General features: G+C 42.2%; 1 protein-coding gene and 1 non-coding gene across 2 annotated transcripts; one reads left to right on the top strand and one right to left on the bottom strand.

The window, feature by feature from the left end:
* The first annotated feature begins 18,025 nt into the window (after window positions 1-18,025).
* Il12rb2 (interleukin 12 receptor subunit beta 2) lies at window positions 18,026-68,354 on the top strand. The gene is made up of 15 exons (XM_055613026.1): window positions 18,026-18,107; window positions 19,816-20,094; window positions 22,447-22,561; window positions 23,641-23,825; window positions 24,763-24,905; window positions 27,880-28,030; window positions 34,593-34,672; window positions 43,624-43,837; window positions 52,954-53,154; window positions 57,476-57,574; window positions 57,659-57,817; window positions 62,045-62,182; window positions 62,521-62,611; window positions 63,809-63,908; window positions 67,794-68,354. The coding sequence occupies exons 1-15, from the start codon at window positions 18,026-18,028 to the stop codon at window positions 68,322-68,324; spliced, it is 2,568 nt and encodes an 855-aa protein (XP_055469001.1). The 3' UTR covers window positions 68,325-68,354.
* LOC129681121 (U6 spliceosomal RNA) lies at window positions 40,827-40,929 on the bottom strand. The gene has a single exon (XR_008720779.1). It is a non-coding gene; the product is annotated as a U6 spliceosomal RNA (small nuclear RNA).
* Window positions 68,355-72,089: the final 3,735 nt, after the last annotated feature.

Here is a 72,089-nt window from a genome sequence, read left to right as displayed (position 1 = left end):
AAGAAGCCAAAACCATTCAATGGAAAAAAGGCAGCATCTTCAACAAATGGTGCTGGTCCAACTGGATGCCTACATGCAGAAAAAATGAAAATAGATCCATGTTAATCACCGTGCACAAAACTAAAGTCCAAGTGGATCAAAGACCTCAACATAAAACCAGACACACTAAATTGGTTAGAAGAAAAAGTGGGGAAGATCCTAGAACTCATTGGCCTAGGACACAACTTCCTGAACAGAAAACCAACAGCACAGGCTCTAAGATCAACAATCAATAAATAGGACCTCATGAAACTGAAAAGCTTCTGTAAAGCAAAGGACACTGTGGTCAGAACAAAATGAGAGCCTGCACACTGGAAAAGGATCTTCAGCAACCCTATATATGACAGAGGGCTGATATCCAGAATACATAAAGAACTAAAGAAATTAAAAAGCATTAAATCAAGCAATCCAATTAAAAAATGGGGTACAGAGCTAAACATAGAATTCTCAGTAGAGGAATACAGAATGGCAGAGAAACACTTAAAGAGATGCTCAACATCCTTAGCCATCAGGGAGATGCAAACCAAAACAACCCTGAGATTTCACTTTATACCCATCAGAATGACTAAGATCAAAAACTCAAGTGACAACACATGCTGGAGAAGTTGTGGAGAAAGGGGAACCCTCCTCCATTGCTGGTGGGAATGTAAACTTGAACAACCACTTTGGAAATCAATCTGGTGCTTTCTCAGACAATTAGGAATAGTGCTACCTCAAGATCTAGCTATACCACTCGTAGGCATATATCCAAAAGATGCTAAAGTACACAACAAGGACATTTGCTCAACCATGTTTGTAGAAGCTTTGTTTGTAATAGCCAGAACCTGGAAACAACCCAGATGTCCATCAATGGAGGAATGGATACAGAAATTGTGGTACTTTTACACAATGGAATACTACTCAGCAATTAAAAACAAGGAAATCATGAAATTTGCAGGCAGATGGTGGGATCTAGAAAATATCATCCTGAGTGAAGTATCCCAGAAGCAGAAAAACACACACGGTATATACTCACTTATAAGTGGGTACTAGACCTATAAGATAGGTACCTAAAGAAGATAAATAAGAAAGAGGACCCTGGGTAAGATGATCAACCGTCACTTAGAAAGACAAATGGGATGGACATTGGATGTAGGAGAAAACAAGTAACAGGACAGGAGCCTACCACAGAGGGCCTCTGCAAGTCTCTACCTAGCAGTGTATCAAAGCAGATACTGAGACTCATAACCAAACCTTCAGCAGAGTGCAGGGAATCATATGAAAGAAGGGGGAGTTAGTATGACCTGGAGAGGACAGGAGCTCCACAAGGACCAAATATATCAGGGCACAGGGGTCTTCTATGAGACTATCTCCAACCAAGGACCATGTATGGATATAACCTAGAAGCCCTGTTCAGATGTAGCCCATGGTAGCTCAGTATTTAAGTGGATTCCCTAGTAAGGGGAACAGGGGCTATTTCTGACATGAACTCAATGGCTGGCTCTTTGACTCCCCCACCCCCAAGGGAGGAGCAGCCCTGCTAGGCCACAGAGGAGGACTTTGCAGTCAGTCCTGAAGATACCTGATAAGCTAGGGTCAGATGAAAGGGGAGGAGGTCCTCCCCTATCAGTTGACTTGGAAAGCAGTCGAGGTACAGGTAGGGGGACTGGGAGGAGTGAAGGGAGAAAACTGTGGTTGAGATGTATTGAATGAGGAAAAATAAGTGAAAGATAGATGATATATAGATATATAGATGACACATAGATGATAGATAGATGATAGATGATGATAGATTTTTAAAATGGAGGGACTGAAGACATGGTTCAGTGGTTAAGAGCACTGACTGATTCTTCTTCTAGAGGACCCGGGTTCATTTCCCAGCACCCACATGGCAGCTCACAACTCTCTGTAACTCCAGTTCCAGGAGATCCGATAACTTCACCCAGATATACATGCAGGCAAAACAACAATAAAAATTAAAAATAAATAAACAAATAATTCATAAAAATAATCATAATGTGGCAGCACACACCTTTAATCCCAGCACTTGGGAGACAGAGACAGGAGGATCTCTGTGAGTTTGAGGCCAGCCTGATCTACAGAACTATTTCCAGGACAGCCAAGGCTGCACAAAGAAATTCTATCTTGAAAAAAAAATCAAAATAATAATAATAATAATAATAATAGATTTAAAAGAAGTTAGACTATATTTAAAGGCTGGGGTTCACTAGAACCTCAGATTCTTCATAAATGTATATGTAAGAATATATATATATATATATTGCCTTTTCAACGTTTGACACCACAAGCAGAGTGAGGAGTTACACTGATTCACTGATTGAACACATTGGAGTGGTAAGTGAAACCAATAATTCAGTGAGCACTGTTGTTGAAAGCAAGGCAACAAAGATGAGTGGTTAATTTTAGATCTGGGTTTTCTTGTGTGTAAAATGTTAAACTTGTGTTGACGCCTTCTACAGGGCTTTGAGTGAGAATGGTTCGCATAGGCTTCTGTATTTGAATGCGTGGTTCCCTACGGGGACATTCTTATTCAAGCCACGGCATCTTCTTACCATGCTTAATTAGGAGAAGCATGTCTAATATCTGTAATCTCCATGTTGACCACCACCTTTTAATATTTATCCTAGAGGCATTTTAAGCAGAGAACATCTCTTAGAATGGCCAAGTAAGAACATTCAAGATGCTGAGTGTCAACAGTGAACCAAAAAAGACATTTGAAGGAATCAAAGCTCCCCAGAAATGGAAACCGAGCTAGTGTTTCCTAGAAAAGCCTCTGTCAGTGTCGCTGTGGTTATGCACTTAGCTGAGTTTCTCATCTGCAAAAGGCCATATCACAAGCACAGCCTGACATTTGGGTTTACATGGCAGGCTCCTGCTGCCTTAAATGAACTGCCTCCACCGTCCTAGGCTTGCTCTTTAGAAAGCTCTCCAACAAGCCTCTAACTAGAGAACTGCCACCTTCAATGAGGAGGAAGAGAAGGAGGATGGAGGGAGGACAAGAAAAAGCTCTGCACTGATGAAAGGGTCACAGCCTTGCTAAGAAATTGTAATTGTCCAACAACTTTTAACGCTGCTCAAAGTTTTGAAAATTCAAAATACGTGTTATTTTGGTTGACCAAAGAGAGTGAGCTCTTTTGGAAAAAAACGAATTCAACTCAGTAAAACTTTATTGAGCTTTCCACCCTGTGCCTTTCATTATGCCAGGTGCTAGAGGTATGGGAACAGACATGGTACAAGAAACCCTGCGCTCTAGGAACTAAAACCTAGGGAGTGAGTAGGATGAAGAACTCTTCCCATTTATTTATTTATTTATTTATTTATTTATTTATTTATTTATTTATTTACTTTTCAGGTACATTGGTATGTGTGTATGTCTATGTGAGAGTGTCAAATCACCTAGAACTGTTAACAGTTGTGGCAGGATTTACTGTCATGTGGGTGCTAGGAATTGAACCCAGGTCCTCTGAAAGAGTAGCCAGTGCCCCTAACCCCTGAGCCATCTCTCCAGCCCCGAAGAACTACTCTTATGCACAAGTTCTTAGCTGACCTGTACCCTAAATTAATTGACATAGACTGAAAAAATTCTTTTGTGTTACGTTGAAAAAAGACTATCTCCATCTTGGAGCTGGAGTTATGGCTCAGCAGTTAAGAGCAATGGCTGCTCTTCCAGAGGATCTGGGTTCAATTCCCAGCACCCACATGGCAGTTCACAACTGTCTGTAACCTCAGTTTCAGAAGATCAGGGACCCTCAAACAGACATGCAGGCAGAACACCAATGCACATAAAAATAAATATTTTTTTAAAAGAAAGATGGGCTTTAGAGATGGCTCAGAGGTTAACAGTACTGGCTGTTCTTCCAAAGGTCCCGAGTTCAATTTCCAGCAACCACATGATAGCTCACAACCATCTGTCATAAGATCTTGTGCCCTTTTCTGGTGTACAGGCAGAATACTGTACACATAATAAATAAATAAATCTTAAAGAAAAAAGAAAGAAAGAAAAACCCTTCTTATCAAAAAAAGAAAGGAAAGAAGGAATGAAGATCACCTTATTTATTTGCCTCTGGAGAAAGCAAAAAACCAAAGAAGGCTATATTCTCACAATTTGATATATTTGCTTCGGAAGCTTGTTTAAACTGGCCTTTTAAACACCCATGTCTTACTCCGAGATACAAAAAAATGTTTCAGGAGCATTTAAAGCAATCTGACAGTAATGATGTGAGGTACTGCAGATGGATCTTAGTAACCAGTGATCTTTCTGCATTTCAGAAAAGAAAAGGGAATTTTAAGACCAAAGTTCTAATATACGTTCTGCTGTTTTTCATGATATATGCCTACGTGAATAGTGTGAATAATTAATAAGATAAATAAAATTATTGAAGAGTAAACTAACCCATAAAGCAGACAAGTTTATCATTGATATTTGGCCACTTTGGATTTTCTATCACATCTTCTGCGATATCACCAGCTGCCCTTTCAGCCAACCAGAGGCTACTGCGTTCTTGTTCACACTCACTTAGCTCATTCTCACTTGGTGTTAACATTGCTTAGATGGCACCACAAAACCTATACGTTTGGGGCTTTTAAAAATATTTTGCAGAAAAAAAATTAAGTAGCGTGTTATGGACAGTCTTATATTACAGAAAAAATCAACAAATTTGAAATGCTTGCTCCTGTAAGAACCATTAGTGACTTGATCCTAATTCAAAGGTTTAGGCGGGCTTGCAGTTTACCGAAGCCTTCCTGCCGCCTCGGGCGACTGCACGTGGGCTACACGACTTACTTTTCACTGAGGCAATTCCCTTAACTTTGTTACACAAAGAATTTCCACAACTCTGAGCTATTTTGTTACAAGGCGGTAGGTATTGACTCTGAAATTTAAAAGCTGTGTTTGTAGCCCTCACAAAATAACACGCTAGAGAGTGTAAAGTACAGGCTTGGGCCTATGGCCGGCAGGTTGCGGGGAGGGCGGGGTGGAAACCCTGGGACAGCAGCTTATGAAATTCTGCTTTGTTCACAGGCTGATAGTGAGGGAGAGAAAAGCTTTAGTTAGGCACGTTGGGTTCTCAGTGTGAACCCTAGTAAGAAATAGTTTACCCAGTGTGTTTTAAGTTCCCCTTCTTTTTTGTCTGTCCTTAAAGGGAAGTTTAAATCAATGAACAAATGAAATGTTAGTGAGTTGCTAAGTGGATCTGGGTCAGTTCGCCCGTCAGCCCTGTCATTTTCTCGCACTTGCCTCCCGCCCTGGGTGGTTTCCCTCTTTTCTCAGAACCGTACAGGGCACGCAGGGCACTAGCAACCGGGGTCACACGCGTAGGTTCCTTTCTCACTTAGTTTTAAACCCTCCCTCTGCGGCTCACAGAGGGCGTGGTGAGAGCGCAGAAGGGACTTCCCCGGGGGCGGGCACCCCAACGGAGACACTTGCCCGAGGCCACTGCACAGCGGGACCACGCCGTCGCGGACCCAGGCTAGCGGGCGCCGGGCTCGCTCTCCGCGTCCTGGCGCGGCCAGACCTCCGGTGGGTGGCCGCACCTGGCAAGCGCCCAGGAACCCGGTAAGGAGACCTCTCGACTCCTGGATACTGGACCCGACTTCCCTTCATCCTTGGACACTGACTGGTCCTCAGACCGCGCCCCGCAGGCTTCCCTGGGATTGGGGTAATGTTTGGAACCCTTGATAAAGGTCTAAACGGGAGGGGAGCCACACTGTGACCCATACCCACACTCGGTAGACTGACACAGGGGGCCACTTCTTCCTTACAGAGTGGGGTGCTGTCTTAAAAGTCGAGGTGAGGAGGCAGAGTGGGAAAGAGAAATTGGGTTCCCACCCTTCCTCAGTGAGGGATGGTTATGGTGCCCCTTTCCCTGCGCGCCCTCCACCCCCGATTCAGTGAGTCCTCAGCTACCCCTCTGTTAGGCACAGCAGTTTGCTCTGATTCATTCTGCATGACTCTTGAATGTCACGCGTGGTTAGATAGGATGGCAAACTCCGAGCCTTGATCTGACGTTAGGGGATAAGAATCCTCTTAAACAGTAATTGTTCCAAGTAACTTCTCAGCGCTGGGCTCACTTTCTTACGGCCTCACCTAGTTTGTTGTCTGGCAAATTTTTGCCGTCACTGCTTTCAGTTTGTAATCACCAAATCTCAGAGGAGATATGGAACAGCTTGCTCTGGGAAGTTTCTAGTACTCTTTTCACACTGCATCATTGTTTGTTGTTATTTTTAAGATAGAAATACAAATTGAACGTCCGTTTTTCTCACTACCTTTGGTGGGCACTGTAGAAGTTAAAATTAGAGAGTTACTTAAGAGTATAGCAAACAAAGAGAGGGCACCTTGTTTTAATCGAAGTAATCTTTCAGATGAGTGCTTAAAGAGAGAGATCAAAGGTTCAAGCTACCCACCTGAATTTTAACAATGACCTTGAAAAAAATGTAGTGGTGTTCTTTTTCTTTTCAGCATAAGAATGGGAGAATTATCTACTGAACACTTGCTATATGCTAGTACTGTGCCTAAGAGCATCTCATTTTAACCCCACAATAGTCTTGTAGAGCAGGGACTGTTTTATTTCTCATTCTGTAGATAGGCCACACAGCTAGAACTGTGAGCTGAGAGTGAAGCATCTTTTCTAAGTCTTCTTACCGAAGAAGTTCAGTTCTTGACTAGCCCAGTTGCTCAGCAGATGCTTTAGAAAGCTTGGATTTAAGTGATAAGAGCATCTACCAATTCAGCTGTGAGTTAGCTAGTTTGTGACACTGACCTGGGAAGGCTGAGGATCACTGAAAATAATGAACTGTATAGGCCAGTTCCCCCAGAATTCTGATAGGCAGCGTCATCAGACCTGCTGTTAGGTTAGCAAGCCGAAAGAGTGACGGAAGAGTGCGAGGAAAGCATGAAACATTACTCTGCCCTGACTCTGAGTCTGCTCCCAAGTGTCCTGTGTCACCGTGCTCATTGCAATTGTCACTACAGTGTAGAACTGCTGATAGTTCCTTTGTGGAGCAGAGCAAGATTAAGAACTAAGTTATATGCTCTGCATTATGAAAAATTGTTAACAAGGGCCGGGAAAGATGATCAGGTTTAGATTAATCACAATCTGTTGTGTCACTATGACATCAAGAAAAGGAATTCATTAAGTAAACATCAGGCAGAGATGTTGACATGTGCATTATTAGGAAGCACTTCTGCTGAATTCTCTATTCATATAAAAAGCCTTGTGGGAAGGCTATTAGTTCTAATTCCTTTCACTTTCCGAGAAGGCAGAGGGTGATGTCACATGAAGAAGGCTTATCAGAATTTCCCAGTGCACAAGAGGCAGAAATAACCCTCCTGCCTCCACATGTTGGCCATCCATAGAGATGTTAGTACTAAGGTATTAAAGAGAGGCCTCTGGAATAGAGAAAGGAAGAAACATCTTGCAGGAGATTTACTGTTGTCTAAAACAATATTTATTTGTATTGTTTTTAGTTGTGTGCCTGTGTGGTAGTGATGGGCAGGTATGTGCACATGAGTGCCGATGCCCACGGAGGCCAGAGGTGTCCAGCGCCCTGAAACTATAGACTTAGAGGTTGTTGGGACCTGCCTGACATGGGCACTGGAGACTACACTCAGGCTCTCTGCAAGAGCAGTGCCCACTCTTAACCACCGAGCCATTTCCCCAGCCTTGTGACTTAACTTCCTCAAGGAATGTTGGTTGCATTTAGTTTTATTTGGGCTCATTTTCCTTTGTTCTCTGTTTTGTATTCTTTGGGTTTGTTGTTGTTGTTTTCTTTTGTTTTGTTTGATTTGTTTCACTTTTTTTTTTTTTAACATGAGCTTCTTGCTGTGTTTCCCAAGCTGCCCTTGAACTCCTGGGCTATAGTGATCTGAAGTTTCAGCTTCCTGAGTGCTGAAGCTACAAGTCTGGTACCACTTTACCTGGTTTGGCCATTGAAAGTTTTTTAGTAGTAGTAGGGACAGCATGTGTTTCTGTGTGCCCAGGTGCACACCCGCCACAGTTAGCATGTGGAAGTCAGGGGAACATACAGGCTTTGGGTGCTTCCTTCCTCCCTGGGATCCAAGAATCAACCTCAGCTCACTAGGCTTGTACAGCAAGCACTCTTAAGCTTTGACCCTAGCTCTCTTTGTTGTTGTTGCTTGTTTGTGTTTTCCTTATCCCTTCCTGACTCAGTGGTGATGGAATCTCTATGTGATTTTTCTTTGCCTTTCAATGTTGGACAGTTGTATTTGCTTGTGAGCTATTTGCACTTCATCTTTTCAGAACCGTCTGTTCTTTTAATTAGCCCATTTATTGACTGGATTGTTTGATTTCTTGTTGCTTAGTTTTGTTTTGTTTTTTTTTTTTTTTAATTCTTGTATATTCTACATACAAATACTCTGCTTGGAGTATAATTGGCAAAAATTACTGTAGACTGTCACTTCACTATTTCTTTTTCTGTGCAGAAGCGTTTACATTTCATGTGTCAGTTGGGGTTATTTTTTGCATGACTGGAATTTAGTTGAGAAAATTCCTGTTTATGCCTATGTCTTAAAGTATGCGTCTTACTTTTTCCTCAAGAGTTTTAGGGGTTCTTGTCTTTCGTTCGGGCTTTGGGTCTGTTTGGAGGTGATTTTTGTACCAATTCTTGTTTCATTCTTTGGCATGTAGATATCCAGTTTTTACGGAATTGTTTGTTGAAGAGGCTGTCTTTTCCACATTATGTATTTTTCTTGTTTAAACAAAAATGTAGCTGTAGCTGTGTGAGTTAGAATCTGTGTCTTTAGTTCCATCGATCATGTCTGTTTTGTGTGAGTACAAAACATTGCATTACACCCAGCTAAATGCACATATGTATGGAAAGATGTCTTCTGCACACAAGTATGCCTTGACTCCTTCCTTTCATATTTGTTTCCCTGTTAGTTCCTTCTCACGTCTTATTGTCCCAGATAAGACTTTAAATACTATGTTGAGTAGGAGTAGAGAAAGCCCACACCTTTGTCTTCTTTCTGATCTTAGAGCAAAGCTTTGTGCTTTTTCCATGTAGCATAATGTTGGCAGTAGTTTATTATATATAGCCTTTATTGTGTTCAAATAGATTCCTTCCATTCCAAAGCAAGGCTTTTATCATGAAGGGATGTTGGACTTTGTCAGAAGCCTTTTCTAATTATTGACATAATCAAGTGATCTTTTTTTTTTTTTTTTGTCCTTCATTCCATTAATGTGCTGTGTTACATTTATTGGCTTATGTGTGGTAAGCATCTGTGTGTCTCAGGAATGAATCTGGCAAAACGTTGTTGTTGTTATGGATAAATGATAAAGAGATCCTAAAAAGGGTTGAAAATAAACAAGCAAACATAAACAAACATTAAGGAGTTTCCTAAACTCAAGCAATAAAGGAAAGCTTCTATCCTTGGGTAGGGAGCCACAGATCTACAGACACTAACAGTGAGGTGATCAAGCATCCAATGCTGCTTTAGCAGCTGCACACAGATGTGTGTGTGTGTGTGTGTGTGTGTGTGTGTGTGTGTGTGTCAAATTTGGTTCACATCAGTGGTGCTTCAGCTATTGAGTATTGAGTAGAAAGAGAAAATCATAAAGAAGGGTTGATAGCTACATGATGGCTTTAGAAACTACCTACTAGTTTCAAAAGAAGGTAGGAATGGCTAGCTCTCTCAATTGTACTTAGTTAAAAAGGCTGACTTACTAATTTATAAAGCCATATAAAAAATTCTCAAAGAACACACCAAAAGAATAGATGTTGAGGTGTCACAGCAGTTAACTACCACGTGATTGGAGCAGATCACCCTTCTCACACAGTGTAGGCCTACACACTATTCACAAAAGGCCCAAAGAGTGTGTCAGACAGGAGCTATTGCAGCAGAAAAGAGACCAGATCAGCTTTTCAAAGTGCCAGCCAAGAACACAACAAAGACGATTCCCCAGGTGTCCAGGTTTTGCCTGATAAGAGGCAGGAACCACATACAGGCCAGGGACCAGTTTCCACCAGGAAGTGTTCACTATCCTGTCGCTGTACAGTAGAGGTGAAACAAGATGCTAAAGCAACCCCCACTCAGGTAATGGTAATTTCCAGTACATGTACTAGGAAGACCCCTGCCACCGTCACTCTCTCCTATTAATATAAAAATGATCCCATCTCTATCTTCCACTCCAAGGAGAGGCAGATTTTTTTTTTCAGTAGAGAAAACTTTACACTATCAAGGTCTGACCCTTAGTATCTGCAAGTGTTAAAAGAGGAATACAGATAACTTTTGGATTGTATATTCAGGAGGAGGGAACTGAAAAGAAGGCAGCAGCTAGAAAAGAGCTGAAGGCAGGCTGCTTGCATCACGATGCACCTGAATGCGGTCATATCTATGATTTCTTTTTCAGTCCTGTGATTTAATCGTTTTTATTAGTTTATGTGTATGGATGTTTTGCTTCCATGTATGTCTGTGCCCCATATCCTTGCCTGGTGCCTGTGGAGGCCAGAAGAGTGTGTCAGATACCCTGGAACTGGAGTTATAGGTGATTGTGGGCCACCAAGTGGACGCTGGGAAACAGGCCCAAATCCTTTAGAAGAGCAGTCAGTGCACTTAACCGCTACATCATCTCTCCGGCCCCAATCTGATAAATTTAATTTTGGCAAAAAATTATTTTAATCTGGAAATATCTTGGAACTGAACGTGTGTTCTTTAAATTTTTTTATTAATTTTATTATGGGAAAACTCTTGACATGGCTTTTCTCTCCAACCCCTTCCTTTTTTAAGCACAATTTTCCAATTATTCAACTTTAATTTAGATCTTAAAATTTACTGACTAGTTAATGTGATAAGATATCTCATTGTCTTCCCTTCTTTTTTCCTAAGCTATTTAAATATTAGTCTTGTAAAATGTCTGTTATTTCGATTATTAAAAACTACACAAGTAGAGTATGATGTAATAGCTCAGGCCTATAATTCTTGCATGAGGGTGGCAGGGGGTAAGAGGATAAAGTTTCAAGATTGGGACTGATGTGATGGATGAGTGCATTAAGGAGCTTCCCAACAAGCCTGACAACCTAAGTTCAGTCCCTGAGACAAAAAACTGAAAGAAGAGAGCCGACTTCCACAAGCCATTCTCTGATCTCCATCCACTTACCATGGCAAAGGTGGACAAACAAATAAGTAGATGATGATGGTGATGGATGATAGACAGATATTTAAAGATTAAACAAAGAGTTCAAAGTCATCCTGAAAATATAGCAAGTATGAAGCTTGTATTACATAAGACCATGTCTCAAATTCTTTTAAACATATACAAAAATGTTTGTGTTCTTTTAAAGCTTGAGTCTTCAACATTTTGTATTAGAACCTTGAAAGTTATAGTAAAAGATTTGTTTTTGTTTTTGTTTTTTCATAACAGGTTTCCTTGATTCTACTGTTAATTTACAGCATGGCTTTGTCATACAAGCCCAGGGCACAATCAGAATCAACATTGGTAGATCTATGGTGAACAGAAATGTCACTTGTCAAGGAGGTGAAGGAGGGAGGGACAGACAACAGCCTATAACAGTTACTTGTCAGCCTCTAAAAGACCTCTTTCAATACCAAATAAAAATATTTTACCTTGTTCAGAAAAATGTACAATCCCATCTGAAAGCGATTCCAAAAGCAACACACCCCAGGACTCAAAATGAAATAGATTCCTCAGTGGACAGCTTATTTGGTCCTAGGAGTTGGTGTGGCCCTGAGACACTACCACGTTCTTCTTCATAACACTTTGTTATAAAGGTACACTACAGGGATGAGGAAGTGTGTGACTCTCACACACAGCCGAGCTGAATATGCTAGCCCTTTCTTCTCACAAAACCACAGTTTTCCTTCAGCTTCTCACAGTGCTACAGAGGAAAACAAATGTGGACACAAAAAATGTTCCTGTCTGGGTGAAATTAGCACCTCCGGAAGACCTAGGGTTTTGGTTTTGTTTGTTGTTGTTGTTTGTTTGTTTGTTTTCATATTCTGTTCAAGGACAACTTGAAAGAAGCTGCCTGTTTTGTGCTTGTCTCTAGGGTAACTGGGCATAGACTGGCAGCAGCAGCAGCTACTGTACCTTCCTGCCTCTGCTGGGTGGTGCTGCCTGGGCCCTGCACTGACCTCCCTCTGAGACATTTTTTCACTGTCTGGAAGCTGTAGGGTGATGAGTCAGGGACAGTCTTTCATTCTGTGATTCATGGTAGAATTGTAGTTTTGCTATTGGCCTTAGAGACTAGCAGTATGAAGGATGTTTACAGCCCATAGGAGGTTTCATTTTATTGGAAGATGGCTCATTTACTTGAAGGTTTTTGAGGGGTTTGAACTTCTCATAAATGAAGTTGCTTTCACCCAGCATTCAAGGAAAATCAATGTTTATGCGTACATCAGTGTGTTATATAAACCTGACGTTACCATTTATCTATATATCATATAGAATATCTTACATGTGACATGTCTTTATATTTGTACTCTACATTCCAACAATGCCTGCCAAGCATGCGCTGTTTCAATTTATCATGCTTTGTGTTATGACACTGCCTCTCCTGTCACAATAGTGAGCACAATAGTGAAAATCTCATCTGCTTGTAAAAAGCAGAACGAAGGCTGTCTCAGTCAGGGTTCCTATTGCTGAGATACAAAAGCAATCTGAAGAGGAAAGGGTTTATTTCGGCTTACACTTGTACATCATGGTCCATCACTAATGGAAGTTAGGGTGGGAACTCAAGGCAGGAATTGAAGCAAAAGCTGCAAAAGAATGCTGCTTCCTGGCTTGTTCCCCATGGCTTGCTCAGCCTGCTTTCTTATCCCATCCAGGACCATTTGCCCTGCAGTGACATTGTCCTCAATGACCTGGGACCACCTACATCAGTCATTAATCAAGAACATGCACCACAACTTGCCTACAAACAAATCTTTTTTTCCTTCATTTTTCTTTTTTAATTAAAAATTTATACAATATATTCTGATCACAATTTCCCTTCCTCATCTCCTCTCAGATCCCTCCAACCTTCCTATCCCTCTAGTTCAGCACCTTCTTTGTCCGTCTGTTCTAAAAACAAAAAGGCAAATTAAAATAAAAAAAAACAGAATTTTTTAAAAGGAAAAAAGTGAAAAAAGCACAAGAAACACACACGTACAAAAAAAAAAAAAGAAAAAAGAACAAAACATAAAACACAAAATCAGAAACCATAACATACAAGCAAAAGACCAGTAAGATTTTTTTAAATGCTCAAACAAACAAACAAAATTACACAAAAAAGACCCACAAACACATCATTGAGTTCATTTTGTGTTAACCATTCGCCTGGGCATGTAGCCTACCCTTACATACTCAGTGACATTCCACTGGAGAAAATAAATTTGTCCTTTGCAAAGGGGTGTCAATTGTGGATAGCTTCTTGGGTAGGGGTGGAAATGGTGTCTACTTCCCCCTACCGACACTTGAACCTGTGCAGGCCCTGTGCAAGCTGCCACAGTCTCTCTGAGTTCATAGGGCAGCAGCCCTGCTGTGTCTGGAAGACACTGTTTCCTTGCTGTCCTCCATCACCTCTGGCTCTTACAATCTCTTCACTTCCTCTTTCTCATATCTCCCTGAACACTGAGAAGATGGGGTCTTACAAAGGTCTCATTTAGGACTGAGTGTTCCTAAATCTCTCTGCTCTCTGCCCATTATCCAGTAGCAGGTCTCTGTATTAGTTTCTATTTACCGAAAGAGAAACCTTCCCTGGTGATGACTGTGCAAGATAGGGATAAATATAGCAACATATCATTAGGAGTCATTTTATTGTTGTGTGCCTTTAGCAGAACAATGGTATACTGTTTTCCCCTAGGCACGTGACCTATATAGTCTCAGGTCCTTGGTCACCCAATCAGCATGGGGCATGGTGCCATGGGCTTTACATCCAACCCGAGCGGTTGGTCGCTCTCATAGTGCTTTTGTCCTTATTGTATCAGAATAGCTCGCACTCACGTCGTCATTGTAGATCGCAGGGTTTGTAACTGGATTGCTTTTTGCCTCTTTCCTCTGACACCATGAAGAAAACCTTCTAGTACCCTGAACGCTAGTCAGTAGGGATAAAGTCTCTAGTTAGACACCATCTAAACTTCTCCATGTTCAATGAGATATGAAAGTGTTGTCTTCAGCAATAGAGCCATACCAATAGCCTTTGGTAAGATATTGGTAAGGCTATTGGTAGTTTGTGGAGAGCCACCAATGGCCTTGGCCTGAGTTGTTTAGGGGTATTTGTGGGGCCCCTTTGGCCAACAACTCAATTGCATCTAATTCATTCCTGTCACTTGAAGTTTCACTTGGTGGCAAAAGACTTCTAGTTGGGACATTGCCTTCTCTGTTACTTGGTGACCGCATTTAGATTTATTTTATCTATGTATATAGTTTAAGAAAGTTATATATTAATACGTTTCTGAATTACCCATCAAATGGATCTTAATGTTGTTGCTCTCCAAATTCCCTCCCTTATTTCTTCTTTTCTCCTCCTCCTTATTTCTCCTCCTGCTCCAGTCTCCACTGTCTCTCCATAACTATATATTCTATTTCCTCTTTCTTGGGAAATCCTCCCCTCCCCCCAAGTTTCCTACTAGTTACCTATCCTCTGTGATTACATGGATTGTGGGATGCCTACTGAAGGCTTAAAAGCCAGCATCCACTTATAAGAGAGTACATACCACATTTGTCTTTGGGGGTCTGGGTTTCCTCAGTCTGGTTGAACTTTTCTAACTTTATCCATTTACCTGTGAAATTTGTGGTTTTATTTTTTAAAAGCTGAGTAATAATTCCATTGCGTAAATGTACAACATTTTTTTATCCTCTCATCAGTTGGTGGACATCTAGGCCATTTCCAATTTCTGGATAAGCCAGTGTCTCTGTACTAGGATATAGGGTCCTTTTGGTATACGCCCAAGATTGGTATATATAGATCTCGAGCTGAATCTTTTCCTAGCTTTTGAGGAATTGCGGCTGTGCAACTTTGTGCTCCTATCCACATGCCCCCCTTTCCCTACACCCTCACCAACATGAGCTGTCTTATGGGGGCATTTTCTCAGCTGAGAGACTCTCTTTCCATATGACTCTACCCTGCAACAAGGTGACAGAAAACTAGCCAGGACAATTGATCCCAGCCAGTTTCATAAATAAACACTTCACTATTAAACCATAACTTGCCCTTACTTCATCATCCCTATTATCTCATTATTCATATTACAAAATAAAACTTGAAAAAACTCACAGTCTTTAAAACATTCAAACACTTAAATTTAGGTCTCTTCAAGATACCCAAAGTCTTTCTAAAATTCCGAAGTCTCTTAATTGTAAAGTCAAAAATAAGCTTAATACTTTCTTATTCCAAAAGGAATAAATCAGGACCCAGTCACAATCAGGTCAAAGCAAAACCAAAATCCAACCGTAAATCTCAATGTCAGACTTCCGAGACTCACACGTTTCTAAGCTCTAAAGGACTCTGAAGGATAGCTCTTGTTATCCATGGTCATCATCCTATGGTCTCATATCTCTAAAATGTTAGGGTCTCCACTTAAATTGGGCTGCATCTTCACCAATAGCCTCTTCTGGGCTCTTTTTTTTTTTTTTTTTTTTTTTTTCCAATTGAAACAGGATTTCTCTGTGTAACCTTGACTGTCCTGGACTCAATTTGTAGATCAGGTTGGCCTCATACTCACAGAGATCTGCCTGCTTCTACCTCCCGACGTGTTGGAATTATTCTGGGCTCTCCTTAAAGACTCTGGTCCTGCCGTATTGTACCAATTTCTCAATTTCTTTCCATGAACCCTTCAACCCTAGGGCTTCTATTGCAAGTGAGTCTGCACCCTTGCTAATGAATTCTCCTGTCTCTCCTCCAGGATTCCTGCCTGGCCACATAATGACAAGTCTCCACTGCTCACCAAGACACCCTCGTGCCTTCAAAACCAGTACCCCCTCGGTGACTCTTACATACTACCAAGTCTGGCCGCCAGCATGAAACGTAGCCTTTGCCCTCCCTGGACCACAGCTTCTGTGTACTGCCTCTGAGTAAGAACTCCTACCAGGTTTTACCTAAATGATGTTGGCCTCTTCTCAATCACAGCTGATTCTCCCTCCCTAGCTGACAAATACCGATTGTCCCAACAAAGCAAAGGTTTCACTTGAGTGGTTCTTAATTCAAAGTATCACTCAGGCAACGCTTATGGAGTCTTTGCTTCCTTCTGAAACTTCAGAAGCTACCTCCCCACCGTCTGCACTGTCCTCAGGTTTATCTCCTGAGGTCCCACACAGTTCACTAGGTTCTAGGCGCTCAATGGCTTTTCCAGCCCAACGTTCCAAAGTCCTGTCACAACCCTCCCCAAAACAACATGGTCAGGCCTGGCGGAGCAATGCCCAGTTCCATCACCAATTTTTTTTCCCCTTAGTTGGGATTTCTATTGCTTTGATAAGCACCATACCTAAAAGCAACTTAGGGAGGAAAGGGTTTATTTCACCTTAGACTTGCCCATCACCGTCCGTCATTGAAAGAAATTATGCCAGGAAGCAGGGGGCAGGAACAGAAGCAAAAGCCATGAAAGAATATTGTTTACCTGCTTGCTCTCCATGGCTTGCTTGGTTTGCTTCTTTTTTCCCCAAGACAGTGTTTTTCTGTGTAGCCTTGGCTGTCCTGGACTTGCTTTGTTGACAAGGCTGGCCTCAAACTCGCAGAGATCCACCTGCCTCTGCCTCCCTGAGTGTTGGGATCACAGGAGTGCCCCACCAACCCAGCTTCTTCTGCTTGCTTTCTTGTAGCACCCAGGACCACCTGCCCAGAGGTGGCCTTGCTCCCAGTAAGCAGGAAGCACCTACATTAAGTATTACAGAGTCTCCTACAAACAGATCTTATGGTGGCATTTTCTCTGTTGAGAACCCCTACTCTCAAATGACTCTAGCTTATGTCAAGTTGACATAAATCTAACCGAGACAAAAGTCAAAATGAAGTTCTATTGTTGCTGTTATTTTGAGACAGGAGTTTGCCCAGGCTGACTTCAAATCTGTGAGACTTCTGCCTCAGTCACCAGAGTGCTGGGGTTGGGTACCGTGCCACCATATTCAGTACAAAATGACCTTCTTTTGGCTGATGTCTTTCCAGTGTTTTTAACACCACTGGCTAATGTTCTATGATATTGTATTTTAACCTCTTCACTACAATAATTAAAACCCGTTAAAGATGCCAATCACAATGTGGCAAAAATAACCAGGATAAGATACAAGGCAGTATTCTTGCCATCACATCAGTGTGAGCCATTTTTTTTAATTTACCGTTTTCAGACCTACAATGAGATTAGAAGTTCTCCCCCAATCAAGAGCTCTATTTGATTGTCATGATGTATCCTTTATTAAGAAGAAAAACAAATTTTTTGTGGGGTAGAATATAGGCAGGATAAATATTTTCCATGCGGTCACAAAGTATCTGAAACCAATTTTAAATGACTTCAAAGTTCGGTCTGTTCATGTCCTCTCAAAATTCACATGTTGAAGCTTTAACCCCCAATAGTTTGGGGAGATGGAGCCTTTGGGAGGTGATCGTATCCTATTCATGTTCACCCTATTGTGAACATGGGTGGGGTTAGTGCCCCAGCTGCCTTGCTCCTCACACCACACGGAAGCCAGCTCAGAAGCACCATCTGTGAATGAGAAGTAGCTCCTCACCAGATAGTGACGCTCCTGTTGTCTTGATCTCAGGCTTTCCGTCGCTCCCCAGCACCACCCTGGAGCTGCTGCAGCAGCCTGACACAATGAGAGAACCAGCCCCTTCTCAGCCTCTGCTCACCCCAAAGCAGTTCCCTGAGATGGGAGGCAGAAAGGGACAGCTTCCAAGTTTTACACTCTGAAGATGAGGAAACAATAGTGCTTGTCTTGATTTGGAAGGTTGTGATTTTGCTATTTTCAGAATGTACTTAACATGAATGAATTTGTCTTCTTTTACAAGGAGAACTCGCGTTACCTTCTGGAGTTGACTACCCATGGCACACACTGACAGAGAATGCTTGTTAGCACTTATTTTTTTATTCATGTGGCTGTTGAGTAGAGAAACGGCTTTAATAGGTAAGATAGTTCTGTAAGCTAGTCTGTTGAAGAAACTGCAGTTTAAATTCTCAGGTACAAATGAATCAGACATTGTGGTAAGTGTTCTAAATGGATTTGGAGGTTAGTCTTTTACCATTTAATGGATAAGTCTGGCTCTGTAGTATTTACCTTATTTGTTTTAATAATTAATATAAGGATATAATCCTGCATCTACTCTTTAAAAAAACTTACTAAGAAACATGAAGCATAATGGATGCATATTTTATATTAAAGTGCATTTTAGGACCAGAAAGATTATTCAGCAGGTAAAGGCACTTGCTAGGCAAGCCTAACCACTTGAGTTTAATCCCGAGTTTAACCCACATGCCAACCTCCATATGTGTTCTGTAACACATGTGCACACACATAAATAATAAATAAAATAAAATAATTAAAAATTAAAATACTCCTGTTTTAGCAGGGGTATTCATGGGTGAATTCATATATTTAGGAAGAGGTTACATTTTTCTGACTTTGTGAATAAGAGTTTGATTTTGGCTTCCTGGCCCATTATAATGAAGATCAAAGAAACCAAGAATAATATGGAAGAAAAATAAGAGCAGGAGAGAGACTTCATTTTAGCTTTGAAAATAAAAATGAGTGTTTTATTTTAAAGGATTGTTTAGTATTTCTTTTACTTGAGGTAAGTAATGACTTCTTTACAATTTTCTTTTGATGCACATTGATCACATCGTAGAATTATCCCCAAAGAAGACTTCCAGTGGGGCCTTTACATCACATCTGAAATTGAGAATGAATCTGTACTTTGTAGATCTTTTTACTGAAGTGTGTCAGTGGAAGGCTTTTGGAATTGAGTCAAGTGGGAATTCAAGGCTGTATTGGCTATAGTAACTAATCCATAAGAGTCATCCGAAAAGAGGAGCGTATACATGTCCTTTACTTCAATAATACTGCCCAGGACCCTGCATCTTGAAGAAGAATCAATATATGGATTATTATATTAAGCCCACTTTCCTTTGCTTTGTTTTGTTTGTTTGGCACATACTCTGACTATGTGCCTAGTCTGGCCTTTAGCGCATGATGCCCCATCTCAGCTTCCCACGTGCTGGGATTATAGAACCACATCTGGCTTCTGATTTTCATCCGTGATGCCAATTCAAAGCACACCTGAACCTTTAAATGTTTTATCTTGTTATAAAATGATGTTATAAGTTATACACATTTAATACAACTGATACATTAAGAGAAGAAATTATTTCTAGAAGTGCCCCTAAAGTCTTTTTTTCTTAAAGTCTCTTTTTTTCTTAATGTAATTTCTAAAGTAAGCATTTTAAATCACAAGGGTGATGGTAAACATATTATTCATCCTGGGAAGCTCTTTTTAAGTAGTCTGGTGTGAAAACTGCATGTGGAAAAGTACCATAAACTATTTTGGAACGGCATTGCAGAATGTTCTTTCAATGCTACTTTTTCACTGCTTTCCTCTTGCAGTTATGATTATAGCATGGATGTTTTGAGAAGAAGATATATTTAATTCAGGTACACTTTAGTATGGTTGTTCTTCTATTTTCCAGTATTGGCAACACTGCCAGAGCAATGTGCATTATTAGTAGGTCTATAATCTGATGAGTTGTAATTTTACCCTGCTGTGGGGATCGAGTAAACTCTCCATCTCAAAATGGATGTCTTCCTTCCAACTGAGTTTTGCTTTTATTTCTTCCTCCAGATCCATGCAAGCGAGGCAGCGTAACTGTCCAGCCTTCCCCTACGATTCCACTTGGGGCAGCCGCCAATATTTCCTGCTCTTTGAATTCTAAATATGGCTGCTCTCATCATGAAGACCAGTTAACCCTCTTCAAGTCTGAGAAAATAATCCATGTCCACCAGGGCCAAGCCTTCACTTTTCAGGTCACCGACCTTCCCCTTGACAAAAACGTGTTCGTCTGCAAGACGAAATGCAACGCCGTTCCCAAGGTGGTGTGTGGGGTGCAGGTCTCCGTTGGTGGTGAGCACTCTTTGCTGAACTCTTAGAAGTGGCCATGCTTGCGTGCGTGTGTGTGTGTGTGTGTGTGTGGTGAAGTGAGTAGAAGCCCAAACACAGACAGATACCTTAGTTCTCCCATGACATTAAGTATTTTATTATTGCGAGCAGGGTGAGAATCTCGGTGTGAAAAGTCCAGAAATCAACAGAATTAAGATCCTATTCAGCAACTGACTCCCCACATCTTGCCCTTCAACCTCTCTCCTTTCTCTTCTTCCTTTTCCTCTTTCTCTGACCTTTAGGAGCTGTTGCCTATTTGCTGTCCTCAGCTCTCTGAAGCTGGAACCCCCTATCCTCTTGGCTTGGGAAAATTGGTTCAAAGTTACAAGCTCCTAAAGAGATGGAAGAGTGCCTCTTCCCGCTCTTGCAACCCAGGCATGCAGCTGAGCACCTCCTCTTCCCTTGCTAACTGCACAGCAAGGAAGGAGTTCGTTCACCTCCATTCACTCCTGAGGAGTGGCTGTCACACACAGAGAGGCTAACAGGAAATTACCAGCCTCTCTGGGGCCCTTCCCTGGAAATTTGCCAGTTGCAAAGCTGATACTTCAAGAAGAAAGCTGAGAGAAAGGGAGTTAGGAAGTAGAGTTAATGCATCATTCAGTACTGGGTCGGGTCTAGAAACATGGCATTAATTTCACCATTGGACAAACAACATCAAGTGTACTTGAGATAAGCTAAGATGGCATCGCCAGCTGACGGTACTGCACAGTCATAAATGTGCTCTATAGACTGAAACACCATGACATGTACGTGACGGTACAGCATGGTAGTGTTGCTAAGCTGGCAATGGCCCTGGCAGAAAATACTGCTGACTTTTTGGTCATTTAAGGACATCCCAGAAAAACCACACGGAATACAAAAGCAAGAAAAGGGGGAAATCATTTACCTAGCTCCCGTTAGTTCAAGTTTATCCCATAGAAACTTTTAAGCTACTGGCTTTCAAGGTTAGTACCTCCAGGCAGCTGCTGAGAGATTATGGAGGTCTATATGCCCAAATAAATGCATAAAAGGAAATGCTTATTATTTTAGCAAAAGGAATAATGTATTATTTTATCAGAAAGAACCATGAGGGCTATATATTGTTACACCCAGTCAATAGATGAAACTAAATGCTGAGATGTCAACTTGTCCAAAGCTACACAATGAACACTGCTGTACACATATCTGTGGTGGATGGTAGAACAAAAAAAAAAGATCTTTTCCCCTCAGTTACAGCTTAGGAAGAGGACATGAGGAGGGTTTTGTGGTGTGCATTTTTTATCTTGCCAAAGGTTCATCTGTCTGCATGGAAGTCTCAGAAGTGTAGTAAATGGGATGGCTGAGCAGCTAAATGTTTTCTTAAGACCCTCCATTAATTCTGTTCTTGCAGAGGACCTGGGTTCAATCTCCAGGACATGGAGGTTCACAACCATCTGCAACCTCAGTATCAGGGGATTTGACACCCTCTTCTGCACTCTGTGGGTACCGGGCACACAAATGGTGCCTAAATACACACGCAAACAAAACAGCCAAACACACTTTAAAAATACATTGTTTAAAACAGATACCTTGCTTTGTGCACCTAGGCCTATGCCTGGCCCCATGGAATCTGTAACCATCTGTATGCATAAGAAGTAATCTATACCTGCTCTGTACGCCAAGTGATACAATGTCATGGCAGCCCATTTTGTAAGCATGGACACAACAACAGTGCTTTTTGTTTTTGTTTTTTAATTGTCATTGGTAGAGATTTGTTTTTGCTTGTTGAAATGGAGTTGAATTATATAGTTCAGGATGTCCTTGAATTGACAATCTTCCTACGTTAGTGCCCCGAGTGAGGCAATTACAAGTGGGTGCCACCATGCCTGGCTTAAAGTTTTCTAATAATAAGTGGATACTTCTCTGGCACTGTGGCTCTACCTGCGGTAATAGATGTTTGTATTTTCAGTAAAAATGGTAGGAATGTTGCTTGCCAGCCCCACCTGGGTCAGAGCCCTGGTTCTGCCCTTCATAGTTTTGTATTCTGGGCCAGATACAGATGCCTTAGATGACAGATGCCTAAGTCTTGGTTTCTTTTTTGATAATAATCTTAGGTACTTTATGGAGTGCTGTGGCTGAGAACCGCTTATAAGGCGCTTGGCACAGATTTCAGCTACAAGATGTGATCAATATTCATTACTATTGCTTTAATTATTAGAGAAAATTTATAGCTTGGGAGCAAATGTAATGTCATTGGAATGTGGCTACATCTAGATTTGTGGGACATGTGAAAGGTATCAATATACTGGCAAATAATAACAATGTAATTTTGATATCAACTATTCTTCCTTTGTAAAGTTCCTCCAGAGCAACCTCAAAACCTATCCTGTGTCCAGACAGGAGAAAATGGGACTGTGGCCTGCACCTGGGACCCTGGACGAGATACGCATTTGCAAACCACTTATACTTTACAGTGAGTAAGGGCCTATGTGCCTGCTTTGTATATATTCTCTTACATGGCTTTCCGCAGTACCAAATGCTTTTATTATTTGCCAGGAGAAACAGCAAAAAATAGCTCACCTACAATTTAAATACTGTTTCCACTGTCTGTCAGTGAGAGCTGCCTCAGTCATTGGAACTGTGAGGCCTGATACCTTAGATCCACATTGTCATTCAAGGTTTTCTTTGGGTCATCCATGGCCTTGGTTATGACGGTCTCCCTGCAAGCAAGTTAAGCTGGCTGTGGAAATAAAACCTCTTTTGCAGTCACACATGCTTGGGCAGCAGGATATACAAATAGACTCCTCCTTGGAAGAATTGCTTTTTAAAATAGTTGACGTGAGAGTCCATAAGAAGAGGTGACACAGGGAACCTCCCTTCCTGGACCATATCACATAATCTCATCACAGGCCCAGCTTGTGCCTTTATGAGAAGGATATACAAAAGGCAGTGGGAGCTGGGTACTGTGGCACATGCCTATAATCCCAACACTCAGGGATGCAGAGTTCAAGGCCAGCCTGGTCTACAAAGCAAGTCCAGGACAGCCCAGGCTATATAGGAAAAAAAAAAACCCTGTCTCAAAATAAAATAAAATAAAAAACCAAAACCAACCAAAAAACAACAAAGACAATGGGACCAGGCTTCTTACTCCAGACTGAGCTCACACCATACTTCCATTCAGTGGAGGTCAGATGCTTACAGGTCCTTTGGATAAAGGTAAGAACTGTGATGAGGAGCCAAGATGACAGCCAGCATTTGGGAACTTGAACACTGTAAGTAAAACACCCTCTATAGACATTCATTTTAAAAGGTTTCATTTGTGCCAAACAAACAAACAAACAAACAAACAAACAAAAAGCGGGGAGGTGAGGAGAAGACATGGTCCTATCCATGAGAACAGGATTCAAGTATTCCCACAGTAGTATATTCCCCGATAACAAAAACAGCCTTAAAATGTCTGTCTGGAATTTGCAATGTTATAACACTTTGTTCTAATGATTGCAGGAAGCAGATTAAAGTACATTGTTAAACACAGTTGTATTTGGATTACAGGTTAACTGGACCAAACAATGAGATCTTTCAGGCCCGAAACAGTTGTCAGAATTGCAGTCATTTGGATCTTAGATCTACTCTAACCCCTGAATTTGCTGATTCCAAGTACACAGTCAGTGTCACTGCCGTCAATGATCTTGGAAACTCATCTTCATTTCCATTTACGTTCACCTTCTTGGATATAGGTAAATTTTATTGCAGTTTTTCAGGTGTCATTTACTGGTTCGTGAAAATTTTTTAAAACTCACTCAAATCTTTTGTGTGTGGTTGTTTCAAAGAAGACAGGCACTGATGAAAAGTGACCAGTAGGTACAGACAAAGTTAGAAGCTGTTTTGATGCATGTAAAAGAAAACCTGGCCTGTGGCCATGTAGAAGCCGATACAGAACGGGACCTTCAACCTCATTCTCTTAGAGAAGAAGAGTTCCTGTCTCGTTCCCATGAAAGAAGCAGTAGCCAGTGACAGCGCTGACTGAAGCGGGTTCCAGGAGGCCATCTATGTGTCCTTTCATCGCACTGCACACAGTGTGCCAAGACACAAACGTGTCTGCCCTGAGAATGCCAGCCTTCACCCTGGGAACTGTAATGAGCCAGTTTCAGCACATGTGTAAACAATACAGTTGCCCTAGCTAAGTTAGAAGCCAATCTCAGGCACCCCAGTTTGCAGCAATCCAGACAGATGGGGGAACATCCAGATGGGCCTGAGTGTCTGTCCTCCCTTCACACCATCTGTCTCTCCTCTCCCACAGTGCCTCCTTGGTATTTGCACACTTCTTTGCTCTCCTCCTTTCTCCTCATCCACCTTCTGTCTCTTTAAAAACTACACCATCTTTCCCTTTGCTCTTTTACTGTTTTTCCAGTATTTTTGATTTGCTTTGAATTTTCCTAACATTTCTTTTTCTCCAGAAGTGGTCACCACTATCTGTTTCTGCCTTCACAGTAATTGGCATATTGGTTTTCTTTAATTCTATTAATTGGAGTCAACATATTTACTTTTTGGTAAAGATGAGGTTGGATTAAGGGCAATTATTTCAGTGGCTGAGAAGTAAAACCAACATTTTAAATAGCTCATGTCTCTGCTTGTAACGCCTGACGTCACATTTTGTTTTGTCTTGGTCGCTAGTGAGGCCCCTTCCTCCGTGGGACATCAGAATCAACTTTCTGAATGATTCTGGGAGCAGAGGTATACTGCAATGGAAAGACGAGGGACACGTGGTATTCAATCAACTCAGATACAGGCCGCTTAACAGCACATCCTGGAATATGGTAATGATCTTTAGAGAAATGGGGGAAAGTCAGCAAGGACCCTTGACATTGTTGCACAGACTCATCTTGTCATGTCAAATAATAATAATAATAATAATAATAATAATAATAATAATAATAATAATGAGTTTAAAAACGTTTAGCTTGGAAACACACAATTGGAAATCTATTAGAAAGTTGTATATATCTCTTTCTATTAAAAAAAAGTATGTGTACAATGGTTTCCCTGAATGTATGTGTGCCATGTGCTCCCTTAGGCCGGAAAAAGGCATCAGATCCCCTGGGACTGGAGTTGCAGATTGTCCCAGCACCAAATGGGTGCTGGGAACCAAAACTTGTTCCTCTGCAAAAGCAGCATGTGCTCTTAATCACTGAGCCATCTCTGTGTTTATGAAGAGGTACTGGAGCAGGAGAGGTGGGTCAGTGGGTGAAGTGTTTGCTGAGCAGGCATGAGGACCTGACTCTGGGTCCTCTAAAGAGAGGGGCATGGCAGCCTATGTCTGTGATCCCAGCATGGAAGGACAAAGACAGGATGACAAAGATGGAGGACGCTGGTCAGCTAGCCCCGCCAGTCAGCAAGAGCCAGGGTCCGTGAGAAACAAAGAACAAACCAGTGCATGAGCAATTGATGAAGACACCTAGAATTGACCTCTGGTCCCCACACGTACATGTGTGGACTTGTGTATGCCCCCATACAAACATGCACACACATGGACGTATACATACAAACAGATCAAAAATATCTTGATCCCTGATTCTGAATTTTAATTATTTTACTTTTGTTTACTTATTTATTTGTGTGTGTGTGTGTGTGTGTGTAGGTACATGTGTGCCACAGTGTATGTGGAGGTCAGAGGACGACCTTTAGGAGTCAGCTCACTCCTCCCACTGTGAGGGCTACGAATAGAACTTAGGTCATAAGGCGGGCACACCAATCCCCTTTGCCTGCTGAGCCAAGTCACAAGCTCTGATTCTTTTAGGCCACAGGCTTTCATAAACCTATTTTCAATAAAGAATTTGTTTCCCCTTATTTTTCAATCGCCTTCTTCACTGTTCTTTAACATTGAACACATATTGGAAAGAAATATTAAAGTATTCCTCAAAGGCTTATATGGAACTAGATACTCGTAAGAACTGTAATTTGATAGGTTAGGCAATACACTGTAGGTGTGAGGGTGCAGGGGTCCTGTGTGTCATGCCATGCCAGTGGAGGGCAGACAGCAACCTTGAGTGTCTGTCCTCACATCCCATTCTCACCTTGCTTGACAGGGTGTGTTTGCCCTTCACAGACACAGTCCCCAGGCTATCGGCCTATGAGCGTCTCAGAGTTTCCTGTCCCGCCACTCAGCTCACTAGAGAAGCCTGACCCTGCACTGACCCTGGAGATTTGACTTATGTCCTCACATTTGTTCAGCAACAGCTCTACCCGCTGAGCCATTTTCCCAATCTGGTGCTACCATTTTTCATAATAATAAATAAAAGTAGGATTATGATTCCTTCAAGAGTTTTTGTACAGTGGCTTATATTATAGCAAAGGATTGGCTTCACATATAGCTGATACTCAAAAGAATATAACTAACATTTTTCTCCTTAAACCAATTTTATGTGAAAGCATTCATCATATGCTAATTATATATAGTGTAGAAATTTCTCTATGTGGCTTTCAAACCCAATAGATTTTTGAACTAGTGTAATGGTACATGCCTATGATCCCAGCATTCTGAAGGCTAAGAGTTCCAGGCTTGCCTGGAGTGCTGTATGTGCCTGGTGCCCATGGAAGCCAGAAGAGAACAGATCCCCTGGGACTGAAATTACTGACAATTGTGAGTCACCATGTGGGTGCTAGGAATTGAATTCTGGTCCTCTAGAAGAACAGTAAGTGCTTTAACCACTGAGCCATCTCGCCAACTCCCAATAGATAGGCTCTTAATCCCTTGAGTTTTATTTTCTTCTTAATAAGAAATGATATTAGATTAACATCTAATTAGCATTATTTATTCTCTTTCAGTGGTAGACCTGGAGAATTTAAAAGATCATCTTATCTAGATTGTCCTTCCAGGTTAAAAGTCTCTGTATCTGGCTGGGGAAATGCCTCAGCAGCAGAGAACCTGGCTTTGGTTCTGAGTACCCACACAGGGTGACTCACAGCTGCTTGTAATGCCAGTTTCGAGGGATCCAATGCCCTCTTCCAATGCCCCCGCTGGCTTCCTTGGAACTCCTGCACTTACATGGTACAGATACAAACACTCAGACACACATAAACAAAGAAATAAATATTTTAAAAATTCTTTGTACTGTCCTTTCTGTATATGAGCATTGCAAATACGAAGGACACACTGTACCACCAAGCTACTTCCTCTTTCAATCCATTTGCTACTGATAGGTACTTTAAAGACCTCGTCTGTTCTGCTATTTCATTCTGTCCTACAAGATTGCCTTAATGAGTAAGAACATGGATTTATCGATAGAGCCTGTGGAGGGTATTGAGGAGGGTATTGAGTAGAGGACAGACGTCAGGCTCACCCTTAGCACACCTAAACAGCTGAATGGACCTATGATGTACTTTAAAGAGCAAAAGATTATGAAATTCCGTGAAGATGCTCACTATTTTCAATTGTGTGTGTGTGTGTTTTTAAAATGTGTATGGTTGTTTTGCCTGACTTTTGTCTGTGTACCACATGCTTGCTTGGTGCCTACAGAAGCCAGAAAAGGGCGTCCAATTGCATCCCCTGTAACTGGAGTTATAGACAGTTGTGAGCAGCCATGTGAGTCTGGGAATCAAGCCTGGATCCTCTGTAGGAGTAACCAGTGCTCTGAATTGCTGAGCCATCTCTCCAGTCTCCATGCTGACTATTTTATGGGAAGGAGAGCCTTGTCTCTTTGCATACTGTCTGCCTGTACTGAACTATCACAATACATAAGAAAGAATACAGAAGCACTGTATCTCAGTGAAGCAAATCTCATCTGATTCAAGGTTTATGCTGCAAATGCCAAAGGAAAATATCTCCTGCAAGATCTGACACCATTTACAGAATATGAATTTCAGATTTCTTCTAAGCTACATCTCTCCAAGGGAAGCTGGAGTGAGTGGAGTGAATCACTGAAAACACAAACACCAGAAGAAGGTAGGCATCCAGAGAAAAAGAGGGGGAGGAATCGGAGGAAGGGGACAGGAAGAGGAAAGGCCTTCCTTGGAGTGTATGCAGTAGGAAGCCGCCCAGGAAGGTAAGCTTTATATGCTAAGAAGTTTAGCAAGACAGCTTCCTGCCCACCAGGAAAGTCACTGCCTCACTACTGACCAGCTCATTTGTTCTTACTTCTCTTACCTTATCAGCAGCTGTTGTCCCTCAAAGTTGTACCAAGTAATTAATCTCATTTTGTTGATATCTTTGCTTCTTTGAAAATTATAAACTATAATTTTGAAACTGTAAGCCATGAAAGAGGCTTGAAAGAATTTCTGAAGACAGTACCCTGAAATAAGAGTAATGTCCAACAGTTCTCTTTCCTCCAAGCGCTGCACTGCACCGCTTCAAGCTTTCCACGTTACCCTGTTGTACCAGGGCTAGCAGCAGCATTATCAAGTTCAGGTTTCTATCAAACGTATTTTCCCTTTTTATGCATTGACAAGGATTTTCTTTTCTTATTTTTTAGCACTAATCTGATAAATTAAAACTTCTCCAAGACAAACTAGTAATTCTAATGTGCTGTGAATAAGCCACCAGTCACTGTGAGGCTGGTATGTTCAGAACAGAGCAGGTACTTGGAGAACTAAGGCCAGGCTTACCTTGCTCTGTTCACTTCCTTTCAATGTCTGCATCTTGCTTTTCTGTGTTTGATCTTTCTGTGGGCTGTCCTATACTCTCTGCTCTTACTTTAAGCTGTGTGGTTTACACCCCTTACCACTCTTTTCTGTCATCAGTTTCCTTTTGAAACACCAACTGATGTAAACCTAAATGTGTGAATTTTTTTTAACACCTCTTCCTTTTAACCCTTTTAAGTGTCCAGTCATACGTAACTCGCTCTACTCTCTGAAGCTGTGAATGATTTATGATAAGGCTCTTTTTCTATAGCCTCAGCTTCTAAAACTAGGAGGAACATTGTGTCCTCTGGTGGCCCGGGCATGGCTATTTGTGTCATTCTAGCTTGGCGATGGCTCTCTTCACTCCACGTGGGCCCCTTCCTCTGGTGTTAAATTCAACTCCTGTCATAGCCCTCCCAAGAAATGACCACTAAGTAAGGGAAGGAGGAAGGAAACCATGTGACTTTCCGAGAAACATCCTATTTAAACATCCATCAGAAGCAGTCTTGACTCTGAGAGCTCGAAGCCTTATTTTCTTTTTAGTAAGAAAACACTCATGAATTTGAGCAGAAGTACCCAGACCTACGCACACTCACCACTCACAACACCTAGCCCAAGGCTCCACTACGATGACTAGGCCTTCTTTTATGTGACCCTTTGCTCACATGTTTGAGTGCTACTCCCTTTAACTAATTTGGGAAATCAATTAAGGAGGCACGGCAATTAATTAGGTCAGAGCGGCAAAGAATTGTTTTATGTCATGGTGACAACACAGATAAGTGAAAGACGTCCAAAGGAGAGAGATTCAATACCCATCACAGCCTCCCTTCCTCACATTGAGAAGCCAGATCATTCATTCATTCTTTCTTTTGTTCATTCATTCATATGTTATCACCATTAAGATAGGTGTGAACAATTAAAGAGTTATTCGTCTTAGATAATCTTTTATCACAGTGAAGCTTGGAAGTTAGCAGTTTATCTGCAGAGCCAAAGAGTTAATACTTGTACCTTTGTAGTCTCTGCAGTTATTAAAAATTGTTCTTGAAGTATCTAAGCAGCCATTGGCATCAATGAGGGACATGGCTAATTCCAAGAAAACTCCATGTATGAGTACCAACATTTGGATTTTATAAAGTCTTCATGTGTTACTAAAAAATGACATTTCAGATTTTATAACAAGATTTAAAATGCCAAGCAACTATTATTGTTTACTGCTGTACAAAAATGGACATCGGGTGGATTTGGAGCACAAACCATAGTTGTCAACCCCAGAATAGGCTCAGAGATTATCATGTTTCTGTCTCCTTGCCTAAGGCTGGAGAAAATAAGAATGACAGGCTCTGTACTCTGCTGAAAGGATGCACACGCAAACATTTCATGACGGGGGAGGCATTTGTGATCTAGCCAAAGGCCCAGTCTTTGCCCCTTCTTTCATCTTCTTTAAGCTTGTCCCTGTCCCTGAGGAAGTAAATCCCTGGACATTTTTAAAATTAAATTCATGTATTTATTCACCTTCATCCCAACCGCAGCCCTCTCCCTCTTCTCCTCTTAGTCTCACCCTCCCACCGTCTTCCTCCTTACCCCCTCCCCTTCTCCTCAAAGAAAGGAAGCACCCCACCCCGTACCAACCCACCCTGTCACATCAGGTCATCATCAGGACCAAGCACATCCTCTTCCACTGAGGCCAGACAAGGCGGCCCCGCTAGGGGAAAGGGGTCCACCAGCAAGCAACAGAGTGATAGCCCCTGCTCCACTTGTTAGGGGGCCCACGTGAAAATCAAGCTGCGCCATCAGTTACATATGTGTCAGGGACTGCCTGTACGTTATTTGATAAGTAGTGGCCACCTCACTACTGGAAAGTGCTTTCCCTTGAAATAGAAAGCATAGCCTATAAGAAATGCATTTACATGAGAAACTTCACCAAGTGCTGGAACACAACAACAACTAGTCAGAACTTCAGACTTCAGGAATTGCAATTTATGTTGGAAGGCTAGAGCAAAATTCCTCCGGGAGGCAATGTTAAGGGAAAACACAACACCCGAGAGGGATCTGGATAGAATAACAATCTTCTTACATGCCTTTGCCGCTAGAAACTGAAGTTCATGTTCCCGCAAAATTCATAGAGTGAAGCCCTGATCCCTGATGGGATAGAATTAGGACTTGTACAGTAACTGGGCACAAGTACAGAGTACAGAGCCTTCATAAATGGTATTCTTGCCCTCATAGAGGGAGGAAAACAGGTCTGTCTCCTGCTCCCCCACTTCCTGTGTGAGGATTCAACAAGAAGGCCCCAACAAGCAGGCTCTCTCTAGGCATCAGATCTGACAGCACCTGGATCTTCACTTCCCAGCCTCTAGAACCATACTAATAGAAGTGTGTTGTTTAGCCATCCATTCTAAGGGTTTTTGTTTTTAACAGCAGTCTGACTTGGTCTTGAGTGAGCAAAAGAGCTATTGCCTCTCCCAACTCCTAAGCATGCAATACACTGAGTTCTCTGAAACCTCGTAGTCTTGGTTGTTTTTCATCTCTTGTGCTGTCTCTCTCTTCTCAGTCTCATCTGTAATCCCATTGCAAGTAGGGCAACAATATTAGCACTTTCAGACCCAACACTTGTCTTAAATGCTGTCACATTACCAACATGCCCTCAGCCCTGTGTGTCTTCCCATTGTCTCCCGCTGTCCTGAACTGTGTATTTCTCATCCATGTGTCTCTAAATAACATCTAGCTCTCCTTGTTTGAGCTTTATGAAATTAGCATTCTCTGTCTTATCTACAGCCCACGTCTCCCATCAGTACTCTTAACAATTGCTTCATTGTAGGGTGGATGAGTCAGCAGAGAAACCTAGAAAACATTGTTCCCTCAGCACCTTCTCACATAGAATCATGACCCCAGGATAATCCTTGCATCAGTAAATAAATAAATAAAAAACAAACAAAAAACAAAACAGACAAACAAAAAACCAACCTCTTGATTTGGGATGCTAAGAAATGCAATGAAAATACTCTGGCTTCTCTTCAGATTGTATGAATCTTTCACCTTTTTCTAATGAAATGCAATGAAATAGTGCAGAGAAGTGACCATGAGACCTGGTGACTTGGACAGCCAGTACAATCAGTGCATATGGAGAAAAGCAATTTCACATAACATGGAGAGTGAATGTGAAGTGAGAAAATGAAGATGGCAATAGTTTTCAATCTTTCCCAAAAGTTCTGTGAAAGACAGAGGTGTGGGGCAGTAGATGGGAAATAGATGGTATTAAGAAATTCTTTGTTTTTCTTGTGGGGATCAGATACAATGCAGTATATGCATTCAGTGTAAAAGAATAACAGGATTCCCAGGGAGGGGCCACTGATGATCCAGGGAAGGCAGCCTGGGTCCTGGGCAGAAGGAGAGCACCACCAAAACTTCACTTGCATTTGTTCTTGAGTTTGTGGAGGGAACTTAAGTGCAGAATTTGACTCCTAGCTTGTGATAATCTGTTAGGCGCTGGATCTTTAAAAAGCAATCTAGTGGGCAATGCCTTCAAATTTGTTGCCAATATGTAATTAGCTGAAGGCATTACTGCTGAGAACAGGTCAACTGATTTTGACACTGAACACACTCAGTCCTAATTACATGGTCAATGCCTGGACTATGTCCTTTGTGGAAAACTGAGATCTTTGTTCAACACTGCAACCTGCAATGGGAAAAGCAGGCTTTGGAGACAGCAAGAGCCGGTCTCAGCTCTCAGCTTTGCCGGTTATCAGCTCTGAGTGTTTTGTCTATCTGGTACTTGCCAACCTCCTTGTCCACAAGTGTACAGCAAACGTTATCATGTGATCTTTCGGTATCAGAAGTGGGTCCAATGAGACCATGGACACACATGACAGCCGTCAAACTTTGGAATGCGCTTTGGAATGGTCAGTGTCAGCTGCTTGTACATTTTAATTCTCTGCACCTGGGCTAACAGGTGCAAGTCCCAGGCTCGATTCTTGTCCCTCTTTCAGGTCCTGAAGAACTGAGAGCATTGCAAAATGCTTTATGGAAGCTTTTCTCATCTCGTAGTTCTTCCTGCAAGGGCAGTGTTATCCCTTTCGGGAAGAAAAAGGCTGTAAAAACACAAGTAGGGACTGGAGAGATAGCACAGAGGTGAAAAGCACAGCTGCTCTTCTGGAGGTCCTGAGTTCAATTCCCAGCGACCACATGTGGTTCACAACCATGAATAATGAGGTCTGGTGCCCTCCTCTGGCCTGCAGGCATTCATTCATATAGGCAGAACACTATACACATAATAAATAAATTTTTATTTATTTGTTTACACACACAATAGATGATTCAGAAGAGGAGGAGAGAGGAACAAAAAGACAGAGGGACAGAGGCAGAGAGGAAGAAAGACATAGAGACGGAGAAGTTACAAAGGGAGAGGACAGTCATAGAAGAGGTCCACCTGATGGGGAGTGCAAGTTTTATAGAGAAGTCACAGGCTTTTTCCAAGCCAAATTACTTATGCTGCAAACCATCCCAAGCCGAGCTATGGAATCAAATAAGCCCATGCTCAGGCCTGACTTCCATAGCTATGAATTCTCAGTTTCTTAACCATGCAGTGACTCAGTTTTCAAACGAGAAACATGGCAACAGTTAATTATGGCAGCACTCTTCTCAATTCTCAAGACCGCCCCCATGATATGGAGTTACCTACTTTATTTGACCGATGAGGAAACCCGCTAAAGGGGATATTTGTTAAAGATCATGAGCAGCGTTCTGTAGCACATAGCCTAGGTCCTTGGTAACCCTTACACTAAATCTAGTGCCAGCAGGACATGAGGAGAATGAAAGGTGATGGATGCTGAGAACCCAGGAGGCCCTTGAGACAGTGCTGACACAGGTCTGCCCTGGCTTGCCCTTCCTTTCCCCATTGCTAGTCTCTCCCCAGCTGTTTAGCTTTTGTTATCCAGGTAGTAGGTGTTAATAGTCTAGTAATTTTGTTCTGGTTGAGAGGAACTTTTCTCCAGAAGGAACCCCAGTGCAGCCCCACCTAAAACACAGTTTCACTGTGAAGAAACTGGGTTGTAGCAACAGCAGCTGACTTCAGTGGATGGTTGTTCTATCAAGTAGGAGAAAAGTATACACACACACACTCTCTTCCCTCTCTCCTCTCTCCTCCCTCCCTCTCTCTCTCCTCTCTCTTACCTCTCTTTCTCTCTCTCTCTCTCTCTCTCACACACACACAGCACAGCATCAGTTATTCTATCTGTTTTCCAAGTACGTTTGTCTCAAGTGTGAGTGTACCGTAGTCAACCATTGTCGTATAGCTTGATACTTATTTCTTCACAGCTTGTGTTTTGACATCAAATACATTAACATTACCTGGTTTGTTCGTCCGTCACTGAACAATGCTTACCACATACTAGGCATTGTGACTTCCAAGGTAAATGAGACGTGCCTTCCCTCCAAGTAGATCACATGAAATAACGCGCTTCAGTCCAGGTTTAGGCCTGGGATGAAGATAAAGCTTGCCATTGTGTTTAGGTTCCTACAATACCTTGATTTTTTTTTATGTCCTTCCTTTCTCACATTCCAACAAAGAGTGAAATAACCACATATACCTTGAATTTTTAACTTAAATACCTGTGTACAAATGAAGCATGAGTTTATATATTTTAAATTAAGTTAATAAATAAATTTCCTTCTCAATAGTTTTAATTTTTTCGTTTCAAAGTATCCTTTTTTTTTCATGGCAAAAGTATACATGTTTGATTTTCAGTAAAACAGAAAATACTAGATTACAGTCAAAGTTGAAATTAGCCTATAATAATTTCCAGAAACGTTTATTGACTTTTAAAGGTTTTCTATTGTGGGTATATCTATATTTGTATTAAAATGTGCTCTTCACCCTTGCCTCTCACCAGCACCCAATGGGACATTAGACCTCTGGTACATGAAACAGAACATCAGCTACAACAGACAAAATATCTCTCTTTCCTGGAAGGTAAGCTTTTAACTCATAAATCCAAGGGAGTATAAACTTAAGCAAGTAGGAGAACATGTCCTTCTGCTTCCGCTGTGGCTGCGAACGGCCCTTTGGGGTCACAGGAGCTCAGGCAACTCCACGATGCCATCAGCACGCCAGCGTTCCCTCCTCCAGTGTTCACATCCTCGCTTCACCCACTTCTGTCCCCAGCACCTGACTCTAAATTATACCTTCCCTGTTAGCCACCACTCTTTCAAAACCGGGCTCAGCAGAGACTTTCTGTCTCATTGAGTCATCCTTGGTGAGCCAAAGATGAGAAAATTGTGGGTGTGCCTGTTTAGGAATTTTTCCCACAGTTATTGAAAGAGCAAAGGTTTTAAGCAAGAAGAAGGAAACTGACCTAAATGGTGCTGGAAAGCAACCCTCCTCAGCAGGAAAGCAGCAACAGCAGAACGCTGGAGGCTGCCTTTCTTCCGAGGAAGCACAGCTGCCCCTGGGCAGAAAGCCACCGGGACTTCAGCTAATCCTCACAACCCCTGTGCATTAGGCACTGGATATTCACCTACCAGATGAAAAAGCAGGTGTCAGAGGACGGGAGGGTATGTCTGGGGTCATCCAGCCACTAGGTGGAGATGAGGACTCGAGATCCTCTCTAACCCTTTTCCTGCTACTTCATAAGTCATCTTTATTGAGTCAAAATACAGCTTGAACTCAGCTATGGCCTGCATGCCCACAGGACAAGGTTTCCACGTGAGGTGTGCTCTACTTGATCTCTCAAAGCTCCTTCCCGTCTGCCCCCACCACACATGCACTGTTAGGGTTTATTTAAAGATGCCACATGCAACAGATGTGACAGGAAAGAGTTTTATCTCCCTCCTCCCTCCCCACTTCATGCAGCAAACCCACTGCTGACTGATGCAGCTTGAGGCTGACCTTGCACAGGCCTTGTGCAGGTCGCTACAGTGAGTTCGTGAGTGCGATGGCGTATGGTCCTCAACAGCACTCATCCCCATCCTCTGCCTGCTACATTGCTTCTGCCTCCTCTTCTGCAGTATTTTCTGAGTCTTGGCCATGCAGTTAAAACAGAGGTCCCACTGTGAGCTCAGCACCCAGTAGTCACTTATTTTCAGTACTTTGGCCAGTTCTGAGTCTTCGCTCCAGCTGCCTAGCATTTCAGAGAGAAGCTTCTCCAGACAGGGTTGAGGCAGCACTAAGCCGCATAGAAGTATTTAGAAACCGGTTTAGCAGAATGTCCACCGAGCAAGACAAGATTAGTACGGTCCCTAGGCCCTTTGACCTCCTCAGCCAGGGGCTTCTGACCAAGTTTACATTAGCAGGCATGAAGTCCCCCCCAGGGAGCAGGCCTCAAATCTAATCCTCAAGTGGTTGGTTACCCCACAACCTCCAAGTCACTGTTTCACCCACAGACATGTCATGCCAGCAGGCCAGCATTGCGGCACGCGGGCTTCACCACCCGCCGGTGGCTCCTCTCCACAGCTGCGTCCACACACCTTCCAACGCCAAGAGCCCTGGTCAGCAGAGAGGGAGCGTTCAAGTCAGCTCCCACAGTCAAAGTGTTTTATGTCTCACTGTCTCGTACTGGTGGGCAACCAGGAACAATGACCATGGCCTGTGTTATTTGGCGAGCACCCGGGCCCCCCCCCATCCAATAACTCATAGGTAGGCATTCTATACCGGGCACTACAGTTTTAACTTATTAAATGTCTTCTATGGAAGCATTGCTACCCAAGCTATGTTCAAACTCCTTTTTCAAAAATCATTTATCAACTTTAGCACTGCTCCTAGTTATGTCTTTCTGTCTACTACTTTTAGGCTTGGTTTGTTCTTGTTTTGCCAAATCCTTAAGACTTATTGTTAAATTGTTTATTTGGATTTCTTTGATTTTCTAATGAAGGTACTTAAGACTACAAACTTACCTCTGAAGACCACCTTCATTGTATTCCATATACAGTGGTATGTTATATTTTTATGTTCATTTGATAGTAGAACTTTTAAATTTCCTTTTCAATTTTTTTTTTACTTACACATTAATCTTTCATCAATGTGTTATTTACTCTGAATAAGTTTATATATTTTCCATAGTTTTTCTTGCTGCCAACTCCTAGTTTTAATCTGCGGTGGTAAGATCACATATTAGGATGTGATCTATTTTAGATAGTTTCATGGACTGCTTAGACAAAAGAGTGTTTTATCATGTCCAGGTATAGCATCTATAGATATCTGTCAGGTACGTTTGATCTATGACTTAATTCCAGCGTCCCTGTGTTTTTGTTTGTTGTTGTTGTTGTTGGCCTGACTTATCTTTGGGTGACAGTGGAATACTGAAGTCACTCACTGATGCTGTGTTGTTGCCAATCTGTACCTTTGTATCTAGTAGTATTTGTTTTGTGAAACTGAATGCACCTGTGTTCAGTGCTCATCTGTTTAGAGCTGTAATGTCCCTTGATGGATTATCACTCAATCAATATGAAGTGATTTTTATCTCTTCTGACTAATTTTGGCTTGGAGTCTATTTTGTCAGATATCACAATAGCAGTAACTGTTTGTTTCTTGGTTCCATTTGCTTGTATACCTTTTTCCATCCTCTCACCTGCCTTTGATGTTGAGGCGTGGTTCTTAGAAGCAGTAAAATGAGTGCTCTTGTTTTCTAACCCAATCTTCTAGTCTGGGTGTCTTGATTGAAGAATTGAGCACATTAATATGAAAGGTGTAAATTAATTCTTGTCACTTGTTGGTTGTGCAGTGCCGAGTGTTTTCTTAATTCTTATATGTATCATTTATTCCACCTCCTGGAGCCTCTAAATTGTGTTTTTTCTCTTATGTTTTTAATATTCCTTTCAATATCCTTTGTGGAGCTGGCTTAATACTCATAAATTCCTTTACCCTGCTTCTTGTAATGGGAAACTCTCTTTTTCCTTCAGTTATGACAGATAATTTGGTCAGATGTAGGTAGTCTTGGATTGGTATCTGTAGTCTTTCATAATTTGAAATATATCTTCCCAAGTGTTTCTAGCTTTTTATTGTTTTGTTTTTTTCAAACAGGGATTCTCTGTGTATTCCTGGCTGTTCTGGAACTCACTCTGTGGACCAGGTTAGCCTCAACCTCAGAGATCTGTCTGCCTCTGCCTCCCAAGTTCTGGGTTAAAGGCGTGCACCATCACTGCCTGGCTCTTGTTTCTGGCCTGCTATATCTTTGCCATGGAATTCTTCTTTCTTTTATCTATATAGTATATACATTTGACCATTTGGAAGTGTCAAAAAGATCACATGTTTTTAAAATTTTGTCAGTTGAGCTGAAGAGATGGCTCAATGCTTTTAGGAGTACTTGTTGCTCTTGTAGAGGACATGGGTTCAATTCCCAGCATCCACATGCTGTAACTGTATCTGTAACTACAGTCTCAGGAGATCCTTACGCTCTTCTGACTTCTCTGGGCGCCAGATATGCGTGTGACATACATAATGTATATACATGCATGCAAGCAAGCATCCATAATAAATAAGTCTTTAAAATTTCATCAGTTTTTTTTAATTGAATGATCTTGTCCTCCAGCTTGTCTCAAACCCTGATATTTTGTCTTCGGCAGTCCATTCCACTGGTGAAGTTTTCCACTGAGATTTTATTTTTATCTGACTTGCTTATTTTTTTTCATTTCTATTCATTTCAGGTTGCTTATTTCTCAGTATTTCTATTTCTTCATTGAACTTATTTTTGAATTGACTTTCTTATTTTATTCAAGCTATTTGTACAATTCTCTTGGAATTCATTTAGGAGTTTATTCCTGTCTTCTTCAAATTCATTCTGGAGACAGGGTGTCAGAATCATCTGGGGTGCTAGCCTTTAACATTAGGAGCTGATGGGATATCTGGGCAGTTCTATGGTAGCAGGTGGTGGGATGTCAGGGTCGCCAGGAGTGCTGACCTTAACTCTGATGAGCAAGTTGACTTGCTGCATGGTTCTATGGCATCTGAGGATGAGGTACTAGCGTCAGCCTCTGATCTGAAAAGCAAGTACCACTTCCATGTGGAGGCTGGGATGGTGATGGAGTTTTGGGTCAACAGGGTCATTGCCCACCGACCAGACAAGCAGATGGGTTCTCTATATGGTTTTGCATGACTGGGGGTTGGGTTTCTGGGGTCAAGAAGGGTGCTGGTTGCTGACCTGCTAAACTAGGTTCTCAACTCAGTTCTGTTGCAGTTGAAGGGTATGCCAGGACTGGCAAGAGTGCTAGCCTCTCACCTCATGAGCAAGCAGGGCTCTCTGTGTGGTTCTATTGCAGCCTCATGGTGGGGCACCTCATGTGTTTTGGAGCAAGGTTTAACCTCTCTGTACATAGTTTGTGCATGAGTAAACTTAAGATAATACTAATGTGTAATAATATATAGATGATACTGATGTATAATGAGGCTACCGTAAAGATTCAGGAGGTGATTATGAAAACTCAGGGTGGCATTCCTGTTACAAGGCAAGCATTGTGCAAAGGAGGATACGAAGGGAAGCTGATAGTCTGCAGGAGAGGGGAGAACACAGGCATGGACGATTTCAGGGGAGTGATGCTTAAAACTTGAAATAAAAATTAGAACACAGTTGGTGTGCACCTGTAGTCCCAACTGCTAAAGAAGCTGAACTAGGGGGATCAGCGAGCTAGAAACTCGAGGCTAGCCTGGCAACATAGTGAGAATTCATCTCAGTAAAGTAAATGAACAACAATGAACCCTGTCTGTTATTTCTCCACTTGGAACTAGGGTTGCTGATGTAAGTCATGAGTTCCAAAACGAAGGCACTGTGAGTGCATGTGGGGATTTGTGTTTTATTTTGTTTTTACATTTATTTATTTGGGGTTGTGTGCACATACCATTGGTAGTGTCTCTCTCTCCTTCCACCATGTGGGTTTCAGAAACTGAACTCAAAGTCATCAGTATTGCTGCAAACACCTTTACCCCTTGGGCAATCCTGCCAACCCAGTATTCAGTTTTCAACTCACAAATTATATGTGCTTTGTGATCAGCCCTAACATTAGCAGGAATTTCATAGACAGCCAAAAGATAAGCTGAGTTATTATTATCCTTATTTTGAAAATGGGGATATTATGTCTCAAAGGGGTAAAATAACTCTGCGTAGTAGATGTTACACGGAGAAGGGAGAAAACCAAAGATTCTCTCCTCTTAAGATTCAAAGCTCAGTACAAAGAACATGTTCTAGCATGCGCAAGGCCTGTATTCAATCCCGGGAGAGGACGTGCACACATTCAGCAACAACCCAAAGCCAAAAGGGAAGGAGAGCTGTGACCGACACATCTCAGTGCCTGAGCTTTTGAAGTGGCCTTCATTACTGCAGCTGTCCTTTGACACGAGCAAAACTCTAACGCTTTTCCCTTTCTGCCATTAGAGCCAGTGCTTGGCCCGCTGTGCCACGTAGCCACCTAGTTTTTCTTTTTTTCATTGTTTGCATCTAGGAGTCAAGTTTTTCTTTTAAAACAAGTACAACATGGCTCATCTAAGTCTTTGTAATTTCTTTCTTACAGTTTATTTACTTTGTATCCTGATTGTAACCCTCTCTCCCTCATCTCCTCTGGGTCTCTCCCTACCTCCTTCTTCCCCATCTCCCTCCTCTAGCCCACTGAAAGGGAGAGTTCTTCTCCCCTACTATCTGACCCTAGCCTATCCAGGCTCATCAGGACTGCCTGGATCCTCTTCCTCTGTGGCCTGGGAAGGTCACCCCACCAGGGGAGGGTGATCAAAGACCGGGCAATCGAGTTCTTGTCAGACAAGCCCCTATTCCCCTTACTAGGAAACCCACATGGAGGATGAGCTGCCTATGGGCTATACATCTGAGCAGCCGGTCTAGGTCTTCTCTGTGCATGGTCCTTGATTGATGCATCAGTCTCTGCTGTCCCCCCTGGGCCCAGATTTTTTGGCTTTGTTGGTCTCCTTGTGAAACTCCTGTCCCCTCCGTGTCCTTTTATACCCGCCCCACCCCCCGTTTTCTCCCCTTCTTCCCTAAGACTTTCTGCTCTCTTCCCAGAGTTTGGCTGTGGGTCTCTATGTCTGCTTCAATTCCCTGCTGGGTGGAGTCTTTCAGAGGACATCTATGGCAGGCTCCCATCCTGTTCCCTCTCTTCTGCCGCTTCCGGTGTCTATCCTGTTTGCCTTCAAAAATGTGGAACGCTTCACAAATTTGTGTGTCAGCCTTGCGCTGGCCCCGTGTTGATCTTCTCTGTGTCGTTCCAGTTTTAGTCTATGTGCTGCCAAAGCGCGCACCATCTAAGTCTTAGTAATTAAAGTTTATCAGTTCAGTGGCACCTTCCTCCAGCAGAGTTTTAAGTAAGAAATACAAATAAAGTGTGTCACATTCTGAGATGTCAGATTTTGTTCCCCAGGCTATTTTTGATGCTGAGAGCCTTTACCATAGGATTATCCAGGGAGTGCTTCGGTAGCAGTGTTTGCATACAGAGCAGAAAGAAAACTGGAGAAGGAAGTCAAAAGGGCGGCAACGTCTTGTAGCATGTTCTTACCATGTAGGAACACTGGCCTGAGGCCCACACTCAGCGCTGCTGGAAGGTGTTAGAAATCCTCCCAGGAACCGCAGGGGCACACGCCAGACGACGCGCCTCCCTGCCACCCGCCAGGGGGCGGTCTTTAATCTCGTATGTCTTCTTCCTGGGTAGGGCTTGAGCTAGCTAGCTAGCTGCTCAGCGGCTCTAAGCCTGGACTCCCTCGTGATTAACGTAACCTTGTTTTTCTCCCTTATCGCCTTCTCAAGTGAATAGCACTGGAGTACAAATACGCTTATCTGCAGAGTCAATCAGCTCGTCCGGATGGCTATCTTCAGAGTTCACCGCTCCCATGACTCAGAACCTTATGGCTCTTGGAGCCAAAAAACAAAACAAAAAAAAAAAAAAAAAAAAAAAAAACCCTCCCGTCCCCACCCTTCTCAAATTGCTAAACATATACCTTCAGTTGAAGCTGTGTGTCGCAATGCAATGCATCATAACCCCAACAGCGGGAGAAGGTGCTTTACAACTTTGGGCTGGAAGGATGTCAGGGGATTCCATCTGCAAGGTGTGGCAGCCTGAACTTCACTGTCTTGGGCCTGAGGAGCAACAGATCACAACAGAGAGAGAAAAAAACGCTATAGATGAAAGCAAGTGCCCTTTACAGAAAAGCGTTTCCTCAGCTGTCGTTCACTGCATCCTTCCCTTCCAGCCCTCTAGGTTCAGAGACAAGCGTGTCTAACGCCAATTGTCCAAGCTTTCCCCGCCAAGTCATTGGTCAGAAGCTAACTGCTCACAAGACTCCCCATTCCTGCTGGAGGATGGTTTTCTTACCAAGCATTTGTTTCCTCTATGTTGCTTTCCTCCTCCGATGAAGGCCCGGTTTACTGATATGTTATTTGTTAGAACATCATACTTTAAAAAGCATTTGCCTGTCTGGGTGCTGTGGTACTGACCTATAATCCCAGAGGCCGGGGGACTAACACAAGTTTGGGGTCAGCCTGGTTTGTGTAGTGAGTTCTAAGCTAGCTAGGGCTTCACGATGTTATCCGAGATCCTGTCTCAACGAACTGGGCAATATAATTAAAAACAAACAAATGCTTGCTTTTGTTATCTTCACTGCAAGCAATGAGACTGATTGTAATGGACGTAGTGGGCACCTGAAAAGAGAACTTCAGAAGATGCTAAACGTTCTGCAAAGAGCCCTCAGCACTGTCTCCCCCCCCCCCCCCCCAGTATACTGAGCAGGGCTAGCCAAGATCTAGTTTAGGATTTGTGGACCAAAAAGCTTCCCCCAGCAGACTTGGGTAAACTAAGCTCTCAGAAACAGCAGTATACAAAGCCAAGAGCCCACTAATTAATTTACAGTAAGAATGCAGCCACTCTCTCCTGTGCTGAATGTCTCAGAATCCAAACTACAACCAGAAAGCTGGTTAACTCACTTAAAGTGAAAGAACTGAAATGTGCCAGATGTTCATGTCTGCCCCAAAACTCCTGACAGATAAACTGTGCAGGAAACCAAAATTTCAACCTCTTGGTAAGCGAGGAACCAGAGTAAGGGCATTTGCTGGTCCTCGTGTGTGTTTTCCAGTAAGCTGTGTGTCTTGCCATGAGCTGATAGCTGTGCTCAGGAAACTATATTACTTAAATCTATAAGCCAAGTCTTCTTCCTGCAGTAGGGTGAAACCTGGCAGTCTAACTCTTAATGTCCTGTGCTTCCATTTGCCATGGTCATTGTACAAAACACTGTATAAGCAAGAGAAAAATAACATAGTTTCTGCTTACTTTGCTGGGTTTGTTCCCAAATAAGCTTGATCAGAATTTTGCAGTTTAAAACTAGGTTCCCAGCACAGATGTCTAATTCAAGTTCTTAAGTATCGATTTTACTAGTTTAGCTCCTGAAAGTCTTGGGTTTGATGTTTTAAGCAGCACCGCACTTTCTATGTTTAAAAAGGCACCCTCTTCCCCCAACCCCTCCCCCCGCCCATGCCCGTGCTTTCTCTGTGCGTTTGATTTTCTCTGTGAGTGTGTCTCTCTGTGTGTCCCTCTGAGGGTGTCCTTATGAGTGTGTCTTTCTGTGAGTGCCTCTCTCTGTGTGTCACACACTGTAAAACAGAAACCTGGAGGAACTGACTGCTTGCCCCAAGATCCGAGAGATGGAAATTTGCAGCTCAGCTCAAATTCTACACTTCTGTTAGTGTATCATTAGTAACCTTCGTTATGAAGGAAGAAAAGGCAATGTAATTTGAAGAACTATCTTTTAACAATGTTAACTGATTTTTTTTTTCCTAAATAGAAGGTGTGAGGATGCGAGTCACTCAATGAAAGTCTACAGCTGAGAAGGCGAATAAAAGGATCAGACGATAGAGTCACCTACAGCAGGACCAGGCTGTCCAGACATAGAGAGCGTCGTGGCCTTGCCTGAGAGTAAGGATATACGTGTATGCTTTATTGCAGAGACTGAGTCCATCAGAGGCAAGGGGGAAAATCACCTATCAGGTGACCTTACAGGAAGTGATAAACAAAACTACCCTGCGGAACACTACAGAAGACACCTCCTGGACCGTGGTCATCCCCAGAACTGGCGCTTGGACGGCTTCTGTGTCTGCAACCAATTCAAAAGGCACTTCTGCACCCGCTCGTATTAGCATAGTGGACCTGTGTGGCGCTGGTAGGTACAGACTCACCTTAACGTGGCCTTTGGGAAACTGTCTCCCTTTTCCAATTAGACTAATGTTTACAGATTCAGTAATGATATTATATAGTTACAGTCTAGAAAAAAAACCATTTTAAACTTATATTTAAAACCCAAGAGTTTTAAAATAAAATTCTGACCTTAGTGAAATTTTATTCATTACAACATATATTTAACTATGTTTCCAATTGTCTTCCACCAAAAAAAAAATCCAACTTACATTTATAATCATATATTCAACAACTTTCTCCTCAAAGAAAAGCATGAATAGCTAAGAAAATGGATCTCATACTATGTTACACAGTCTGCATTATTTAAAAAAAAAAAAGTGTAAGCAGAATAAACCGCTATAATTGGACTCTTTCTTACAATTTGGTGTCATAATGCTATGTATACAAGTCTAGCAATCATCAGTTTGAAGAAATTTCTACCATAACATTATTTTTTTAAATATTTTTTTCTTCTCTCATACATTATATCACAACTGTAGTTTTCCTTCCCTCCGCTCCTCCCAGTTTTCCTCCATACTGCTCCCTTTTCCAGATCCATCCCTCCTCTGTTTTCCTTTAGAAAGGAGCAGGCCTCCCAGGGACATCAACCAAACTCTGCATAACAAGTTACAGGAAGACCAGGCACAAACCCTCATAGCAAGGCTGGACAAGGCAACCCGGTAGGAGGAAAAGGCTCCCAAGAGCAAGCAAAAGAGTCAGAGACAGCCTCAACTCCCACTGTTAGGAGTCCCACAAGAACACCGAACTACACAACCATAACATATGTTCAGAGGACCTAGGGCAGATCCATGCAGGTTCCACGACTGTCGCTTTAGGATCTTTGATCCCCTACGAGCCCTGCTTAGTTGATTCCGTGGTCCATGTGCTCATGGTGTCCTTGACCCCTCTGGCTCCTAAAATTCTTCCTCCCCCTCTTCCACATGGTTCCCCAAGCTCTGCTGAATGTCTGCCTGTGGGTCTTTGCCTCTGCTCTTATGAATCGCTGGACAAAGCCTCTCTGATAATGACTGGGGCTAGGACCCAATCTGTGAGTATGCAGAATCATTAGGAATCATTTCATTGACTTTTTTTGCCAGTAGTGATTGATTTTATTCTATAAAGATTTACTTCTTATTTTATGTATATAGGTCCTTTGCCTGCATGGATGCCTATATACATACAGTGCCTATGGAGGCCAGAAGAGGGGATCTGATCCCCTGGAACTGAAGTTACAGATGGTTGTGAGCCACCATATATGTTGGGAACCTAACATGGGTCCTTCGGAAGAGCAGTCAGTGCTCTTAACAGATCTGTCATCTCTCCAGGCCCCAAAACATTATTATTTTAGTTGTACCATTAAATCTTGGTTATATTTTTAAAACATTGATGAAAACAGCTAGAAGAAAAATACAAGTAGATGTGGGTATCACTGACTGAAGGCTTGACTACTGATGCTTATTTGCCCTGTCACATGAAGGAGGTTCACAGAGAGATAGCTCAGGGTAGTGACATCAGTACTCCAGGCTTCTCTCTTCCCCTTCACCAAAGCTGCATTCATCCTCAGGTGGAAATGGTCCCAAAGGCTGCCAGAGCTCTAGCTATTTCTTTGTAGGCAGCAGAACAGAGAAGAGGCACAATGGCATGGACCCTAGTGCACAGCAACTTTTCACTTGCGGCCCTCACCACTCAGCTGGGCGTACCCAGCTGCAATGGAGGCTCCGGAACCTATTCCCGGCAGCCACGTTCCCTTCCTAAACAAGACTGAAGTTGTTTGGTAGGCAGTGGGCAATCCCTTCCTCTTATAGAAGAAGCACCCAAAGCAGAAACATGAAGGAAAAGGTAGATTCTCTAACCATGGGGAAACACTTCCAAGTTCAGGCACTGTGAAATAATTTTATCTTAAAAGAACACCATAAGGTGTGATACTGCACACATCAAGAGGCTGAGGCAAGATGATTGCAAGCTTAGAAGCTAGCATAAGCTTTGTGGTGAGGTCCTGTCTCAAGAAGAAAGTGCAAGAGGAGTTTAAAAGGTAAATAATCTATGTACTTTTTTCTAAAGTACATGATATGTCAGGGCTGTGAACACACAATTAAAAAAAAAAAGAATGAGAGCTCAGCCTGTATAGCTCAGAAAGCACTTTTTAATATATACAGTGCCCTAAGGCTGATCTGCATGACGCCTCCCATTATGAAAGGAACACTAGAATGATGAAAATGATGACGATGTCTAACTTAACTAGCAATTAATGAGACGTCAGATTAACCGAGTGAGAAGAATGAGTGTGCTCCATATTTGTGAAAACTATTGTTGTGCTTTGTAGGTGTCTACATTGGTACAACTTTCTGAAAAGCAATTTGCAATACATTAAAAACACGAAATACAAACATACCTTTTGACCAGAGAATTTTACTATTCAATATTTCTTGTCAGCCCGGTGTGGTGGTCCCTGCCTGAAATCCCAGCACTTGGGAGGATGAAGCAGAAGGATTGCCGTGAGTTCAAGGCCAATCTGAGCTACATAGTGAATTCTAGACTATCCTGACTCTCAAAAATAAATAAATAAGAAGGAAGGAAGGAAGGAAGGAAGGAAGGAAGGAAGGAAGGAAGGAAGGAAGGAAGGAAGGAAGACAAGTGTACCCTCAGGAGATAATAGAATGAACGTTAGAAATGTAAATGCAGATGTTTGTTGAATAACAGCTTGAGGGCCGGTGAGAGGCTCTCGGCAGGTAAAGTGCTTGTCCCAAGCCTGACAGCCTAAGTCCAATCCCCAAGACCCACGAGGTGGAAGGGGAGAACTGACTCCCACCAATAGCGCTTTGACCTTCAGGCCCGTGCTGTTGTGCCTACACAGGTACAGCGCACACAAATAAATCAATAAAGATTATGTTTTTAATTTTTTTGAAGCAGTATAATACTATGGCTAACCTAAATGTTCAACAGAGAACAGACTATCAAATCCATCTGACCTCTGCCTGCCTTAATCACACACCAGCACGTCACTGATCGTTTGCAAGCAGCAAAACATCCTTTTAAAAGTATATATGATCCCAGCACTTGGGAGACAGAGGCAGGCAGAGCCTCGGGAGTTCGAAGCCAGCCTGGTCTACTTAGGGAACTCCAGACCATTCAGACATACATAGAGAAACTACACACACACACACACACACACACACACACACACACACACACACACAGTATATATTGAAAAATTCTATTTTAAATCTACATGTATATGAACAGGGGTTTCCCCCCTATAGTTAAAAATAAAGGGCCAAGCAGAACCCATGGCAATATTAACAGGGGTCATCTTTGCATCACAAGGATTATAGGTGATTTTTCTGCCTTTTGGTGGTTTGTTTCTTCCTTTAAATTTTTTCTTAAAGATGGTCATGGTGACATACACCTTTAATCCCAGAACTTGGGAGGCAGAAGCAGGCAGACTTCTAAGCCAACCTGATCTACAGAGTGAGTTCCAGAACAATTAGGGCTCCACAGAGAAACCCTGTCTAAGAAAAAAATAAATAAATAAATAAATATTTTCTTTCTTTCTTTCTTTCTTTCTTTCTTTCTTTCTTTCTTTCTTTCTTTCTTTCTTTCTTTCGTGTGTGTCTATGCCCACATCAGTGTGCACGTAGGTCAGAGGATAACATTTGGGAGTTGGTTCTCTCCTTCCACAGCAAGCATCTTACCTGCTGAGCCATACTCACAACCCCCTTTTGTTTTTTGTTTTTTTTTTTTTATATTCAATACATCTCTTCTGTGGATAAGTATCATGCACAGACCTTTAAAGATTTGTTTTTATTTTATTTGTATGTGTGTTTTGTCTATGTAAAACATACATATGTATGCATACCACAACTGGGCTTGGTGCCTATGGAGTCCCATACTCTGCCACTGGTGTTACAGATGGTTGTGAGTTGCCATGTCAGTGCTGGGAACCGAACCTGGCTCTTCTGCAAGAGGAGTAATTGCTCTTAACTGCTAAGCCATCTCTCTGGCTCCTGGACAGAGAATTTTTAAAGTGAATTTTGTGGTAGTATCGTACTGTTTTTAAGCGTAACACATCTAAGTCAGTCATGGCGGCTGGTGTAGGCCTGTCAGCCCAGCCCTCAGGAGACCAGGGCAGGAAGATCTGGAGAATGTCCAGAGCTACATAGCAATATCAACTACACACTGAGAGCCAACATCAAAATTTCAAAAACTGGTGATGAGGAAATCTCACCGTAAATAGCTCATCTCATAAGCCTGAGGACCTGAGTTCAATCTCCAGAACTGACATATAAAAATCCAGGCCTGTTTGACATGATGGTGTGTGCTTGTGATGCCAGCGCTGGGGAGGCAAAGATGTGTGGACCCCTGGGGCTTTCGTGGCAGCCAGCCTTGCCCACCTGGTGAATAGCAGGCCAGTGGGAGACTGTGTCAAAAGCAAAAGGGGGGTGAGACCTCAGGAACACCATCCAAGGCTGTTCTCAGGGAGACACACACCTGCGCAGTGCACACACTCACACACACAGATGAACATGTACACAATACATACCAACACACACATATGTATGCACATATAGATATACATATATTCCAGGAACTAGCGATGCATCTCAATTGTGGAGCATTTGCTTAACAAGGGGGTAGATCCAGGTAACAGACTGAGGAAGTCAGGACAGAACTTCAAGCAGGCAGAGGCTGTGGAAGAGTGCTTCTTATTGGCTTGCTCTTCATGGACTGCTCAGCCTGCATTCTTATAGCACCCCAAAACCCCTTGCCCAGGGGTGGCACAACCTACAATAGGCTGGACCCTCCCATATCAATCCATGAAATGCCCTACAGACTTGCCTACAGGTCAATCCTATGGAGGCATTTTCTCGATTAAGATTCCTTTTTCCCAGATGACACTACCTTGTGTCAAGTTGACGTAAAAACTGGCCAGCACAGATGTCAGAGACTGTGGCTCTGGAAGGTGACGTGACATCCAGAGTGGTGATGCAATACTCTGAAAATATCTCTTACATGCTAAGAGACTGGCACTTTGCAGCCAGAGTCGATAATACATCTTGAAGCCACTTAAGACTGCTAGCCTGCTATGCACTCCAACCATTTGTTTAATCTTCCTTTTACAAGAACAGTCTAACAACCAACTTTGCTTGCCCTAGATTTCCACATAATAAAGTTTTACCACCTAAGCTAATGCATAGGCATAATCTTAAATTATGTCCTTCTCCTTGCCCCTGACCCAGACAATGTATGTGTATCATTTGCTGAAAGCAGCAAACATAGAAGCTAAAAGCCACGTCCTAAAAATCTACAGTAAAGGTTGAAAGCAACCATGTATGGATACTGGTTGCTAAACAATAATGTTTACTCCATGTGTCATCTGGGATCAGTTAGAGCAGGGACTTGATTCCTTGTACAACTCTGTTAATGATTTCTAACTATCTCACTCTTTCCCATGTGATGCTTTCTGTGCTGTTCAATAAACACAGAGCGAAGCCCTTCGTGAGGGACAGACACACAGACACAATCAGACAGACACCTCTCACATATGCAGACACATACAGTACATACAGACACACAAAACTCATACAACAGAGACATATACAGCTTAAACAACAGACACACAGCACATTCAGAACAGAGGAACACATGGGGACAGACAGAGAAACAAATGCAGCCACAGATACAGGCTTATGCAAAAGACAGGACAGAAGACAGGGAGCTTGAAGTAGAGAATTCAAATCTGTTCTCACTCTTGGTTAAATGACACCAAGGGAAAGTGCTTTTCTTTCTCTCCTTAATTCAATACTGGCGTCTTATTGGTGACTCAAAGTGAATCAGTAACGAGAATAATCTGTGCAATCCAAGATCACACATCAGCAAACAACAGAGCAGAACAAAAGGGTAGGCTTTCTCTTAGGTAATACCTTACAAGCATCAGAACTCACGGGGAAGGACTCAGGAAACGCAGAGATAGAATATTTTGGTTGAAGCTGAGGAAGTAAATTTGTTTTGTGTTTGTTTTTTGAGACCCAGTCTCACTCTGTAGCCCCAGCTGTCCCCAAATTTGTAGATCTTCACCTGCCTCTGCCTCCTGAGTGCACCACCACGCCAGACAGAAAGGAGTGATTCTGAAATGTGACTGAGGGGAGGTTCACTTTTGGCAGGGTCCCAAAAGAGAAACTGTGGTCTGGTACACCCTAGAGAAGGAAGTTGCAGACTGGTGCCCACAAAGAGCAGTGACCCAGAGGCTAAAAGACTCTGAGGACTCAAGCTGATTTGTTCAGCAAATTCCAGATAAAGTAAAGATGAAAGGGGCTCTTTGCACATTTTATCACAACTTCAGAGAAAAGGTCTTGCAAATGGTAGCACTCAATATTTGTGGAATGAATAGATTATATGTGTATATACATATATATGTATATTATGTGTTTACATAGACATAGGCTCAGGCTGACAAGATGGCTCAACAGGAAAGGGCCTGGTGACTTGAGTGCTAGCCCTAGAGACCATATAGTGAACAGAGTGAATGAACTCCTTGGAAGGTGTTCTCTGACTTCCATATATATGCTTCAACACTTACATGAAAATATACACACATACAAAATAAAACACATAAAAAAAAAAAAGACAGCCAGTGCCATTACCTGCTAAGCCATCTTGCTGGCCCAGGAGAAAAATTGTCAAGCTTCACTAAAATAATAGCCATTTTTAAAGTTAGAGTTAACCTACCCCGCCAGGCACAAACCACTGTGTAATTGAACCCTGAACGCATGCGCAACCTTACTTCATTCAAGTTCTTGTAGAAAACAGAAAGCAAGGAGAGCTGTCCACGCTGCTTTATAGGATCAATGAGCTTTATTAATGAAAGCAAATAAAGTGGTATAGGAAATATTATTGTTTAAATCACTTCAAAATCTAAATGAATTATTAGCACTTTGAATCTCTATGTATATTAAAAATTAGTCCAACTTCCAGGCAAACATATACAGCATTGGAAAGTGATTTCTCTGTCCTAAAGTAAGTAAAAAGGAGACAAATGCAAAAGGCGACAATCCTCTTCCCCCCTCTCCCTTTCAGGTAGAAAAAAATGTCTATACAAGGGAAATGTCTTTTGTTGCCATTGCTAAGTGTGGTTGCTAAGTCTTTTGCTTTATACTTTCCTATTGTTCTTCAACTAAACACTAACCAACTTCACTCTTAGGGTCAGAAGTCACTTTTTTTTCCCAGCTAGTAATATTTCTATTTTTAATTGGAGGGCTAAATATTTTTTGTTTACACTTAAGAGCTTTCTGTTACTTTTACTAATGTATATTCATAGGTTTCACTATGACATTTTCATTTGTCTTCATATGTCATGCACTTTGATTACTCATTCTTCCCGTTACCCAGTTCTTTATGCCATCAAAGCAGTGAAACCCCAGGGAAGCCATGCCCCAGGATCAATAGGAAACACAAACATCTAAGCATTAGCAGGTGAGACGTGTTTGTGCAGTTTATAATGCAGAAGCACAGGCCCTGGAAAACATAAATGAAAATAGCATTTCCCTTTTTAAAAATTTACCCCTTTTAAGCTTACATTTGGACTAAGAACCTAAGCATAAAAGGCAAAACTAAAACCCAACAGGAGAGGATGTAGTTGAGTGTACTCATAGCCCCTATGTGGTGGAATTTTACAAACAAGGCTCAAATTCAAAACTGTGGTAAATTTACCAACACCTATACAGCTAACAAAGTTGCCAGAATACTGACTGACTGCATCAAGAGTTGAAAACTTTTCAGTAACTAGGATCATTACCTACCTGCCAATCAGAAGAAGGCAGGAGCACACAGAAAAATGAGCTAAGTCTACAAATACTCAGTCACAGAAGAAAAGTAAGTGAGAAGCTTGGCCTTATCAAAGCACAAACATGAAACCAAACCTCTAGTGACATAGCACTTTATACATGCCAAACTGATAAGCAGGAGAAAGTAAGGAAGTACACAGTGTAGGTGATGTGAGAATCCTCATGCTAGCTGCTCTTGGTGAAGTGTCAATGTGCTGTGTAATTTTATTACCTTTTGTATGTCAGTGCCCCTTGGATGCCAGGCGATGGCTGCATCTCCCTCCCGTCCATCTGTTTTAGACATCAGAGGATCTTCCCTAACCAAGCGGTCTTATTCATGTGCATCCAGAATGGTCTTTGTATGCACAAGGGGTGCTGCAGAGAATGGTCATTGTGTTCTTATGTCAGTCAGGACACTCCTGCTAGTCCCTGCAGGGCAGATGAAAAAAGGGCTCAGGCAATGAGCAAGCGATGAGCTAAGTGTACACAAAGGAGGAGAATGGTTCCATCCCAGACACAGAAAGCTAAGTAGGAAAGTTTGGGAAAACAAAGTGTTTTGTGGAAATACAACACACAAGCAAAGGGTTACACTGCTCTCCAGAGACAGTCATACATCCAAGCACATGGGGAGGCAGGGGCCTTAAAGGGTATAGATTGCATTTAGCACAGTAAACACTTTGAGGAAATGCAGTAACTGAATACAAAGAGGAAATAAATCCACGAAGAAAGCTACACAGGACTACAGTACAAGCTGCTGAGGCTAATCCTCCATGAACTGAAAAGCATAAACTTAAACCTTGACATGGAGGTCCCTAAAGAGTGACAGTTGCACCCTGAAACTTAGTTGAGATAAACTGTCATATATTTTTATCTTGTGTGTGTGTTCATGTATGAGCAGACATATGTGAGCACATGTAGCCACAGGATAACCTTGGGTGGATGTCATTCCTTAGGCACCATCTACCTTGTTTGTCTGTTTGTTTGTTTTTGAGGGGGGTGTTGCTGGGTTTTGTTTGTTTGCTTTTTAAAGAAAAAAACCAAGGTTTCTCTGGCCTGGAGCTCACTGGGTAGGCTAGGCTGGCTGAAGACCCACAGTGATCTCCCTGTCTCACCCTCCCCAGCACTGGGCTTACACTGTACCACCATGCCAACCATGCCATCCCAAGTGGCTACAGGGCCTGAACTCACATCCTCAAACACTTCACTGACAAGATGCCTCTCCAGTTCCTGTTTCCAACTTTATCCACTCTGATTTTGTCCTTCCTCTTCCTCGACCCTAAAGGGTTGCTGGCTCCCTACCAGGTCTCTTCAAAGTCTGAGAACAGGGACATCATGGTGACCTGGCAGCCCCCCAGGAAAGCCGCCTCTGCTGTTCGAGAGTACATAGTGGAATGGAGGCATCAAGGAGAGAGCAATAAGAAGTTTCCACAGTGGCTGCGGGTCCCCCATTACAACCACTCCAACCTGTCTGCTCTGATTTCAGGTAACTCACTGCTCATATTCCTTCTAGAGGACCACCAGGTTCCATTTGTTTAGTGTGCTGGCTAGTTTTACGTCAACTTGATACAAGTTAGAGTTATCTGAGAAGAGGGTATCACAGTAGAGAAAATGCCACCACAAGCTTGGACTGTAGGCAAGACAGTGGGGTATTTTCTTAATGATTGATGTGGGAGGGCCCAGCCCCAGGGGGCAGTGTCACCCCTGGGCAGGCGGTTCTGTGTGCTGTAAGAAAGCAGGCTGAGCAAGCTACAGTAAGCAGCATTTCTCCATGGTTTCTGTATCAGTTACTGCTTCCAGGATCCTAACATAAGTCCTGCCCTGACTTTCTGGGATGATAGACAATAAGCTATAAAATAGAATAAGCCCCTTCCTCTTTGTGTTGCTTTTGACCTTGGTAGAAACCCTAAGACATGTGGGGAGACTTCAGGCAGAGTTTTGCCTTCAGTTATAGAGGGCGACATGCTTACTGGCGCCTTTCAAGACAGCCCTGTAAGTCAGTGTGGTGCTGCACACATTTAATCCCAGCACTTGGGAGGCAGAGGCAGATGGATCTCTGTGAATCTGAGGCCAGACTAGTCTACAGAGTGAATTCCAGGACAGCTAGGGCTACATAGGGAGACCTTGAACAAAAACAAGAAGATTGCCCTCAGGACTAACTTGAGAACCAAATAACTAGGAAGTCTCATGTTTATGAAGAATTATGTCCCCTAGCGCCAACAAGATGAAAGAAAAATTGAACCAAAGTACAGCAGAGACGTGGCTAACTCATCAAACTAATTTTGTGCATTGAGTCATTATTCTAAACCCATCATACAAATGGCAAAACCAAGAGATCCTCGTTCCCAAACCTGCTATTTGTCATCTGTATTATAATAAATCTAGAACTATTATATAATGATTGGGATGTCTATTCCTAAGTAAGGTTTCTATTGGGGTTATAATCGAGTGAGAGAAAGTATCTGAAAACATATTAAAATGACTCGAGGGAACTTAGTGTCAGCTTAAGTGTGAGTTCAGAATGTCCTGAACAGTGCTTGGTGTATTTCAAGCACTGCAGATTTTAGCTAACAAGTGATTATTATTAAATGTGTCAGAAATAAGAATCAAAGAAACATGTTGGTGTATCCCAGCACCCAGGAAGCAGAGGCAGGCAGATCTCTGAGCTTGAGGCCAGACTGATCTACATAGCAAGTTCAAAACAGCCAGGGCTACACAGGGACACCCTGCCTAAAAACAAACAGAAAGAAAGAAAGAAAGAAAGAAAGAAAGAAAGAAAGAAAGAAAGAAAGAAAGAAAGAAAGAAAGAAAGAAAGAATCGGTTTTCAAGCTCTAAACTTTTTATTGTTGCTACAGGAAGAAAACCATTATACCTCTCTAGGGGGATGGATACAGCCTGCTCAGGATAAGGTCTGCTTGGATGAAAGCACCATATTACACAATAACATATGAGCTGGTCCTTGACTGTGTGCCTGCCCAGACTTCTCACAGGTTAAGATCTCCTTAATAACCCTTAAAGAGGAGGCTGCACATAGTGACCATCCAGAGAAAAAAGAGCAAGGCCCTGAGAGTGTAGAAGTTTTCATCTGGAATTCATTTAGCACACAGAAGAGAACTTTAGAAGGGATGAGACAGGCAGTTTGATTGTTGCTGGTTTCCGCATATATTACATGAGAAAGTGCGAGTGTTTCCTTGGTTGCTCCGGAGATCAAGATTCCAATCCTAAATGGAAATGGTAAGAAAGGAAGGCATCAGTTTTTGTTGTTGTTTGAGACAGAGTCTCACTCTAGTCCTGGCAAGCACAGAACTCACGTAGAGCCTCCTGCCTCTGCCTCCGCCTCCTGAGTGGTAGAATTGAAGGCATGTATTACAGTGGCTCCCAGCATCAATTTTGAGAGCAGCTTCATGACTTTCTCCTGGGATAGCTGGAGGCTTTGTAGTAGTACCAGCTTCCCTCAGGGGTTATCTACCCACCTAATTAAATGGAACATGGACAGGAAAAGCACTGACTAAACTGGGAGGGAATATCAAGATTCATCCCCATGGACAGTTGTGCCTTTCTTTTGTAAATCAGATAACTCTATAAAAACATCATAAGGTAGATGAACAGAATGCTCTTCCCATTTAGTAAAATTAAATATTCTGAATCACTTTTGAATTATGCATTTGAACAAAGCAACTTAATGAGGTTGTAAAATAACATATTAAGATTGTTCTGCTACTTGGAAATACTTGGTTTACTGTCACTTCCCACTGAACTGAAAAATTCACTAATTGCTACTTAGCACGAATTCAAATGTTATTCCAGTGCTGCTGGGCCCTTACAAGCTTTTCCTGACTCTGGCTGTATGGACAGTGTCAGATGTTCTGGAATGAGCCAGAGTAAACCAATTCCTGGCTGTGGTCAGGTGGACCTACAGAATATCAGTCTCGTACTGTCTGCCCACTGCATCTCTGTGCTGGGAAGCTTCTCCCCATGTCACAGGCTAGCTTCAGTGCCTACAGAATGACTCTCAGTTACATTATTCATGGAGGAGTTGCCTGCTTTCTCCCAAACCTGAAGTGAACCAAAATTTCTGCAGGGGTAGGAGTGAGTGGCATAGAGACAGGGAGCCGGGCATGGTGGTGCACACATGTAATCCCAGAACTGTGAGTTCGAGGCCAGCCTGAAAAGGAAAAATATCAGTGAAGATACAGTCACACATCTATCCTCTTTGACTAATGGCAGGCGATTCACAGAAAACAAAACAACAAACAAACAAACAAACAGCTTCTGATTAGTATAGTTTTGGCCTCACTCACATTTTGCTTTGAAAGGCTCATCAGGAACTCCCAGATCTCCACAGGGCACAATGGTTGGTTGCCTCCTCCCAAGACATGGGGCAGAAAAGCTAAACAAACACTGGAAACAGAGAGCCATTTGCCAGACCCTTCCAAAGGAAGTATAATTTCACATCCTTTGTTGACCTTCAGCCTGGATCCCATGGCCCTCTGCAGCTTCAGTTGGCAAGTGTTTTCTGCACATTACCTGGCTTATGAACTCAAGCCAGAGCCCATCCTCATGTGTAGCTACTCTTGTCAGGCTCTCTCCCACTATTGAGTGATTTCATGTAAAAAAACAAAACAAAATAAACACACACACATAATTTAGTCAATAATTGTGAGGTGAAATTCCTCTGTACCTCAAAAAGGCATTAAACCTATTCAATTATCAATGTGAGGGACCCAAGTAAGCCATCAGCAGGCACTAAGCACCTGCTGATACTAGAGTTAATGAGAGTCATCTCTCTCGTGCCTTTGAGATTTGGATTGAGAGGCTAGAGAGATAACTCCCAGAGGAGAGTTATCAGGCAGCTCACAATTGCCCATAACTCCAGCCTTGGGGGATCTGATGCCTTTTTCTGGCTTCCAGGGACACAGCAATCCACACCCACACCCTATCCTACAGATACACACAACTAAAAATAAAATGGGGAAAAAAATTGGATTTATTTAAAAAAACAAACAAACAGAAAAACAAGTTTTCTCCGTGTAACAGCCCTGGCTGTCCTGGAACTCACTTTGAAGACCAGGCTGACCTTGAACTCACGGAGATCTGCCTTTCTCTGCCTCAGGAGTGTTGAGATTAAAGGTGTGCACCACCACTGCATGGCAAGATTTGGAATTTTAAAAGGACATCCTGGGCAGCACTATGAGTTGGCCCTCACAGGCGGTAGATAGAAGCTCTGGGCAGAAAGAGGCACTTACTTTGAGGCTGAGAGGCAGCTGAGATCTAACTGGAGGGACCTGGTGAGCTGAGCGAGTAGAGGGCAGGCACCAGGGCTGCTGAAGATCCTGATAAACACTGAAGAACTGGGAAAGCCACTGGGGTGCCATGCTGCTCCATGGAAACAACAAATATTCATTTGCAGAAGCCCAACATTCCGTATGATTGTATTTGCATGTCTGTTTCAATCTTCACTGGAGCTTCTCAAAGGATTTTGGCTCCTTTTTAGGAACAATTACTCTGTTCTCTTAAAAGAAGGAACTAGGCATGGTAGTATAGTCTATGTCTGGATCCTGGGCCTAAGGATGCTAAGGCAGGAAAACTGCTATGAATTTGAAGTGAGTTTGGGCTGCATAGAAAGAATTTGTCACAAAAATAAATAGGTTTCTCGAAGTGGCACTTAGAGGCAGGCATCATGGAAATAAGATGCTGGGAAACTAACTTAGGCCATCCCTTTATTCTCAGCTCCTTAATCTTCAAACTAAGAAAAGCTAACACGGACTTGAATACAGGTATCAGCATGACTCCCTCTCCCTTTCAGAGAACATAGATCCCGACGTCTGTTATGAAATCAAGGTTCATGCGCTGTCAGAGGACCAAAGAGGGTGCAGCTCTATCTGGGGTGACAGCAGGCCCAAAGGTGAGCCTTGGCATCTTTCACTCAAGCTTCTCTTGTGTTTTAGATTTGAAAGGTGACAGAAACCTCTTGCTTCATTTTCCACAGCACCACTGAGTGGTCCTCATATCATTGCTGTTACAGAGAAAGAAGAAAGCATTTTTCTTTCCTGGACCCCCATCCCAGCCCAGGAGCAAATGGGCTGCATTCTCCACTACAGAATATACTGGAAAGAACGAGACTCTCCTGAGAAGCCTGTGCACTGTGGTATGTGTGAAAACCAAGCACCAGAGGGCCTCCTGTTTAGGTGTCAGGAAAGTACAAGTTTGGGTGTGTCTTCTCTACACACAAATGCTAGCACTAAGTCAACGCTTGTGAAATGAGTGGAGAAAAATAAAACACACATGCAAAGTTTTTGAGTAAGTGCTACATACTGTTAGTATGTGCTGTTAGTAAGTGCTGTTAGTAAGTGTTAGTATGTTACTGTTAGTAAGTGCTGTTAAAGATAGAGAAATGAAGTGAGTGGACCAGGCTCTCACAGTGCTTGCTCACAGGGAGACACAACACTAGGATGGCTAAGACAAGGACCGGTAGGCCTGAACCACACAGTGAGATACTGTCTCAAACCAAATGACAAACAGCAACACTTGTGCTTTTGTTAAACTGATAAACAAACATGTAAAGACAGGTAACATGTAAAAAGAAATCCAGTTTTGTAACCCAAAACTCATGTTCAGCATGAGTTTTTAAACAAATGAGAAATATGGAACTCAAGAAAGCTCAAAGTTATAATGGCGTTGAGGTTGCTGCTGGTAGTAGCACTTTATTTAATGAAACAAACAGCAGAGGCCCTTCAGAACTGGTAATGTTCATCCTTGAAGTTCAGGAACACATTTGAATAATTTTTAATTCTTCATATATGCAATTACTTACCATCATATTATTTTCTTCTTGGTATGGATAAACATTGCATGGTTTAAGTAATTCTTTATGATCTATAATTGTTCTATATTGAAAAAGCAAGAACAATTATAATAAATTCTGGCTGGAGCATTGTCTCAAATGTTTCATGAATCACTCATTCATCTAACTAGTCACATATGAGATCTGCTCTTCCGATCTTTGACCTAATCAAAGTTGTTTTGACTCTGTTTGTAGTGCTTCTTGGCTTGGATTTCTCTGTTTCATAACAGTTGGTTTCTTTCAGGAATATTTATCAGAAAGAAGGGGCATTTTCATTCCTTCATTGAAGTTACTGGCCCAAGAATGTAAGAAGGCCACTTGAGTGAAGCTCCAAAGCTTTGCCACAAGAGAACTTTTTTGCCTAGGAACCTTAAGAAGTTTGCCTTCTCTCTAGACCTTTCTCTTAGTTATGACTCTCAGTTAACTTTTGAAAATAGTTTTGAAAGAAAATAAAAGTTCTCAGGCTGCTCTGTGTATATTCATCCAGAAAAAGAAATTAATGCACAGGCAAAAAAAAATTGCTTGGGATCTTTTTCTATATGAATCTGTGCTTTCAATGATCTTTCCACATCGTCCCTGTAGAGTTGACTCATTCTTAATTAACAGCTCTGTAGACTTACCATCATCTGCTAGCTAATCTGTCACCAGGCCTGTCGGGGATAAGCCAGTTCTGAAAGGCCTCCTAAAGGATGGCAAATCAACTGGACTTTTCATGGGCTAAGTTCCTTCCTGTAATATTTGTGCCAGAAATGATTTTCCTTTCAGCAAAATTTAAAACAATGTCTTTTTACAACCATAAAGACCAATATGGTCAGTTGGTCTTTGTAGTTGTTGCTGTAGGTGCTGAAAATAACCTAGCATATTTTGTCACAGATCTGATGCATCTAGAACCTACACAAGGGTATTTCAAAATAAACTAAAAGGCAAGATTCACAGTCTGACTTTATACTAGTCTAGACTAAATTCCACCTTGCTCTAGATAGCCTTATTGGTGAGAGTAAGGCCCATTCTCTATCCTCAGAGCCTTCATTGTGCTGAGAGCTAGGGAAGTCTAAATAACCACTGCAGTAGAACTGTGCAACCAGAGAGCACTAAATTCAAGAGCTATTCTAGAGAGTGGGAAGGGTCAAGGAGAAACAAGATACCAGGGAATAAAAGAATCCGAATAGCAGAAGAAATGTTGCCTGTGTCAAGAGAAAGGGGCTCCACTTTGTTCGCTTGTTTTAGAAGCCCAGTCCCAGGGAGCAGTGCAAATGCACGTGGGAGTCTTAGTTCTTTGTCACAAGTTCAACCTGGGTAGGTGAGGTGAGGTGAAGAATTAGAGTACACCAGCATCTCAGTGCACACAGCCTGTTGTCTGGCTGTCTGGTGGCATAGCCATGTGTACTAGGGCTCCAACAGTAAGCCCTTCTGTAGGACACATGACACTGCCCAGCTGTTTTTGCCAACAAACTCGAAGGAGTCAAGGGCACAAGCTATGGCAATTCAGTCACCTCTCCTCTAGAACACAGCCAGAGAGATGGCAGGAGCACTTACTAAGCATGAGATTCATCGAATAACAAACAGTTGAATTCATTCCCAGGAACAGTCTGTTTGACCTTCATAGCCAGTGTTTAAGATGGTTGGCAGTGATTTCACCCTTCTAAATTCATTCCTTTATCACGGAACCACCTGAGTTTAAAGTTTCCATCTGTTGAGGCTTGGAGGGACCCAGAGGCAGCAGGACTGGTCTTTCCTGCTGGACCTCTCTCATTACACAACTCAGCCTGTTTTGCCAACAAAACTGCTGACTCCAGCACTCTCACCTCCCCACATCAGCTGCTATTTTTGTTCTTCAAACATGCATGTGCAAATGAACGTTACCAGCTCAGCAAACCATAGAAATCCCTTCCTTTCTACTTCAGTGTCTCATCTTGCTCCCCCAGCTCAGGACACTTCACACAATTGGACAGTTAGACACATTACTTCCTGCAAGATGAACAGAAGCTCTTCCTAAAATTCATTTTTTAACCCTGCTTTAGGAATAGGGATCATACAAATAACACACTTAATCATGTTACTTAAGTCTGTGTAAACAATTTCACCAGGCTATTGCGCACCTTGGGATTTTCCACAAGGTATTTTTTTCTCAACAGATTGTAAAATACAAGGGTTGTTCTGATACTCCCTATGAAATGATCTGCTCAGGCTTCACCTCTTTTCAGTGGGGCACAGGGGATATCCTGGGCTCCTTACTACCCACCCATAGTAGGATCAGCAGTGTGGACAAAGTCTGTTCTTTCTGAATTCTCTAAGGTGATGCTGTGTGTTCAGAGCAGCCAGCAACCATCTGTGACTATTCATGATCCATTTATGATGTCAGACACAGTGCTAAGTTCCAGTTTCCACCATTGTCCTGAACATAGGCACAGGCTGTCCGAACGAGCCAGCAGCCACTACTGTTTAAGTTCTGGCCTTGGAGATACTGGGTATGAAACCCAGGAGATTATACATGGTAGGCAAGTGCCTTAAACAGAGCTGTAGACTCCACCCCCTCTGCTTTGATTTCACAGCACTCTCTTGCTTGCCTCCAACACGCTGAGGTTACAGCCCTGGACCACCATACCCAGCATTCCTCCCCAGCATTGAAGGGTCACTCTGAAAGCAACCACCGACCACGCCAGGAGAAGACTGCCTGCTTCCGAAAGGCTACCAATACTCCCCTGTATTCTCTAGATGAGGAAACAGCATCAGTATGCCTTGCAGAGAAACTCGAAGAGTTCTCACAGTATAAAGAACTGCAGTCTGGGAGCCAAGAGGTTTCACCTCTGAACCACTGCTCTAGTTTTTCATGACTTTATGTCAAACTGAAGCCAGGCAGTGTAAGTTCAGAACAGAGCCTAACAAAAAGAAAACAGCAAAAGTACAATCTAAAAACATCGAGTAGGGGCTGGAGAGAATGTACAGCAGTTAAAAGCATGGGCTGCTCTTTCAGGGGATGCAGGTTCAATTCCCAGCATCCATATGGCAGCTCACGACTGTGTGTACCTCAAATTTCAGGGGATCTGGTGCCCTCTTCTGTCCTCTAAGGGTACCAGGCACATACTTGGTACACAGACATATATGAAGGCAAACCACCCATACACATAAAGTTAAATTAAATAAATTTTAAAATAAAAATATAAAAAACTTCAAGTAAATGTTTCATTAATTGCTAAACTTAGATTTTAAAAATTGTTATTTTAAAAATAATTTTACACCAATTTCCTCAGTAACTTGATAAATATGAGAAATACAGTCACAGGGGACAAAATAATTACTTTGGCTAAATAGTTTCAAAGGGAAAAATAACTATTCTCTCAGAACATGTTTATCACAGGAAAACTGGTTGCTGCACTAACATGGCCTCATAAATGACCACACCTATTGAAGTACTATATGAAAGAATATGTTTCTTTCTCAAATTAAATAATACATTAAAAATAAAAATAGGTGAGTACCCATATTCAATTCTTTTTCTTTCCACCACCATGTTTTTCTTTATCTTTTCAGAAATTCCGTACAGACATCCCCAAAACTCATATCCAATAAGCAGCCTGCAGCCCGGAGTGACATATGTTCTATGGATGACAGCTCTGACAGCTGCTGGTGAAAGTCCCCAAGGAAATGAAAGGGAATTTTGTCCACAGGGTAAGAAACTAAAGACAGCTGGTCAGCTGTGGCTCTGACATGGACACATTCCCATGGGACTTCCCTACGGGCACTTTACCCTGTAAGGCTTATACCCACCACCATATACACACTCCTCCCACACCTGAGGGCTGAGGGAGCCCTTGGAAGGCTGAAGCGCCTCTCAGAGTGTACAACTGGGCCCCATAGCGTCCTTCTCTAAGTTAAAAATGACTTGGTTTTGCTCCTAAACCCAACTACCAAGGCACTGTGGGCTAAGGTCCAGGCGCTTCACCAAAACCAGACTTTTGAAGTATTTACTGAAGATAACTCAGTAACAAGATTTGCTGACTTTCCAGGTAAAGCCAATTGGAAAGCATTCGTGGTAACAAGCATTTTCATCGCTATCATCATAGTGGGCATTTTCTCAATTCGTTACTTCCGGCAAAAGTGAGTTGGTTATACCTCCCAATTTAATACATGTAGTGTGTGTGTCTGTGTGATATATGCGTGTGGGAGCATGCATGCACAGGTATTAGAGGGCAGGGGAAGAGGTTATGCTCTCAGCCTTATTCCCTTTCAGTGTCCTTCACTGATGCTAAGGTAGACATTTTAGCTAGGCTGGTGGGGCAGCAGCTCCCAGGATTCCCCTGTCTCTTCCCGGCAACATTGGCTTTACAGGCACACATGGCTGGCTATACCTGGCTTTTATGTGGGTTCTAAAGAAGTGAAGTAGATCCTCATGCTTGCATAACAAATACTAGTACCCACTGAGCCATCTCCCCATTACTGCTTTGGGTCAGATGGATACATCACTGGTAGAAGAATACATTTATTCAACCCTTTTGTCTGAATGTGTCAAATTTTTAAAAGTTTACCTTTAGAGGAGAGGAGGCTTCAACAAGGATGTAAAGTGAAAAAAAAAAATTAAAGTTTTCCTTTAACTTTAAAATCCAAACAAATATATACAAAATAAATATATTATAGATGTGTGTATACAGTTTAAGGAAAATTTGCTTACTGAAATACTGTTAATAAGGAAAATACTTCAAGCAATCTAAATACTATATTCAGTGAGACTGGACTGGTACACCAAAACACCATATAAAAATAACATTTATCCATTAAAGATAATATTGAAGTTAATGTAGTGAGTATGCTATACTGGTTTTTAAATTTTGCAAGAGACAATATTTTTACATTTTGAAATAGCATGTCACATACACAGTTGAGGAGCAGGCAGTCTGGCTGCAACACCTGACGCCCACCAATCACCAGGGTGACTCGGCTCATCTGGCTAACTATTAGTAAGATCCCCAGGCATATGTCTTCTGCTTTGCTCCTCTATTCCCAGCATGTGCCACTCTACTGGTCACACATTTAGTTTAATGCTACTTGCTGAATTAATGCATGACTCGATTGTTGAAATTAAGTGAAGCAAAAATTCTTACATTTAGCTGCACCCCGACTTAACTGTCACTAGCCCAAAGAACTACAGCCTTGGATAATGCTTCTTTGACGGTTTGACTTTTACTCTTTCCATACGAAAGAACCCTCTCCCCTGAAAGAACTTTACCATGAGCCTGTATGTATGCCTGTGCCTTTGCACACACATTTAACCAAATGTCACTGTCTTCTTATTTATAGGACATTTGCTTTCCTTTCTGCTCTCAGACCTGCATGGTACAGCAGAACCATACCAGATCCAGCAAACAGCACCTGGGTAAAGAAGTATGCCAGTGTAGAGGTAAGGTGCAAAATCACATTGGCAGCAGCATAGTGCTTGTGATGTCCACATCAAAGAGCTAGCCCTAGGAACGAGATTCTGTAGGTGTGGAGCGTTGGTAAGGAGTCATAGTTTTCTTCTGAACTCAAGAGCAACCACACATGGTAACTCCTTAAGCCCATGAGCATAAAGCTTTACTCTTCCACAGGCTTTCAGGTATGTCCTCACTTTGACTTATTCTAAAACGAAGTAAGTGTTTTTACTGACTGATCAAAATTCAGGATAACTGAAGTTAACTTTCCCAATCTGGCTGGAGCACAGGAGAAGTAAAAACAACCATTGGTTTTGGGTTATGGAAGAGATGGACCAGCAGACCAGTGAGAGAGCAGAGGAAATTTACCACTGCTTATAGGAGAGAGCAAGAAAGGGTACCTCTGCAAGACGGTTGAAAGTTGTGGTAGCTGAAGAGCAGGCCTGGGAAAAAGCTACACACCAATCTTTCCTATTGCTATAGTCTGAGAGCGTCAAGATGCTTCTCCTGAATTACTTCTTTACGCTAGCCTCTGCTTAGAGGAACACGTCCTAGTCGTCTCTGCTTTAGGAAATTAAGTCACTAGAATTCAGGGTCTTCGGAGTTGCGTCTGGGGGACCCGCCTCTGCTGCTTTCCACATGTGTTCTGGAAAACTGGTCAAGTACTGAGCACCAAGTGCCATAAGATTGTATACTACAGTGAAGAGTAAAGAAGATAATACTATGTGAAGCAAATGCTTTTTTACTTTTTTGTTGCAGTTTTTGGTTTTGAGATAGGGTTTCATTCTGTAGCTCAGGTTGGCCTCAAACTCCTAAGTGCTTGGCCATCATCCACCATGTTCCCTCCTTTTCAGTTTCCAAGAACAACCATACTTGAAGACTTCTACTGACGGACTTGTTTCCATTAAGTTACAACAGCAAGAATAGTGACAATGACAGATGTATATTCACAATACACTACATATTATATACTTGTAAAGTACATAATTATATAGTGCATTATCATATTATATTTACATATAGCCTACATGTTATTTCCTATCTCGCAAACACTTTTAATCTCATGCACTGACAATTTATTGACAGCTGTAAGTCATACTATCATCCTCATTTTTCAGATGAAGAAAGGCCCAAATAACTTACCCAATACCGGTCAGTGATAAATGATGGATCCTAATTTCCAAGCAGAATATGAAGACATTACATCTCACAACAGACCTTTAAGCACAGGGTGTTTCTAGTGGCCCATACCTCTGAGCCAAACAGACTCATTAGGGAGGTGTCCACACACTAGCCCTCACTGGATGACACAATAATCTATGAAAATATACGAGGCACAAAGCCTTAGAAGATGCCTTACCGGTGTTAGAGAGGACTCAAGCATCTTGGGATTCAAGTGTCAGGATTTGAACTGAGCTTGACAGGCTAAGCCTAAAATACAGTGGGAAACAGCTCTGTGCTAGGTGAAAACACTAGTCTGCGGTGTAACCATGAATTCTGACCAGGAAATAGAGGCAGAGAGAGAGAGAGATGCCATGCCTGGATGAAATGCCAAGATGCCCAAAGGTTAGACAGTAAAAACAGCAACTGGCATGTAAACACATTCTCAAAGCCACACTGCAGAAGTACATTCATCGCAACGCAAGTACAAGTAAAACATGCATCAAGACACAGACCTATACATGCTGGAAGGTTTTTAACCCACTCATAAAGGGATGTGTGGGTTCATGTGTATAATCTCTGTCCTGGGGAGGTGAAAGCAGGACCAGTGTGGGCTATCATGAGATCTATCTCACAGAAGCCAATCAAAAGTTAGTAACAACTGCTTAATGTAGTGTTCATGGGTATGAGGGAAGATAATCTTTACAGAAGCTGGCCAAATACAGAAGCCCATTATGGTGGCTGCCTCTGGAGAAATTGAGAATCTGAACTACGTATTCTTGCTAGTTTGTAAAATTAATCAATGAGTTAAAAAAAATCATTAGGTAGCTTTCATGGGCTAGATGCCTCAATGGTTAAGAACAGGAGCTCTTGCTGAGGACTGTTTGCTGGGCTGTTACCAGCTGGCTCATGACCACCTCTAGGATCCAATGACCAATTCTGCCATCTGTAGGTACTTCATACACGTGGTACAGACATACACACAGGCAAAACATTCATATACACATATGGTTTGTGTAGCCCTGGCTGTCCTGGAACTTGCTCTATAGACCAGGCTGGCCTCAACCTCAGAAATCAGCCTGCCTCTGCCTCCCAAGTACTGGGAGTAAATGCATGCACCACCACCTAGCTCAAAATAAAATTTAACAATTTAGTTGATGCAGGTTTTGAGGCAGCCCTACAGCCCAGATGGTTTGATCTCTGAAGTACAAAGGTAGACTGTGCTGGGTAGTAGTCAGCATGCCCCACAAAGGCAGAACAGCTCACCTAGTGAAACAGCTTTTCCCATCCTGTTCATCTTTCCCGTGTGGTAGTCTTGCTTTGGCATAGCTGCCAAACATCAATGTTCCAAAACAGACCTACATGCCAGGGCCAGCTTGAAGATGATCAGAGAAGAGCTGACTTTAAAAAGAATGATGGAAGCCCTTTGTGGAACTTTGTTGACAGTGTCATCAACAAAGGTGGCTAATTATACCAAGACCATCTTGTGCAACTTGTCATTTAATAAATGAGAAAAACAAAGCAGAGGAGTATCAAAGCTGGGGTTCATCTCCAGAATTTCCCCAGACCCAGTTATGTCTTCAGATCCTCATGGGCACTCACTCTACTCACACTGCTAGTGGAATGCAAAGAATGGGAATGAATAGAAACATCAAGAGCCAGACAGGGTAATGTGTTGGCGATACTAACAGATGAAGTCGAAGTAAACCAGGAGATAGATACAGAAAGGGGCAGACTAGAGCTAAAATCATTTTTTAATAAGCATACATGTTAATGGCATGGAGCTCTACCTTAGGAAGCCCAGGCACAGAACAGTGTTAGGATTTAAGAACCCAAATTAAAGCCTAGTGGGAGAAATGTTCAAGTACCAAGGACTTGGATTTGGGAACCAGCAGTAAACTTAAGAGAAGTCATGATAGAGCTGAAGGATGGTGAGACAGTTAACAGAAAAATTAAGTAATAAATAAATAAATAATCAAAACTAGCCAGAGAAAAGATGAAAATCGCAAAAAAAAAAAAAAAAAAAAAAAAAAAAAGCTATTCAGTCTTTTAAAAAAATTCCAACCTGACAAGGACATTATCTTACCTGAAACCATTTAACTCCATCAAAGCATGCTTCAAAAGGGCCTTCATGGCATAATCTTTAATCCCAGCACTCAGGAGACAGAGATCCAAGATAGCCAGGGCTACATAGCACTGTCTTTAAAAAAGCCCTTCTGTTATTTCTAAATCCTGTGTTGTTTTCTTTTCCTAGTACTAACAGGTTGGAGATGTGATTCAATGGTAAAGCACTGCCTTAGCATACACAAGTCCTAGTTTGATTTTCAGCAATGAAGGGTAGGGGCAACAAACCAAAAGGCTTAAGAATACACCAATTTCCCTCTAGCACCTGCAACCTGGAAAACACTCCACCCCTCTCCAGACTCTGCTCTAGCCTTTTCTTTCCACCTCCATGGTCTTGCCTCCCCCCCCACCAAAGCAAGTGGTACAGCTCGATGCAGAGACTGACTGAAGGTTAGGCTGAGCACTAAGTAAATCTGTCCTTTGGAGAATGGCAGTGATTGGGGCGAAGGTGGATCTGGCCCTGGCCTTTCCAAAATGTAAAGGCCCACAGTTTCTCACCTGAGACTAAGGCAGGGCAGGGTGTGAGATTTTGGAAACCTGGAGAAGCAGGTTGTCCAAGTGACCTATGTATCCATTCTTCCTTCTCCCAGGAAAAGACCCAGCTACCTATGGACAGTCTCCTGATGACCTGGCACACTCCTGAAGAGCCTGAGCCCTTGATCATCAATGAGGTCCTTTATCAAATGATCCCAGTCATCAGAAAACCCTACTGCTCCAAAAGAGGACACGGGTTCCAAAGTTACTCTGCCTCCAAGGAAGACACAATATACATTGCCTCCAGTCCACAACCTACAGGAACTCTCAAAGCTGAGACAAGACAAATAGTGAATCTATACAAGGTGCTGGGAAGCAGGGACCCTGACTCAAAACTGGCCAGCCCCTTGACAATCACCCCAGTGGACTACCTTCCCAGTCATGAAGGCTATTTACCCTCCAACATAGAAGACCTCTCTCCCAATGAGGCTCCTCCAACTGATTCTTTCGATCTGGAACATCAACACATTCCTCTTTCCATTTTTGCATCAAGCACTCTCCGCCCACTCACCTTCTGTGGTGAGAGGCTGACTTTAGATAGGTTAAAGATGGGGTATGACTCCCCCATGACAAACAATGAGGCTTGACACCTAGAATGTCTGCACACCCCACTGGTACAATTACATCTATTTACCAAGTCCCTATTCAGTGGTCACCACTGTTAGTAGTACCAGGCCTGTCTGTAGCTTCAGGACAGTGCAGACAAGCCCGCTGTCTCTAGACTGTTAGCTTCACCATCGGGACATAAGTCTGTGGATAAGGACATAAAAGACACACATCAATACAGAAGGGCTGCCAAGATAGTCACACGCATTTGTGTAAGGCTCACAATTTCCCCAAGGTGTTTCATCTTTTAACTTCTGCAAACCAGTATCAGCTTGGGAAATTGCCTCTGTGCCCTTACTCCTTGTTTCCTCTTGTTACAGCATTTGCTGTCTTCAACACCAGCTATCTCTGGGTCTAAAACCTCAACCTACAATAATCCAGACCTTACTGTTTTGCTTCTTGTGGTATGAGGTAGATGATCTTTACAGCATCCTCTCCCTTACAGCACTGGCAAATTAAAGTGCCACTCTAACCTTACCAAATGACAGGATGAAATGTCCAAGATCATTCTTTCTTAAAATGCCAAGCCTGATTTTATCTCCACCCAGTAACACTGAGTGACTACTTCCGTGTTTGGTACTTTGTTAAATGAAAGCATCTATTGCAAATTTGCACTTCCTTTTCTATAATGTGTCCATATAACCCAGTCTTGTAAACTATTCTCAGTCTCTGCCAAAATTCATATGCAGCTCTAGAAATTGAAGCTATTTGGTCAGTTTTGTATAAATATTCTTGCTTCCTGTTATCACAGATTTCATCTCCAGTCCTTTTCAAAGTCTCAAGCTCTTTCCATTTCTATTTTACCCTACCTAACCACTGTCCAGTAGCCCCACAGATTTGACATTTTGTTGGCTAATTCAAGAGTTTTGGCACCTCTACATCAATCAAGTGCTCTTAGTTGACTGCCAGGACAAGGCTACCATATCTCAGCTGGCCAAACTATTACTTAGCAATGGTGAATTGCTGCTGTGCTGGTCTTGCTCACTTTCCTCTTCCCTCAAAGTCCTAAGTGATATTGAAGTCTTGTCAAGGTTTCACAACTCACTAAAGAATCCACGAGAGGGGGCTGGAGAAATGGCTCAGTGGTTAAGAGCAGTGGCTGCTCTTCCAGGACCCTGGTTCAATTCCCAGTACCCACATAGCAGCTCACAACTGTTAACTCTTTTTCAAAGGATGTGATGCCCTCACACATACATGCAGTCAATGTACATAAAACTAAATTTTAAAACAAAGAATTCTTCCATGCTGTCCCTAAGATTCCCACCCATCACTTAACAGTAGACTACAACCAGCTTGGCAAGATCTCCAGTGTAGTGTCTGATTTTCACCTGTCACTTCAGTTGGCCAATTCAGCTGGCTTCCTTCCTATTCCTATTCCCTATTCCATCACAAGCTTTACCCAAAAAACTACTGAAACACCTATTTAAAGGTACATTAAGCATGTCCCACTTTGCCTGATCTCTCAATGACTGTCAGAGGAACAGGTAACCTTTTCCTACTCTAAGTAAATTTTGCAGTTTCTTTTTTCCCCTTGACCTCTAGATAAAACTACAAATTAAGTTCTAGGTCTTTCATTCACAGTATTTTTCAATTTTAAAATATTCCATCAACTTAAATCTGCCTTTTAATAAAATTCCACAATTCCCTGTAACCTCAATACCATAGTATATACCACAAAAAACAAAAAAAAAAAACAAACAAAAAACAAAACTCATGGCAACCTCCTTGGTCTTTCATTTTGTCTGCAGGTATTGGGGTAGAATCCAGTGTTGTTCACTGGAAAAAAATATTCACTGAGCTGTGTTCAAAACTAGTTCAGGTAGGGATTGTTACTCTGTCTGACCCAGCCCAAAGTATCCCTTTCCCAAAAGGCAGGTTTTCTCTTAGCAGGCTAGTGGAGTGTCAAACTTAATCCCTCACCCCTTCTCTCTCCATCATTTTTTAGATCCCACTAATAGCTATACAACCTCAGCTCACCCATGTCCTAGACCAAGAAGAAACACCAATAGCTACTCCCTGTTTTCTCACTATAGTCTGTTCTTTTGAGTCACCTGAAAGTTGTCTGTCAGGTATCAAAGATTGAGCCCTTCTAAGGTTTATTTTCCTTCTCATGTTCACATTAAGCTTCTTTATTAAAAGCTTTACTTGAGAAGATAGAACATCTAGAGCAAAACACCTTCATTTAAAAGCTTAGAAAAGGCCTTCCTTTTCCAAAATAGAAAAGCAATTCAGACTGACAGCTCAGTGATAATACTAGCATATCACATACAAGAACTTAGGTTGGATTCCACAGAAGGGGTAAGGTGATGTTTCCAATCAGTGATAGAAACAATCAGTTCAAATTTACAGCTTACACCAAAATAAAATTCTAATAAACTATAAAAGACAAATAGCAAATGGGCTCCGTAATTGGGCATTTCACAATGATAACTATGCCTGTACATCAATGACACAATGTACATTAACACCCATTGCGGTCAAGTGTAATTAAGGAAATTCGAAAGTACTATCTAAATACTTTCACATGACAGCAGATTACACAAGTTAGCCAGTATTATTCAGGGAAACTGGCATTAGTGGACCCATTCTTAAAGGGCAGCTGGACAAAAAAATTCTAATAACCAAGTCAATTCTCTGCACAGCTAAAAGTAGCTTAATCTACTAAGAATGTGGGATCATTAAAATGGTGGTCCTCTGAAGACTATCTGTACAATAAAAATACTGCAATTAATAATGTACTCTAGCTGCATTATTTTTACTTCTAAAACAAAAACCTAATTAACTTGTACTGCTGCCACAGGTTTCTGTGCCATTTCCCTTTTAATGATGGTAAGAACAAAAGCCATGCATGGCCTTGTGCAGGTTAATGCTGTTAGCCTTTTACATTTTAATGTAACTAATTTAGGGTAGGGCATAAAACTGACTTAAAAAAAAGCATAATATGTAGATTTAGAGCCATTTGCTCTTGCCAAGTACACAGGCTGCACTCCCAACACCAACATGTTATTTGTCGATTAACTCCAGCTCCAGACCTGATACCCTCTTCTGGCCCCCACGGTCATGGCAAGCACAGCACACATACAAAATGAAAACAAGTCTTAGAATCCTGTAAAATCGGCCTTTGGGGTGGCCTCTGCCTTCTATACTAAAGTGAACACTTGGGACTGTCCGCGTCGGTTACTACTCCTGATACTAACTTCTGTATGTTATTTTAATTGGTATAAAAATATCATGACCAAAAGCAATGAGGGCCAAAAAGGGTTTATTTGGTTTACTTGTCCTAACCACAGACCACGTGGGAAACCAGGTCAGGAACTGAAGCAGAGACCAGAGAGAAACACTGCTTACTGGCTTGCTCTCACACTCCTCTTCCCAAGGCAACAAGGGAAAGTCTATCACAGCAATATTTGTCTTCTGGTAGAACCAATGTGTCTCTTCTGCTGTGATAAAGTCCTTACCAAGTCTACATTTACTTGAGAGTAAAGTATTTATTTGGTTTATTCTTTCCAATTACTGTCCATCCATCACTGAGGGAAGCCAGAAAAGGAACTTGGAGGCAAGAACTGAAGCAAGAAGCTGTTGACTGGTTTGTTCAGTTTAAAACAAAAACAAAAACAAAAACAAAAACAGGAATGGGGGGAGGGGAAGGCAGCACCTCCCCCTTTAAGTGGGGCCTTCCCACATTAATCATTAACCAAAAAATACCAGACTTGACTACAGGCCAACTTAATATAAGCAATTCCTTA

Source organism: Psammomys obesus, unplaced genomic scaffold (assembly GCF_907164565.1).
Source record: "Psammomys obesus unplaced genomic scaffold, mPsaObe1.curated_primary_1811, whole genome shotgun sequence".
Taxonomy (NCBI): Eukaryota; Metazoa; Chordata; class Mammalia; order Rodentia; family Muridae; genus Psammomys; species Psammomys obesus.
Note: the sequence above shows the minus strand (reverse complement) of the source record. Positions and strands in the feature narration are given on the sequence as shown.

Coding starts and splice junctions, on each gene's coding strand:
- Il12rb2 (XM_055613026.1), top strand. CDS start 18,026: ATGGCACACACTGACAGAGAATGCTTGTTAGCACTTATTTTTTTATTC. Junction 24,906..27,879: donor ACAGCACATCCTGGAATATG/GTAATGATCTTT, acceptor ATCTGATTCAAG/GTTTATGCTGCAAATGCCAA. Junction 57,818..62,044: donor TGAGAAGCCTGTGCACTGTG/GTATGTGTGAAA, acceptor TTATCTTTTCAG/AAATTCCGTACAGACATCCC.